Source organism: Vigna umbellata, chromosome 5, assembly GCF_029865625.1.
Source record: "Vigna umbellata cultivar VRB3 chromosome 5, Vumbellata_1.0, whole genome shotgun sequence".
NCBI classification, from domain to species: Eukaryota; Viridiplantae; Streptophyta; class Magnoliopsida; order Fabales; family Fabaceae; genus Vigna; species Vigna umbellata.
In genome coordinates this window covers 5,003,020-5,075,108 of record NC_142169.1, presented here as the reverse complement: position 1 = coordinate 5,075,108, position 72,089 = coordinate 5,003,020, and the positions used below count along the sequence as shown (strand labels likewise).

At 37.2% G+C, this 72,089-nt stretch overlaps 1 non-coding gene and 1 pseudogene across 1 annotated transcript; one reads left to right on the top strand and one right to left on the bottom strand.

Annotated features, from left to right (window-relative positions):
• Window positions 1–15,641: 15,641 nt before the first annotated feature.
• Window positions 15,642–59,769, bottom strand: LOC148197571 (uncharacterized; annotated as a pseudogene).
• On the top strand, window positions 34,326–34,433 carry LOC148197572 (small nucleolar RNA R71). Its single transcript, XR_015780012.1, has one exon. It is a non-coding gene; the product is annotated as a small nucleolar RNA R71 (small nucleolar RNA).
• Window positions 59,770–72,089: the final 12,320 nt, after the last annotated feature.

Sequence of the window (72,089 nt, the reverse complement as noted above, 5' to 3'; positions counted from 1 at the left end):
AGAGAAAGAAGAGTTGAGTGAGAAAGATAAAGATGAAGAAAAAGAAAAAGAAGTGGTTGAGAGAGAAGAGAGAAAGAAAATTTGTGTGAAAATAAAGAAGTTGAGGAGAAAAAGAAAAGGGAAGAAAAAAATAAAAAAAAAGAAAAAGAGAAAATTTAGGGAGAGAAAAGGAAGAAAAAGAAGATGAGAGGAAAGAAGAAGGAATCATATGAAAAATCCCATCCTCATCTAAAGAAGAATCATAGGAAGGAAAAGAAATTCAAGTGCTTTATGGAAATCTTCAAGAAATTGGAGATTAAAGTTCCTATGATTGAGACATTGCAACAGGTTCCTGGTTTGATCAAATTTTTGAAGAAGTTCAGTAGAAAGAAGAAAAAGAAGAAGGAACTTGAGCTTGGGTCAAGCTAATGACGTTAAAAGAGCGCTTGCTGGGAGGCAACCCAGTTGATTTAAGAACTTTTGATTTTATTTTGGTTTTGTAATTTTTAATTTGTGGACATTATTTTTGTAATTATTTTGTTGGATTTAGCATCTACTGAAGGATGCTAGGTGGTTAAGTATCTACTGAAGGATACTAAGTTTGTAACACCTACTGATGGGTGTTGGTGGATTTTGGGTCAGGCTCGTGACGTTAAACAAGCGCTACCTGGGAGGCAACCCAGTTGATTGATTGTTTTCTGTTTGTTTATTTTTAGGATTTGCATAAGCATTTTTAACATTGAATTGCAGGGAACCTATGAGGGGTATGCTAGGAAGGCACGTAGGTCAAGAAAAGAAGGAGAAGGGCACATCACGAAAGTGCCGCTGAGCGGCAATTACCGCTGAGCGGTACTATCGCAGATGGGCTTAAGTTCCCCTTAGCGGAACCCGAGCCCATTGGGGTATTTTTAAACCCTAAGCTGCGCGTTTTTATATTCTTTCAAGCTCTTCTCTGCATAAGACTCCCACATATCTCCTCTTAGGTTTCCCACATCTTTTTACTCTTCCCTCTTTAGAAAATTTCTCTTCCACTCACTTTTACACTAGTGTGCTATCAAAGTTTGGGGTTGGAAGAGAGCATTCTAGTTTGGAAGCATTCTCATATCATCTAGCATCTCCACCCAAGTAAGTAAAATGCATTTTGTTCATTCTAGGGTTCTTGAAATTGACTGTGATTGTCAAAGCATGAATATTTAGGGGTTTTGATTTCTATGCATGATTTGATGATATATTTGATGTTTGAACCGATTAAACTGCTTGATTATGAACTGGAAAACTGAAAATTGCATTTGGGTGGAGTTAGGACAGTTTAAAAACGAGATTTGCAAAAATCTGCAGATCACCGCTGAGCGGCATTTACCGCTGAGCGGCACTCTGCCAGATTTGCTTTTTCTGGTTTGTTGCGTGTTTGAATGTGGCACTGGTGGCGCTGAGGGGAAATTCTGGCCCTCAGCGGTGGTTTAGCTTCAAAAGGAGTTTTGTTTTGTGTTTACTAATGATTAACATCGTGTTCTGTGGTTTTGGATTTATGTTTGAATGCAGGAATGGCATCCTCTTCAGGAAAGAGATTGAAAACCATGGCAACCAAGAGAAAGGAAAAGGAACCAGAGCAGCCCCATAATGGCAGGTTCCTCTCTAGGAAACATGAGAAGCACTTTAGGGTGGTTCAGGACAGGAGACTTCTAATGGAGAGAAAGGTTGGAATGATACCTAACTTTGCTCCTCAATTTGGAGAGCAAGTGTTAGGGAATGATTGGGGGAAGCTAGCCACTTATCCATCACCTGCCAACATAGCTGTGGTGAAAGAATTCTACACCAATGCAAAGAAGATTGGTGATTATCCAGCTGAGAATTATTTGGGCTATGTTAGAGGCCATGCTATCAGGTGATAGCTGATGAGATTAGTGTGTGTGCTAACACCTCAAACAACAAAGCACCACTGGGACATCCTTCTTTGATCACTCACCTTTGCAAGCTAGCTGGGGTGGACACTTCTGTTCCACCATTTGAGAGGCCAAGAAAAGCTATAGATGAGGCCTATTACAGACAGTACTGTGGAGGTGAGGAGGCAGCCCAGCCAGTGCCACCACGCCAGGCTCGTAGAGAGAGAAGGCCAGCACAGAGCAGGACTTCTGCTGATACTCATGAGGCAGAACCATTCCAGATGAGGGACATGTATATGTCTCTTATAGGTGCTCAGTTGCAGTCCATCCACAGAGGGCAGGTGGCCACGGCTGAGATGATAGTGGGGATGTATGATACCCCTCCAGCACACAGGTGGACTATGGATGAATTCCATAATGTGGTAGCTTGGCCAGAAGAACCATGGCATGGAGGAGCTGAAGCAGCTGAAGCTTCAGCCCGAGACATGGATGAAGATGAAGCTGAGGAGGAGGATGCATTTGATGAAGATGATGATGAAGAGGAAGAGGAAGATACAGAGAGCTCGGACTGATGAGGAGCTGAGATAGCATTTACTGATGAATGCTATCATATGATTATGCTTTTGTGGTTTAAGTTTTCTGAACTTATTTGTTTTTGTTTTTAGATTAGGGTTTGATGTACTCTATTGAACACCTGGTTTTATGATGGTTTGCTATTAACTGTGATTGTGTGATAAGTAATGCTTGATGATGCTTATTGATTGATTGATGTTGAGATGATGTGCACATTAAAATGCTTATACAGGTGATTCACAAGCTTTGTGAACAAATGCATAATATCATGATTGTGATTGTGAAATTAAGCAGGATGTGCATGTCAAATGTGAATGAGCTTATATGTGAGGTTTTGAGCTCCAGAGTTGTTATTGTTGAATGCTATTACTTTGAAAGCATGAATGACTTTGCCCAGGTTTTCTATGATTGAATCAATTGCTTGTTTTGCATCATATGATCAAAGGCCGTGTTTTTGAAACCCTTTTTATTGGCCAAATTCATAAAGTTAGCCTTCTAAAAGAGAACACGTTGTGTTCTATCCTTTGAACCCTTAGCCTTAAATATACACTGAACACCCTTGATTGAAAATCTTTACCTTGAGTTAAGTAGAAGATCTTGTGTGGTATTGTTAAATGTTCAAGTTTGGGGTTATTGGGGAAACATGAAAAAGGAAAAAGCATTGAGCTAAGAGCTAAAAAGTAAGAATATGCAAAGAAAAGAAAAGAAAAAGAAGCAAAGCTCAATGCAAATGCAAAAGCAAAGGCAAAAGAAAGTTGGGAATGAATAAGAAGATTGTGTTGTTATGATTCTCTTAACTCAAGGATTTTGTGATCCAGAAAAACCAATTTTCTTGTTAGCCCAGCCACATTATAAGCCATTGAAAAGTCCTTGTGATGATGCATGCTTGTGAATGTATTTGATTGTGGTTAAATGAAAGGCAAAGTTGATTCATGTGACATTGTGATAGTGGAGTGAATGAGTGAAACACTTTACCTCTTATACACTTGTGTGTTGAGTGAAACACTTTACCTAGTGAGGAAATATTCCATAAGCACATGAACATCCATGCTTAATTGATTGATCATTCATGAAAAATAGCATTTGTTGGAATTTAAATGACTTTGTGAACACTAAAGCATGTGCACATCTTGATTGAACTCTTGGTCTTAAGTTTGAGTGAAGTTATTACTTATCTTGAAAAGAGGATTTTGAATGAGTGAACCATCATATGAATTGGTTGGAGATGGAGTTACATTTTATTTGCTTGAGGACAAGCAAAGTTCTAAGTTTGGGGTTGTGATAACAGTTGAAAAACTGTTATTTTCATGCTTAAAGTTGATACTAAAAGCAACCTTTAGACTTAGAAACTAGCTTGAAATCATGCCTTTTGTTTATATTTTCAGAAATAAGAGAGCTGGACAGGTTTATGCTTGATTTAAGTGTTTTGTGCAGGTTTTGAGGTGAATTTGGTGAAAGAAGTGAAGAATAAGAGAGAGGACATTAGAAAAGACAAGAAAGAGTGCAAAAAGGAGAAGTCGAAGGCACCGCTCAGCGGCAAACTACCGCTGAGCGGCACTCAAGAGGTGACGTTGGAACCGCTGAGGGGCAAAATGGCCGCTGAGGGGAAGAAAGAAGACGCGCAATCACCGCTGAGCGGTAAATACCGCTGAGCGGCACTTTTTGGGCTTGGACTTTTGTAATCTTTTGTAACTCTAGATTAGTATATAAGGGCTTGCACGTCCTATAGTTAGGATCTTTGGCAGAAACGAGGCAAACACTCTCTCTTTCACCCCTTTGAAGGAGGATCTTGGATGCTCAGGCTACCTCTTCACCTTTATTGGGTTTATTCTTTCATACTTTCATTGTATTCATCTAGGTTCACCATGAATATGGTGAACTAAACCTTGTATGTTTGTTGGGGAATCAAAGTAATCTCTTGAAGCTCTCATATATGGATTTGTTGAGTACATCTTTGAATTAAGACATATGCTTTCTTTCATCATTAGTTAGGGTTTTTCCTCTTTGCTCAATGCTTGCATTGTTTAACTCATTCTAATGCATGATTATTGGTTTTGTTGATACGGACACGTACGGGGAAATCTAGATCCGGGGAATTTCTCCCAATATTATACTGACAATATTATATTGGTTGCCTTTAAGCTCCTGCACATGAACTAATCATTAGGAATGCTAGGAATTGTATGAACTATTTGATTAGGGAGAAGCCATCTAGAATGGTACATTAGAGAGTGGCATTAACAATGATGATTTGAATGTTGAATTCCTAAAATGTATGAGAGTGGATGAGATGAAATTGACCCCCAACAACATATTCATTCATATATTCCATTGAAAGTGTTTATCTTTTGTCTTTGTCATTGATCAATTCATGCATACATGTTTATTTTCGTCTTGCATTTAAACCAATATTTCGTTTGTAAGTCTTAGTTAATCAAGAAACCACATAACTAAACTAGGCCGTGAGTCCTTTGGGAAGAACGATACTTGGTCTTACCAAGTTTTATTACTTGAACGATTCGGTCATACTTGCCGATTGTGAAACAAGTTTGTGACATCATATTTTGGTGCTTACAAATTTGTCCATCAGTTGCACAAGTCCTTTGGGAGAGAACGATATTTATCACTTGCTACGCTGCAACCGATCGTTGGTTTTACAGCTAACAGATGTCCTCAATCACAAATATTTTACATTAACTTTCTGAACGTCAATGCCCTCCGCATACGACGTTCAATCATCATTCACTGAATAAGTAAAAAATCTCTTTGGATTCTTTTGAACTCCTTGTTGACTAAACATAGACATGTCATTGAGTAGTCTTTCGCATCCAATGCACTCAACATTCGACGTCACATTTATAAATTGAATTTGTCTTTGAGGAGATTCCACCATAAGAAATCAAATAGCTCTCAAATCTAATGGTAGAAGACAACTCCAAGACAATTTAAAAAACGATTCATACATAGTTCAATGTTGAAGTTGAACTTATATAATTATTTTAGATCATAAAATTGTTTCAGCATTAAACAAATTGTGAACCATATTTCTTTTTCCCAAGCACTTTCCTTTCAGTAAGATAACTTAATCATTTCTTTACTGTAAAAAACATTTTGTTTACTTGAATATCAAAGGCCTCCTTCATATGCACTGAGACATGAATGAGGCACTTTGACATTCAAGCGAGCAAATTGCAATTTAAAGAATAGACATGTTTAGATATCTATGGAAAAGAAAATGCAAAGGAGATAACAAACATGAATCATAATATGTGAAATGCAAGCTATATTTATAGCTGAACTGATGACGTACATCGTGTAATTATGCTTAGTAACTGAAACACTCCACCTTCTTGTATGAACGTCAAAGCCCCGCTGAATTCGACGTTCAAACATCATTCAAACAAAAATTTCGTTTGATTCATTTAAATATAAAATGACGTCCCGCTCCCCAGAAATTGTCTACTTTTGAATCACCCGCGAAGAAGATGAGATTTGGAGGGCTTGAAGTTAAAAAGTTTGATGTGTCCCTCTATATTCATATAATTCCACTCTCAATTTTGCTAAGTTAATATAATCGATTCTAAGTAATAAAGAATCGATTCAAAGCGTTATAAATTAAGAAATGCAAATAATGTTATTCATAGCATTTTCCTAATAATGTTATTCATACTATTTTTTTATATCATAATCATTTATACTAATAACTAATTATAATTATTAAATTATTCAAAATAATTTATCTCAATGTGGCAAATAAAATTTGTTATGAGAGTTTGTTTGATCTTTGATCGTCGTTCACTTTTTAAATTTGACAATTTTATAAATGCTTAAGTGGTAGTCATGATCACTCCGTTTCAAATGTATAGACCAATAAAATAGTGACATAGTATATTGTTAAAAAGTTGTTAACATATAGTTGGTTCCTAAAAGAAATATTTGCCACAAAGATGTTAATCTCTGATAAGAATTAGAGAACCAAGAACCAAAAGAATCCTCTATCAACGTTGCAAATGCAAATTTATGACTTCCAAAATGTGTACATATGTATTTGGTGTCCCTATATATAGGTATAAATGTTTAAGGACCCTAAGAAATTCTAAAAGAAATATTCGCCACAAAGAGGTTATTAATCTTTGATAAGAAAAATACAATTTATTTTTGTTAACATATCGTTGGTCCTTAAGAAAATTTGTGTTGTTCCTAGAATTCTGACAAATCTCTTTGATGACCTTGCCCTTCCGTCTAGACTTTTTCAAATTTTACTTATGGTTCATAAGACAAAGATGGAAACGCCACAGTATAGGTATAAATGTTTAAGGCACCTAAGAAACCCTGAATTAAATATTTGCCACAAAGATGTTAATCTTTGATAAGAATCAGAGAACCAAGAACCAAAAGAATCCTCTCTCAACATTGCCAAGTCCCTAAGAAACCCTAAATAATTAAGGCACCTTTGGTGTTATTCTCCGAATATTCATTTTGGGTCAAGTAGTCTCCACCGTCAAACTTAATCTGCCTTAATTTTCGACCCAACCCATTATGCTTAATTTTTGGTCTAGATCTGTCTGACTATTCCCCGTACACGCAGTCTCTTCTCGATATTTAACCTAGTATGATGCATCTATGTTGTTAACTTGTCTAAATATTTTTGGATAATTATACTTTGACAACATTTTTTTAACATTTTTTTCTAACTGACCTATCTGCATTTTTTTCCAAAATATTCTATCTTAACACCTTTAGTTTATCAATCAACTTATTCTTTTCTCAAACTTATGGTATTATAATTTAAAAATGAATCAAAGTCTTTTAGTATAATTATACTTATATTTAACCTAAAACATTCATTTCAAATTACTTTAAATAATATATTAATATTTATTACGGTTTTAATTATTGTGATCTATAACTAAATTCAATTCTCATAAAATATTATTATTATTATTTTCCATATGAAATGAAATTAATATTTTAAACAAATAAAATTGTATATTCTCTTTAAATTTCAACAACGAAAGCATAGAAAAAGAAGGAAACCTCGAATATCGGTAACGTTGCATTTCTAGTGCGAGGTTATCTTAAAATGTAAATATTATACTAAAATATAATGGTAATGGGAGCTTGTGAGCGGTTTTATAAAGGAAAAAAGAAAAATAGGATGGCGGGAGGATGAAAAAGAAAACGTCGAATATCTCTAAACTATGACGTCTTTTTCTAACTCTTTGTATTTTGGCAGACAATTAATACGTCGATTCCCTCTATAATTCGACGTCTCCTTTGTATTTTTTAAGCAGAGAAGTTAAGAAGTTACGAAGTTAAGAAGTTAAGAAGTTAAGAAATTAAGAAGTCGATATTGTGTAAGACGTTCCTAGAATTCTATTCAGAAATGACTTCTCCATTGTCATCATCAAGAGGAAAAGAGAAGGTTACCCAAATTACAAGAAACGCAAGCCCATCTGGATGGATAAGTGATCGAGACACGCGAGCAAATTTTTTATACTGGTCACATATAAAAAATGTAGTTCCTCACAAGTATCTGGACCTGAAATTGTTCAAGAACGAAGGGTTCCTTTTTCAAGAATGGATTGCATATCAAGGGCTTACTGATTTTGTGCATATTAAAGGACATTGCTATCCGAATTTGGTAAAGGTTTTCTACACAAACCTGAGGGTTGTAAATGGGGTCATTCACTAAAGGGTCAAAGGTGTTAACATTACTATTGACGATAATGTTTGGTCAGATATTGTTGGACTGAAAGCTGAAGGTTTAGATTCTTATATCCGTGATTCTGAGTCAAACAGATTTTTAACCAAGAGAGCTATATATATAAACTGCTTAAGATATCCAGGAAGATATAGGGTTGATAAGCAGTACCTACATGAGGGCTTAAACAAGGAGGAGAAAATGATTGCTTATGTCCTAACTTGGCTACTGTTGCGTGGAAGATTGAACGAGGACAAAATGTCAATATAAGATGTATTTCTGTTGAATGCTATCAAGACTAGATCCCAACCAACTAGGTTGCGGTACTAAAACACCACATGATCGCTGTAGGAGATGATTATGCACGCAAATTGCCATGTGGAGTATTTATCAGCAAGGTGCTGGAACTCCAAGAAGTAGATGTATCTGAAGAAGAAAGAAATTGTGCAAAAGGTCAGAAAAAATTGGTATACCTAGTCTGTCATCTATTGGGCTGAAAAAGGCTGTGAAGGGATGGTTCTTCATTGATGAGCAAACTGTTGGAAGTCCACCTACTCCTGATCAATATCATATTGAAGATTCTCATGATGAAGATTCAATGTAATCTTCTTGATAATTATTTTAGACCCTACTTTTCTATGTTTTTTTGTTTTTTATTTTTTAATCATGCTAGTAAGCCACCTATGGTTTCTTTATTTCTTTGGGTTTTAGATTGAAATGAAATGAATATTTGAATTTAGTAAACGATCTGTGAATTGTGAATGTTGGTTGTGATGTATGTGGACTAACCCTTCACATCAATAATTTCAAGTTCAGAGCTCCCCATTAATTCACCTATCATACTTCAATTCCCTTCACGTCCCTGCCCTGCTGCCTTCAACGTTCTATGAAAGGGGAAAAACAAAATATATCCAAATGCACAGTACATTACATTTTGCTCCAATGAAATGTACTTCTTCAAAATGTTGATCCAAATGTACGTCAATTCTAAGACGAATTTGACGTTAAAACATCATTTAGTGAAAAAGTAATAAATATATTTAGATTCATTTTAGATGCTGCATTTTAAGGGCTTATAGGACGTCATTTATCACACAAAATGGATGTGAAAAATGAATAAACTCCAGGTCTTTGCATCGAGGGTACTCGACATTCGACGTCAACTGTGTAAATTGATTCCAAATTTAAATTGTCCATAAGTTGGACCCTCTTTTAGAAAAAAGATAGCTCTAAAATCTAATAGAGGAGTCCAACTTATGGACAATTTAAAAAAGAATCATACAATTTTAAATGATGAAGTTGAACAATATTTTATTACAATTATTTTAGATCTCAAAATTGTTTCAGCAATAAACATATTGTGAACCATATCTCTTTTTCTAAGCACTTCCCTTTCAGTAAGATATGTTAATCATTTCTGTACTACAAAAACATTTTGTTAACTTGAACTTGAAAGGGCTCCTTCATATGAAATGACGATGAATTAACCACTTTCAATATCAAGTTACCAAACTGCAATATGAAGAACAAAAATTCTTAGATATCTAAGGAAAAGAAAATTGCAACATGAATCCTACTATGTTCAATACGGAAATCGGAGGCAGGGATAATGTGAAATGCAAGCTATATTTATAGATGAACTGATGACGTACATTGTGTGATTATGCTTAGTAACTACCACACTCCACCTTCTTGTATGAACGTCGAAGCCCCACCGAATTCGACGTTCAAACATCATACAGAAAAAAAATTTTGTTTGACTCATTTAAAAACAAAACAACGTTCCGATCCCCAGAAATTGTCTACTTTTCAATCACCCGCAAAGATTGGGAGATTTGGAGGGCTTGTAGTTAAAAAGTTTGATGTGCCACTCTATATACATATAATTCCACTCTCAATTTTGCTAAATTAATATAATCAATTCTAAGTAATAAAGAATCGATTCAAAGCGTTATAAATTAAGAAATGCAAATGAGTTTTTAATGATTGTTTCGGTGGAAAGTTTGTGGGACCGAGACACTAACCTTTCTGACTTAGCTTTCCTTCTTCTGACCTCTGAATCTCCTGCTCCAAGTTCTTCAAGTTCGACTCAAAAGGAGTGAGGTACCTGCAAAGGCATTCCGACGCTTAAGTTAGGCGTATGTTGAAAAAGTTGTTGCTCACAAATGAATATTATGGCAATTGATTATTGTGAACTCAGTAGAGCGTGAGCATAATGTTTTGGAATGTCAATTGAGCCTACCTCGCAGATGGTTCTGACCTTGTATTTATAGGTTGTCTCCTGGATCTAATATGATACATGCCCAATAAAATATAAACAGATTTACCTTAAAATCTGGTTGGTTACCCTAAAATTCGGTTGGTTGCTCATAAACCGCCTATCAGATCTTTAATCAGATATCTTTGAATATTTTATAATTCGTTGGACACTTGGTCCACTAATAAGCGTTGGCCCAATTATGGCCCAGACCGATTGCTCTTATTGGCTATAGTGGTGATCGAACGGTGATGATCGTTCAGTAAGTATAAGTGACGAGCGGTGTCGCCCCAGCTTTAATAAAAACGATCGCCCTTATTTGGCTATAGTGGTGACCGAACGGTGATGACCGTTCGGTAAGTACAACTGACGAGCGATGTCGCGGTTGGAGCTGAATGACGAGCATTGTTGTTATTAACCGATCGGCCTGGCCTAGATATCATACTATACATAATGCACCCCAAGTCCAAGTTAATCGTCTGGTTTTAGCCAAGAAGGTTAAGTATAGGACTTATATGAGCTTGGGGAAGGTCGTCTTCGTTCTATTAGGGGAGGTTGTTCTGATTGTAACTTGAGTTGTTGCTCCTCTCCGACTGAATGGTTGACTTTATAACTTATTTCTTTTTTTTGAACTTTTCAATAGTCCGTTTGGCTTTGAGAGGGTTTTAACCTTCTGCCGAGCGGGATTTACCGCTCGGTTTTTGTCTTAAGATGGTTGACGAGAGGGATTTACCTCTCGGTCTTTGACTTTTTACCTAGGACATCTTCCTAACGGGATTTACCGTTCGGCTTTACACTAGGAGATTCTAGAGAACGTCCTAATGGAAGGCCTTGCCGAGCACGATTACCGCTTGGCCTTTGTCTTCAGATTATTGGCGAGAGGGGTTTACCTCTCGGCCGAGAGGGATTTACCTCTCGGTCTTTGACTGTTTACCTAGGAGATCTTCCTAATGGGATTTACCGTTTGGCTTTACACTAGGAGATTCTAGAGAACGTCCTAATGGAAGGCCTTGTCGAGCATGATTTAACGCTCGGCCTTTGTCTTCTGATTATTGGCGAGAGGGGTTTACCTCTCGGCCGAGAGGGGTTTACCTCTCGGTCTTTGACTGTTTACCTGGGAGATCTTCCTAACGGGATTTACCGTTTGGCTTTACACTAGGAGATTCTAGAGAACGTCCTAATGGAAGGCCTTGCCGAGCGCGATTTACCGCTCGACCTTTGTCTTCACATTATTGGCGAGAGGGGTTTACCTCTCAGCCGAGAGGGATTTACCTCTCGGTCTTTGACTGTTTACCTAGGAGATCTTCCTAACGAGATTTACCATTTGGCTTTACACTAGGAGATTCTAGAGAACGTCCTAATGGAAGGCCGTGCCGAGCGCGATTTATCGCTCGGTCTTTGTCTTCAGATTGTTGGCGAGAGGGGTTTACCTCTCGGCCGAGAGGGATTTACCGCTCGATCTTTGACTTTAACCTAGGAGTTCTTCCTAGGGAACGGGCTTTACCGCTTGGCTTTGAGAGGACTTTACCTCTCTGCTTTGATCTCGGAGTGCTTCCTAGTGAACGGGCTTTACCGTTCGGCTTTGAGAGGGCCTTAGCTCTCTGCTTTGAGCTAGGAGTGCTTCCTAGTGAACGGGCTTTACCGTTCGATTTTGAGAGGGGTTTACCTCTCTGCTTTGAGCTAGGAGTGATTCCTAGTGAACGGGTTTTACCGTTCGGTTTTGAGAGGGCTTGACCTCTCTGCTTTGAGCTAGGAGTGCTTCCTAGTGAACGAGCTTTATCGTTCGGCTTTGAGAGGGCTTTACCTCTCTGCTTTGAGCTAGGAGTGCTTCCTAGTGAACGGGATTTACCGTTCGACTTTAAGCTTTAGTGTTGACTATGAAATTCTTGAACGAAATTGGTAACCAATGACCGAGCGTGAATTGCTCGGTTTTATTTATTTCATAATGAAAGTTTAAGAAAATAAGAAAAGTCTAAATCAAGAATTTAAATATGACATTAATAGAGTTTTGGATTGCTATCTTCAGTTTATAATTCTACGAACTGATCGTTCACGATGACGACTGGGACTGTGACTATAGTCTCGCCTTCGTTCGTTCTTCCGATACGTCCGTTCGGGACTTCTTCTTGTTTCCTGTATATACTTACGGAGGTGTCCTGCTGATGCGGGCTGTCGCGACCCATCAAATTTGATGTGCATTAAAGAAATGCAGTATAGCTAGGAATTGACTCCTAGGTCGTCTCTCAAGGACCAAATTGCGGTTTCGGTAATAGGTCGAACACTTTGTGGGGAGGTTTTTGTGAAGCTTTTGTGAATGCAAGTGAACTAAATTAAAAAACAAACATAAACACGGATGGGAACACAAGATTAAAACAGTTGGTCACTTAAGCTAACATCGTAACTAAAATATCACAACCAAGAAAAATAGAGAACATTAAAATGAAAAGTGCTTTAACCCATTTAAAATGCAACATTGAGCTAAACAATTAAATGCACACCGAGAATGAAGACACCAATTTAAAATGCTGAATGCACCGCTCCAAATTAAATCACCTTATACACCTCTCTATAAGAAAACATTCATCTTCCCTTTTGTGAAAGTAAATACCCGCATCTCTCTCCAAGCCGAAATGAATAAGTTGATTTCTAAAAAGCCAAAAACTAATTCTTCTTAGTGGACGTAAGAACACATATATTCCTCATTTACCATGCACAATACAGCTACTCCCATCTAATCAAATTGCTTTCCAGTCCTGACACCCCTTCTTCCACCTAATCTACCTTTCATTCCAAAAAAAAAAAATCAAAAGCAAAGCTACTTTTCCTCTAAGCCGTAATGTCCCTACACCCACTTCTCCAAACAATTAATTAATCTTCTTCTTCCAACATTAACCATCGTACATGTATACCTACCCCCGTCTAATCAGCTCTTCATTTTATTATCCATCACTTCACAAGAAATAAAAAAAAGAACTTCAAAGTGAAATTGAGGAGCTCTACTCCAACGTATGTAACAGCGTGATCTCCTCTTCCAACTGAATGAATTAACTTACATCTTTTCTCCAGCAAAGGTCAATCACCGGATGAATCACCAAATGGTTACAAAATTTTCTCCTCTACATGAAACACGTTCCAGCCTGCTCCTTGCACTTCTCGGCTGATTCCAACTCCGTTGAGATTTGTTTTGGATGAAAGAAACCGTGCACACACACATTCACGCTGCTTTAAGGTTGTGACACTTGTGTGCTACTCATGGACATGGCAGTGATGACAACGACCTCCTCAAGCTTCATCAACCAAACATGAAATTAAATGCCCAATGTAATCAGCCCCCCCTTTCCGTGTGCTTCCTTCTTTTTCATTTAATAAAATTGCTCAAAGAAAAACCAAAGTCACGGCTGGACAAATCCCTTTTACTAAATGAAATAACTTCTAATTGTGCTCTACCATTCTCTCGTTCAGCACCGCTTCATTCTCAAAATAAAGGGGCCATGAGTAAATCAACAAAGAGGAGTAAAAATCAACTCTTCATTCATCATCCCTAAAACAGCGTTCCAGTCAAGAAACATGAAAATGAGGCGGAATAAAATAAAGAAAAGATTCAATGCCAAAACAATGTTGGCCGTGACAGCGTTGGGGTCAAGAGGACAAAAGAGTACTCAATGCAAAAGTGTTGAATCCCCCTCCATTCAATGAGAAAACGGCGTAAAAACTCTCCAAACTCTCAAAAACGTTTAAAAACCAACCCCCCCCCCCCAAAACCAATGGCAAGTGGCGGCTGTAGCCCTTGGCCGTGTGTCCTCTCTTTAATAGGGGTGGGGTCCACACAATAAAACCCTAAGGTCCAAGTCACTAACCTCTAATTTTGGGTCTAATCCAGTTTACCAAAAATTGACCCAAAATGTAAGAGTTGATTCAAAAATTCTAAACTACTGAATTACAATTTAATTAATTCTAAAATGTCTGTGTGGAGAGTCTTGAATTTAATTGCATTCTTCCTGATGTCCCAAAATGTATCTCCAAAATTCTTCCTGTAATAAAAAAATGCACTTAATCAGCTTAGAAAACCCAAATTAGCACAATTACAAATTTCCGACCAAATTAAGCAGAATTCGGAAAACGGGGAAATAACAAACAATTAAACACAATTTCCTGGTTTATTTAAGTGCAATAAACTAAATATAATTCAAGAAATAACGACTCATCAAAATAGACCACACTTAGTCTTTTGCACTCCTGGGAAAAACCAAGACGAAAACCAGGGAAGTACTCAAACATCAGGGAGGTGACACAGACTCGACAGACAGACAACAAAGATTCCAAAACAGGAACAGTTGCACAATTCTCACCAAATCTGGACAGTAAAAGGTATAGGCAAAATCCCACACCGAGTCAATGAAAGCGGATACTCAAAGAATCATCCAAACAGTTTAGTACAAGGAAAACAGTCAATCAGTTCAAGAGATGAATCAAAAGCAACAGAGCCTCACAGATGCACACAATCAGTGTTTCTCTCAAGTGTTTAAGGTAAATCAATGTCACTCAATGCACTCAAGAAAGCAAACACAAAGAGATTTGGCAAGCCTCTAATATCAACACTAAAGCACATACGCATGTTCAAATCAAAAGGTCTTTTCATGGTTGTAATGAGGCCAAGGACAAGGGAGGATATATCTGGATAAGAAGCTACAAACCATAAGGAATAGAGGAGCAATGGGGAACAAGTGTAAACACATTCAAACACACCCACAACCTCTAATTCCATCCTCTTCTTGACTCCATTATTCACAATTTTTTTTTTCATTTTTTACTGTTTTTCTGCTCTCTCTTTTTTTCCATCCTGTCTCTTTTCTTTACTTCAAGAGACAAGATACACCACATATTTACAAAAACACAATAAGAAGATGACTCACTAGCCAATTCCTCTGAAACTCCCAAGAGACCACACTTATTCCCAAAACAATTCCAAAGCTCCAAAATTCCCTAAGGTTAAGGTAATAATGGTTTTTTCACTTAGGGCTAGTGTATGGCTTCAAAACAAAGAAACGGGGGAAAGTATAGGCTCAAAAGGGGTTATCAAAGGATCAAAACAAGGTAAGCTTATTTGGCTAAAGAGGCTCAAGAACAAAATGCCTTTATCACTTTCAAACATGTGTATCAATCAAGAATCATCAAAAAGAGTCAAGCCAAGACATATGTGCAAGCAATCAAGAGACATATCACACAAGAAAGATCATCAAATGGCTCAAATCTCACAGGTAATATGGTCATCATCAATCCAACTCTCAAACATCATGATCATCTTCCAAGCATAGAAAAGTAAGGAATCCAACAAATCAGAGTATCAATGAAGTGAAGGAAAACTGACAACCTAATCACAATCCAGAATTCATGAAAAGCATGCAAAACTGTACACAAGACACAACAAACTACATAAAAACCGAAACATGAACAAAGAATCAACCTCCCCTAATAAACCACACTTAAACGACACAATGTCCTCAGTGTGTCACAATCAGCAGATCAAACAATCAGAACAGTCATCAGATATCGACAAAGTGCAATAAAAGTGAGCAGGGAAGGAGAAAAGAAACTCCCTGAGTCAGATGGGAGGGTAGGTGGGGTGGACCAAAGACGTCTCCTCCACCACTACATCCAACAAAGAAGGATTGCTGAGGAAAGGCTTCAGTCTGTGCCCGTTCACCTTGAAGCTTTTAGCTGTAGATGGACCTTGGATCTCTACTGCACCATAAGGATAAACATTAGTCACAACAAAAGGTCCAGTCCACATTGATCTCAACTTACCACCCATGAGGCCGAGTCTAGAGTTATACAACAAAACCTGTTGGCCAACCTCGAAGTCCTTCCTAACAATGGAGCTATCATGGAACTTCTTTGTCCTTTCCTTGTAGAACTTCGAGTTCTCATAGGCCTCTAATCGGATCTCATCCAATTCATTCAATTGCAACTTTCTTTCCTCTCCAGCTTGGTCCATGGAGAAGTTGCAAGTCTTCACAGCCCAATATGCCCGATGCTCAATCTCAACTGGTAAATGACATGCCTTTCCAAAGACAACCCGATAGGGAGACATCCCAATGGGTGCTTTGTAGGCAGTCCTGTGGGTCCAAAGAGCATCGTCCAACCTATTACTCCAATCTTTCCTGTTGGGCTGGACAATCTTCTCCAAAATCCTCTTAATCTCCCTGTTGGAGATCTCAACCTGCCCATTTGTTTGGGGGTGGTAAGGTGTAGAAACTCTGTGCGTCACCCCATATTTCTTGAACAAAGCTTGCATGGATCTGTTGCAAAAATGGGTTCCCTGATCACTAACAATTGCTCTAGGCACTCCAAACCTGCAAAAGAGGTGAGATCTAACAAAATCTACAACAACCCGAGCATCATTAGTCCTGGTGGCTCTAGCTTCCACCCATTTTGAAACATAATCCACACCAAGGAGGATATAAGAGAAACCAAAAGAAACAGGAAAAGGACCCATGAAATCTATACCCCAAACATCAAACACCTCACAAAACAGCATAGGCTGTTGAGGCATCTCATGTCTCTGTGAAATTGATCCTCCTGCTCTCTGACAAGGCTCAGAAGTGCTGCAAATCCTCTCCGCATCTTTGAAGATGGAAGGCCAATAGAAACCACAGTCAAGCACCCTGCGAGCTGTTCTCTGTATCCCCAGATGACCACCAGGTGAGGAGGCATGACAAAACTGCAGGACCGAGTCAATCTCATGGTCCAGAATGCATCTCCTAGTAACCTGGTCACTGCACAACTTCCACAGATATGGGTCATCCCAAACATAATACTTAGCATCACTCTTAATTTTAGCAATCTGAGCACGTGATGCTAAGGGAGGAAAAACAGAAGCAACCAAATAATTTACAATGTGTGCAAACCAAGGAGTGGGGTGAGAATAAGAAATCATCAACAAACTCTCATCAGGAAAGTCATCCTGGATGGGCAACACATCAGCTTCATTCCCAGCTCTCTCAATCCGGCTGAGGTGGTATGCAACCAAATTCTGTGCTCCACTCCGGTCTTTAATCTGCAAGTCAAACTCCTGGAGCAGTAGCATCCACCTGCTCAATCTAGGCTTTGACTCAGCCTTTTTCAACAGAAACTTTAGAGTTGCATGGTCAGTATACACAATAACAGGTGCTCCAAGCAAATATGACCCAAACTTATCAAGGGCAAAAACAATTGCCAACAACTCTTTTTCAGTGGTGGTATAATTTGCTTGGGCGGCATCCAAAGTGCGTGAAGCATAGTAGATCACTCTCGGCAGCCACTAGTGGAAAAATGACTTTTTATAACGTACAAAAATGACATTTTATATCGTAGTTACTGGGGATATAGTTCTGGGCGATATAGTAAGTCTGCACATTTTATAACGTAGCAAAAATTTACGTTATAATATGTTCAACATATTATAACGTAGTTTCTGATGTACGTTATAATATGTGCAGTTTATTATAACAAATTCTGCATTTGTCCGTTATAATAGGTGGAAGATATTATAACGTAGAAAATTTTGTACGTTATAATATGTTATATATTATTACGTATATATTATTGTACGTTATAATATGTGATCAACATACCATATCATACATTGCTTAATACGTTATAATAAATGTTTTTAAAAAAAAAATTGATTATTAAATTTGACATCCAATGAAATTATAATAATATTCCTGTATTATCATCTCATCCAATCCATTTATAATAAATATAGCTTTAAATAAACAAATTTATTGAAACTAACAAAATAGAATTCATTTCAAATATTAAATAATCTAATATTTAATACATCATTTATACATGAAACTATATATTAAATCCAAAATATTACATTAATGTACATACACTATTTAAGTGTAGCCAAGTTTCTACTAACACTTAAAATAAAAGAAGCCCAGTTCCTTCTAATTTCTTCCATGTCTGCAGCTTCCATGGGAGATGAATCATTAAAGATCTACAAATAAAATAATAGAGTTAAAACAATATTGTAATGAATAGTTGGATAAGATGCATATCTTTCTGTACTGAAGGTACGAAAAGTTTGCCAGTGATCTTTGCAATATCTGCAAAATGTGCTCATATAAAGGCCAACTAACTCTTAAATTAAAGTATAAATTTTGTCCTTTTCAACCCGTACACTAGATTTTATTAGAGTTCAATCACTGTTTTATCAATTTTGGTCCTGATTCTGTTATCTGTAGCATAGATGCACTCATACCACTTGTGATGACTAATCTGCAGTAATGTAATCAGCAATGGGTGTCTATATCACCCTACGATTCTGATGCATGGAAACCTGGATTTGGTATACTAAGGCAAAGCAACAGAACCTTAAGAAAATAAGGAAAAGTAAGAAAAATGGCTAAAACGAAGCATTGGTTTTTCAGAATTTATAGGGAGTTATAACATCACTAGTGATAAATTATGACTTACAAACGCAAAATATATTGAATTGCTTTTTCATGTTATTTTTTCTTGTGCAATCCCATTCTTTTCAATCTAAAAAGGATGTAGTATTTGTGAGGATAAGCCAATGACTTTGGGTATGTATTGAATTTCCTCATTCAAGTGAATTTGATATGAGGCTTACGTTCTTTGTCCTTTTGTGCAGGCACTTTTGCATGCTTCTGTTGCTTGCAACCGTAAGCTTGTTGTGGACTGGGTTCTAAAACATAGTCTATCACAGCGACGTTTCCCTTCTATTATTTACACATCTAATAGAACTTAAAAATCATCTTTTGTTTTTTATACTAAACCAGCAACAGGAAAATTTACTTAGCATTTCTAATTCATTCCCTTCTCCACACAAAGTAGCTTGCCCTCGAAAGTAACTTCACAGTATTCCAATTAGTTATTTATTGCATTCTTAGTTACTTCATTGACAGAAGATCCAGCAGAAGATATCATGTTCCAGAGCAGAATTTGAATATAGATCAATGGCTTTAGACACTTGTAAACTTGTATGAATTAAACAACTCCTTCAAGAATTATAAATTTGTGATTTAAGAAGGTGAAATTGTACTATAGGCAGCCCTTAATATCACCTCCAATCCAGTATGTATATATAAAACACTTTCAAAAGAGGAAGATTTTTCAAATAATCTTGGCTTCACAACCAAATTAATCCCCCTTTTGAGTTGTTGAAGCCATTTAGTTAACATTAGCACTCCATCTAGGATCTCAAACAACAAAAGAAACAAACAAACATAGTGAAGTAAGAAAAGTAGACAAACAACCTAAAGTCCAGATTATTGACTAGATCAGCACAGATTAATAGACAAGCATCAACCCTCTTACTTTCTCTCTTTTGCAAATAATATTATCAAGTAAATAATGGTGAGTTTCGTTCCCAATCTGAAAGTGAAAGACCAGAAATGTGTCCTATATTATATGAGCAGTGAAGTTGTAGAAGTTGTAGAAAAACGTTGACAAAAGAGCATTGAACTCACCTATTAAAAACTGTGTTAAATTTCAAAAAGGTCACAGATTTCTTGCAACAACAATGGCAGCATCAACAAGGTACACGTTTCTTCAAGTCTCGTAATGGCAGCATCAACAATGGCAGCATCTCAAATAGTAAGACCTGGATTTGTGAGAGAAGATGTGAAAGGTTCAATCCTTTACTAGGTGACCTGGATTTGTGAATAAAGTTGAATATATTGAAGCACAAATAGAAATTCTGATTTTATCTATATTGAAATATATAAAAAATCAAATAAATAAAAAAGAATTATGTGGGTAAAAGTATATTTTTACATAATAAAGAAGCTTATCATAACCAAGTTTATGCTCAAAGCAAAATCCAAGACTACCATACTTGAAGCCGACTTTTCATATAATAAATATTAGTTATAAGTAAATAATATGCAATCACTTTAGCTATCTTCATGAAAATAAAAGTATTCTTGGCGTATAAAAAATCATTCTACATGTGAAGGTTCTCCTGCTCCTGTAAAAGGAACTCTTCCATACACAATCTTATGCCACATTTATATATTAATAATCAAAGGCATATGACTTAGTATTATGCTTTGATGTAAAGGCAGCAAGAAAAATATACTTGAAGACTACTACTACTACTCAGTGTGCCCTGCAATAACACTCCCAACAGACTTTACTTCAAAGTATCATCACACAACCTATATATATATAGACTCCTCTGTTTTCCCATTCTTCTTCAAAGGAACAAATTCAAAGGAAAGCTCTGTGCAATTTGTTCCATTACTTTTGTGTATATTATAGGCACCATTGGTGTTAAACTAAACCACTGTCACATCTCACCTAACTTATCAAACACATTAGTTATTAAATTAATCACAGAGAATTTTGTGAAAGCACACACATACGAAAAGAAGTTTTCCTGATAAATTTAATCTAAAGGGAGCAAAAGAAATCTCTAGAGTCATATATGAATAAAAAAAGGCTAAAATAAACTGAAATAAAAATCTTACATTAACCAAGTTGAAGCAATAAAAATGGCAAAGGTGTGGAAATCACTGAACAACTTGATTGTCTTCCTGTAGAGAACAAAGCATAAAATTTAAATTAGAACTGAAATATCATCTCACATTATAAGTCACAACAAATACAAACTGAAAAAATCAGCTTCCCATGGGATTGAGGATGCTATAGTAATATCGTGCATATGTATCTAAGCAGTCTACTATACAACCCTTTTTGTCTGAAATAGTTATTTGAAAGGAACCATCAATTATTTTGATAACAAAAATCTTAGTTACTATATCAACTTAGAAACTAACTTACTATAGTATTTTTTATTTTATCAACTAGCTTAAAAAGAAGAAGAATTGTTTGATAATACAGTAATGATATATACCTTATCTATTGGAATCTTAAACATCTTACCTAACTCTTCTTTTAATCTTGCTTTAATATATTATTAAGCTTAAACACAATTATTACTCTTAAATTAATATTACACACTTACGTTAGTGGATGAAACACAGGTACAATGTATATATTTGACGAATATTCGTAAGGTGTGGAGGGATATGGACATGATAACATCATGTTGAAGAGCTAATTGACCCAAATCTGATTTAATTGGAGAGTGTTGTAGGAAAGGGGATGAAAGTAAAGGTGGAGAGACAACAGCTTAATATATCCAAGCATATGCCAATGCAGTGGTTGTAAGTTCAGATTTGTGAAAGCTACACATTGAGTTGCTTTGCTGTGTTTCCTACATTAAACGTACATAGCTTCGTCTCAACTTTAATGTCCCCTCAACTATGAAGAATAAATAGCTAAGTAGGAAAAGAAAGAAAGAACTTATACTCCAACAACAGTAGAAAACCTTTTTATTTTTATTTCAAAGTAATATTTCCCACTTCCTTTCATTTCTTCATAAAAGTAGAAATCTCTTTATTTATTTCTCAAACTTTTCTTTTATTAATTTTTTTTTGTATCTTGGTTTTTTTCAATAATTATATTTTCTTCGATTTTTCTTGATACAAACTGCTCACATCCTTCTCCAGAGACAACCTTTCTTGAACAAATTATTATGTCAAATTGTTCTAAGGTTTAAGAAAATCGTGAAGACAAAGCTCATCAAATAAAAATACGTACAAATTATTATAACAGTAAATGGAGAGTGTATAAAATTTAATACAAATCAATATGGAGTGAGCAAATTGATTTAAGCATGGGCAGTTGAGAGAAAGAGTAGCAGAGATAATGGAAGAATACAGTTCAACATTACTATGCCCAATACACACGAGACTTAAAACACGATTTTTTGTTCTTCAAGAATCCATGAAAACTAAATTAACAGGATAAAAGAGGGGAAAAGTGTTACAGAGAAGAATGTGAACTATAATTACCTTCAAAATTCTCCAATCCCCGCTGTGGATAAGGCTCCCTCCTCCACCTCTCTCTCGTGTTAACGCCGCTAATTTCTCCACCAAACGAAACACAATCCCCACCAATCTAAGAAATTAGTGAAATTAATAGAAGAAAAACATAACAAATTAGGGAAAAACATAAAACCTACTTGGTTAGACTTCAGAGAATTCGAGGAAGAGGCAGCGGAGCTACGTGAGCGGAAAGAGGCAGCGGAGCTGCGTGAGCGGAAAGAGGCAGCGGAGCTGCGTGAGCGGAAAGAGGCAGCGGAGCTGCGTGAGCGGAAAGAGGCAGCGGAGCTGCGTGAGCGGAAAGAGGCAGCGGAGCGTGAGAGGAATGAGAGTGAGAGGGAACGTGAAGAGAGGAATGAGACGAACGCAATGAGACTGAGAGAAAACGTAAAGAGAGAAATGAGACGAAGAGGAAGAGAGGAATGAGAGTGAGAGGGAACGTGAAAAGAGGAATGAGAGTGAGAGGGAGCGTGAAAAGAGGAACGAGAGTGAGAGGGATCCTCAGATATTATAACTGATTTCTAAAAGTCCGTTATAATACATCAATAATAGATTTTCAACTTATTTACAAGTTTGCCACCGTTTTTCATATTATAACTGATTTTCAGAACTACGTTATAATATGTCTTAAACTTATTTACAAATTTGCCACCGCGTCTCATATTATAACTGATTTAAAAAACTACGTTATAATATCTCCCTATTATGATGGATAATTTTTGTCCGTTATAATAGGTTTGTTATAAAATGTCATTTTTCTACTAGTGAGCTTGTCAATTTTCTGTGACAAGACAGCCCCCAATGCATAATTAGACGCATCACACATGAGCTCAAATGGGGCTATCCAATCTGGTGCCTGAATGATAGGGGTGGTGGTCAAAGCTTCCTTCAGGCAATCAAACGCCTGCTTGCACCTGTCATCAAAAGCAAAGTCAATATCCTTCTACAGCAGTCTGAACAAGGGGAGCGCCTTCTTGCTGAAATCTTTGATGAAGCGCCTGTAGAAACTGCATGTCCAAGGAAAGATCGCACCTCTCGCACGCAAGAGGGGTAAGGCAACTGCAAAATCACAGATATCTTAGCAGGGTCTACCTCTATTCCCTTTTCAGAAATGATATGCCCTAGAACCAAACCTTGTTCAACCATGAAGTGACATTTCTCAAAATTGAGAACAAGGTTTGTTTCTATGCATCTTTTCAAAACTTTTTCCAGACTGTCTAAACATGCATCAAAAGAGGATCCATACACAGTAAAATCATCCATAAACACCTCTATGCAACTCTCAAGAAAGTCGCTAAAAATGCTAAGCATGCACCATTGGAAGGTACTAGGGGCGTTGCATAGACCAAAGGGCATCCTCCTATAGGCAAAAGTGCCAAAGGCGCAGGTGAATGTGGTTTTCTCTTGATCCTTAGGTACAATATTTATTTTAAAGTAACCAGAAAAACCATCAAGAAAACAATAATGAGATTTACCTTCCAGGCGCTCCAGCATCTGATCAATGAATGGCAAGGGAAAATGATCTTTCCTGGTTGCCTGGTTGAGCCTCCTATAGTCAATGCAGACTCTCCAGCTGTTCTGCACTCTAGTTGGGATAAGCTCATCCCTCTCATTCTTCACCACAGTGAGGCCAGTTTTCTTGGGCACAACATGGATGGGGCTCACCCACTGATTGTCTGAAATAGGGTAGATGATCCCAGCTTGCAAAAGCTTGGTCACCTCCTTCTTGATGACGTCCATGATCACGGGGTTTTGCCTTCTTTGTGGCTATCTCACTGGCTTTGTGATAACAGTTGAAAAACTGTTATTTTCATGATTGAAATTGATACTAAATGCAACCTTTAACACTTAGAAACTAGCTTGAAATCATGCTTTTATTCATATTTTCATAAATAAGAGAGCTGGACAGGTTTATGCTTGATTTCAGTGTTTTTGTGTAGGTTTTAAGGTGAATTTGGTGAAAGAAGTGAAGAAGGAGAGAGATGAAATCAGAAAAGACATCAAAAAGTGCAAAAGGAGAAGCCGCAACTGCCGCTCAGCGGCAGTTTACCGCTGAGCGGCACTCAGAAGCTCACGGGGGATCCGCTGAGGGGCAAAATGGCCGCTGAGGGGAAAAAACCAACTCACGCACTTACCGCTGAGCAGTACTTTTCCGCTGAGCGGCACACTTATGGGCTTGGGCCTAAATTTTCTGTAATTTTAGAATAGTATATAAGCTTTAGGACGTCCTAGGGTTTGTATCTTTGGCAGAAACGAAGCAAACACTCTCTCTTCCACCCCTTTGAAGGAGGATCTGGGATGCTCAGGCTACCTCTTCACCTTTCTAGGGTTTTATCTTTCATTCTTTCATTATTATTCATCTAGTTTCACCATATGGTGAACTAAACCTTGTATTGTTGTTGGGGAATCAATGTAGTCTTGTGAAACTCTCATATATGAAATTTGTGTTTAAACATCTTATTTGAGATACATGCTTTCTTTGATCATTAGTTAGGGTTTTTCCTCTTTGCTCAATGCTTGCTTTGTTTAACTCATTCAATGCATGATTATTGATTTTGTCGGTATGGGAACGTACGGGGAAGTCTAGATCCGGGGAATTTCTCCCAATAGTATATTGGTTGCCGTTAAGCTCCTGTGCTAAAAGAACTAATTATTAGGAATGTTAGGAATCGTATGAACTCGTAATTGGGGATAGGCCTTCTTGCAAGGTAATTTAGAGAGTGGCATTAACAATGATGAAAAGAATGTTGAATTCCTAAAGTATATGAGAGTGGATAAGATGAAATTGATAACCCCAACAACATACTCATCCATATATTCCATTGAAGTGTTTGTATTTTGTTTTAGCCATTGATCACATTCATGCATACATGTTTATTTTCTGTTTTGCATATTAAACTTCACTTATTTTGTTCTTAAGTCTTAAATAATCAACAAATCACATAACTAAACTAGGCCGTGAGTCCTTTGGGAGAACGATACTTGGTCTTACCGAGTTTATTACTTGAAACGATTCGGTCACACTTGCCGATTGTTCAACAAGTTTGTGGTGCCGTTTTTTCGGTGTTCATAAATTTGTCATCAAGTTTTTGGCGCCGTTGTCGGGGACTCGTGGTTTAACTAGTTAATTTGTGTGATTATTGATTACCTTTGACTTTAATTTTGAATTTCTGTTTTTATTTTTCTGTTTTTATTTTTTCTGTTTTTATTTTTTTGTATTTTATTTTATTTTATTTTATTTTATTTTATTCTCTGAATCTTATATCTTCTCCTATATCTTTTTGTGCTAACCAAATATTCTAGGGTTTTGTGTTCTTGTGTATGCAGGAGACAATTCGAACTAGGAGCAAGATAACTGCAAAACCTCTTCTTGAAGGTTTAGATGAGAGTAGACGGAGGAGAAGAATCCGAACATCTAGAGAACTTTTCCCTCCTCCGGAAACTCTGTTGCAACCATTACCACAAGGTTCTGACCATAGCACAGAAAATATGGAGAACAATAATATCAGAAGAACTCTTGCTGATTACACCAATACAGCTGGACCTCAGCACTTTAACAGTATAGCTAGACCTAGAGTCAATGCAGCTAACATGGAGGTCAAACCAGCATTGATCCAACTAGTGAAGAGCAATCAATTCAATGGGTTATCTCAAGAAAGCCCATATGAGCACCTCACTACATTTAATGAGATCTGCAACACAGTGAAAATCAATGGGGTGCCAGATGAAGCGATCAAACTTAGCTTGTTTCCTTTCTCATTAGGAGGCAATGCTAAGCTTTGGTTAAATTCTTTTCCAGAAGGAAGTTTCACAGAGTGGGAAGTAGTGGTAACCAAGTTTCTAAATAAATACTTCCCACAATCAAAGGTGAACAAAGGCAAGCAAGAGATTTCTTCATTCAGGTAGGGCATGGAAGAATCACTGGGTCATGCATGGGATAGATACAAAAGCTTGCTACTAAAAACACCCACGCATGGATTCGATGAAGTGGAAGTAGTCCTTACCTTCCTTGGAGGTCTTGGTTCACAAACCAAGATGATGCTAGATGCCTCAGCAGGAGGAAACATTAAATGGAAAACTCTAGAGGAAGCAACAGAAATTATTGAAAATATGGCTACTAGTGATAATGAGCTCCACAGTGAAAGAGGAGCTCCTATGCAACAGAAAGGAGTTCTACAATTACAGACACATGATGCCTTGCTAGCACAAAATAAAATTCTAACTCAACAGTTGGAGACTCTTACTAAAACACTTGCACAATTGCCTAAAGAGTTGAAAACTGCTGCACAGGTACAATCTCAGTTGTGTGAATTATGTGGAGGCGACCATATCAATGGTCAATGTGCCTTTCCAGCAGAAATCGTGGAGGATGTGAATTACATGACCAATCAATACCATCAAGGGAACTACAATCAAGGGTGGAAACCACACCCAAGCATTGGTCAAGGGCAAAGTGGGCAAGCTGGTCAATTTAATAAGCAGCAGCAGCAACCCACCTTATGGCAGCAGATTTCTATGCTTAATGAAAGGTCCATGAGGATGGAAGACACTCTTAATAATTTCATACATAAAACTGAGTCTACCCAAAAGAGCACTGAAGCTGCTATCAAGAATTTGGAGATTCAGATGGGGCAAATCACCAAGCAGGTGGAAGAAAGGCCAAATAGAAATTTTGGGGCTAATACTGAGGTTAACCCCAGAGAAGAATGCAAGGTGGTAGAGAGTGCTAAAAATGAGATAGTTGATTTAGACAAAGGAGAAAAAGAAGAGAAAAGAGAAATAGAGAGCAAAAATACTTCTCCTTTTCCAATACATCAAGGGAAACAACTGGATTTCACAGAACTATTCAAGATGGTGGATAATGATACACCTTGGGAGCAGATTCTACAACAAATTACGGTTTACACTAAATCGGATGAAGACGTCTCTACAAAGAAAAGACGTAGAGATGATGAGGCAAAGAAGTGTAAAACTGTTAAAAGGGAGCCATTCCCTCCAAAAGCAACAGATCCAGGAGGCTTTTCTATCCCTTGTACCATAGGGAAGAAAAGGATTAAAAAAGCTCTTCTTGATTTAGGTTCAAGTGTTAACTTGATACCTTACTCTTTACTGGAGCAAATCGGCGATGTTAATATTAAACCTGTAAAGGTTAATTTAGTAATGGCCGATGGATCTTCAAAGGAACCATGTGGGATTGCAGAGGACATCATAGTTTGTGTTGGCAAACTCCAGTTCTTGGCAGACTTTGTGGTGATGAAGATGGAGACAGAAAAGATACCTATCATTCTTGGAAGACCGTTTATGAAAACGGCCAAAGCTATCATTGATGTAAACGAAGGTATAGTGGTGCTCCAGGACCGAGAGGAGAAAGTTGTTGTAGATGTCTTTAAAGATGAGACGCAAACACAGGAGGAAGAAGCTAGTTATAAAGCTGCATTTCAAGATGCACACATGACTAGGCGTAAAGATGAAAAGCCCAAGGTTACAGGTAACCATTGTTTGTTGTTTCAGGTGCATAAAGGAGAAAAGATTGGAAGAGGAGGACAAGTTCCTGATGACTGGAATAAAGGAAGACCCCAACTTGGTACACCTGTGAGAATCAAAAACAAGTTGTGGGTTGTGAAAGGCTATAAAGAGAAGGAGATGATAGAGATAAAGTCTCCACATTCTAGAAAAATCAAAGCAGTACACAAGAAACAACTGATGAGTTGGTAGGACAAGAACATCAACTATGAAGAAGGAATTTGAACTTTACTGGGTCAAGCTAATGACGTTAAAAGAGCGCTTGCTGGGAGGCAACCCAGTGGTTTAAAAACTTTTGATTTTGTTTTGTAACTTTTAATTTGTGGACATTATTTGTGTAAATACTTTGTTGGATATAGCATCTACTGAAGGATGCTAGGTGGTTAAGTATCTACTGAAGGATACTAAGTTTGTAACACCTACTGATGGGTGTTGGTGAGAAAATTTTGCACCTACTGATGGGTGTTGGTAAGATTGTAACACCTACTGATGGGTGTTGGTGGATTTTGGGTCAGGCTCGTGACGTTAAACAAGCGCTACCTGGGAGGCAACCCAATTGATTGAATGTTTCTGTTTGTTTCATTGTAGTAGTATAATAGGGTTGTGCATAAGTAACCTGAGGATTGAATTGCAGGGAACCAGTGAGGGGCATGTTTAGGAGGCACGTAGGTTAAGAAAAGAAGGAGAAGAGCACTTCACGAAAGTGTCGCTGAGCGGTACTATCGCAAAGTGGGCTTTAGTTTCCCCTTAGCAGGACCCGAGCCCATTAGGGTATTTTTATACCCTAAGCTGCGCATAAGCTTCTATTTTCAAGCTCTTCTCCGCACAAACACTCCCACATACCTTTTCCAAGGTTCTCCACATCTTTAACCTCTTCTCTTTTGAAAAATTTCTCTTCCACTCACTTTCTCACTAGTGTTTCATCTAAGTTTGGGGTTGGAAGAGAGCATCTTAGCTTGGAAGCATTCTCATTGCATCTAGTATCTCCACCCAAGTAAGTAAAAGCATTTTGTTCATTCTAGGGTTCTTGATTTTGAATGTGATTGTCAAAGCATGAATATTTAGGGGTTTTGATTTCTATGCATGATTTGATGATATAATTGATGTTTGAACCGATTAAACTGCATGATTTTGATCTGGAAAACTGAAAATTGCATTTTGGTGGAGTTAGGACAACTTAAAAAGAGGTTTTTCAAAACTCTGCAGAGTTACCGCTCAGGGGTAAATTGCCACTGAGCGGCACTCTGCCAGACCTGAAATTTGTGAAAATTTGTGTTCTGGAATGTGGCATTGGTGGTGCTGAGGGGTAATTCTGACCCTCAGCGGTGGTTTAGCTTCGAAAGGAGTTGTATTCTGTGTTTTACTAATGATTAACATCATGTTCTGTAGTTTTGTATCTGTGTTTGATTGTAGGAATGACATCTTCTTCAGGAAAAAGATTGAAAACCATGGCAACCAAGAGAAAGGAAAAGGAACCAGAACAGCCCCATTCTAGTAGGTTCCTCTCTCGGAAACATGAGAAGCACTTCAAGGTGGTGCAAGACAGGAGACTCCTTATGGAGAGAAAAGTTGGAATGATACCTAATTTTTCTCCTCAATTTGGAGAGCAATTGTTAGGGAATGACTGGGGAAAGCTAGCCACATATCCTGCACCTGCCAACATAGTTGTGGTAAAAGAATTCTACACCAATGCAAAGAAGATTGGTGATTATCCAGCTGAAAATTATTTGGGCTATGTCAGAGGCCATGCTATCAGGTATGATCCTGATTCTATTAATAACTTCCTGGATACTGTGTGGGCTGGTGAGCAGTGCCAGTTTGCTCTTTGCATGGAGGAAGGGGCTGATTTTGAGGATGTAGAGAGAGTACTATGTATACCTGGAGGACACTTCCAAAGGAATAGATCTGGTTCAGTGGTAAACATTAGGAGGACTGATCTTACTCCTCTTGCAAAGTATTGGATGGCATTTTCTCATGCCAACATTCAGCCATGTTCACATGTGTCAGATATTACTTTCAGCAGGGCACTCTTCATCTACTGTGCTATCAGGAACTTAAATGTTAATATTGGGCATGTGATAGCTGATGAGATTAGTGTGTGTGCCAATACATCAAATAACAAAGCACCCCTAGGACATCCCTCCTTAATCACTCACCTTTGCAAGATAGCTGGGGTGGACACTTCTGCTCCACCATTTGAAAGGCCAAGAAAAGCCATTGATGAGGCCTATTACAGACAGTACTATGGAGGTGAGGAGGCAGCTCAGCCAGTTCCACCACACCGTGCTCGCAGAGAGAGAGGGCAAGCATAGAGCCAGACATCTGCTGAAACACATGAAGCAGAACCGTTCCAGATGAGGGACATGTACATGTCTATTATAGGTGCTCAGTTACAGTCCATTCATAGAGGGCAGGTGGCTACTACTGAGATGATTGTGGGGATGTATGATACACCTCCAGCTCACAGGTGGACTATGGAGGAATTCCATAATGTGGTAGCTTGGCCAGAGGAGCCGGTGCAAGGAGGAGGAGCTGAAGCAACTGAAGCTTCAGTTAGAGAGATGGAAGAAGATGAAGCTGATGATGATGATGCATTTGAAGATGATGAAGATGAGGAAGAAGAGGAAGATACAGAGGACAGCTCAGATTGATGAGGAGCTGAGATAGCATTTACTGATGAATGCTATCATGAACTTATGCTTTTGTTGGTTTAAGTGTTCTGAACTTATTTGTTTTTGTTTTAGACTAGGGTTGATGTACTCTATTGGAAACCTGGTTTGTTATGATGGTTTGCTATTGACTATGATTGTGTGATAAATAATGCTTGATGATGATTATTGATTGATTGATGTTGAGATAGATGTGCACATTAAATGCTTATACAGGTGATTCACAAGCTTTGTGAACAAATGCAGGATATTATGATTGTGATTGTTAGATTAAGCAGGATGTGTATGTCAAATGTGAATAAGCCTATTTGTGAGGTTTTGAGCTCCAGAGTTTTTATTGATTGAATGCTATTACTTTGAAAGCATGAATGATTTTGCCCAGGTTTTCTATGATTGAATCAATTGCTTGTTTTGCATCATATGATTAAGGCTGTTTGTTGGAACCCTTTTTATTGGCCAAATTCATGAAGTTAGCCCACTAAAAGAGAACACTTTGTGTTCTATCCTTTGAACCCTTAGCCTTGAACATAAATTGAAAACCCTTGTTGAAAAGCTTTACCTTGAGTTAAGTAGAAAATCTTTTGTGGTATTGTTAAATGTTCAAGTTTGGGGTTGTTGGGAAAGCATGAAAAAGAAAAGGGAAAAGCATTGAGCTAAAAGTTAAGAATAAGAATGTGAAAAGAAAAGAAAAAGCAAAGCTCAATGTAAAGACAAGTTGGGAAAAATAAGAATAATTGTGTTATTATGATTCTCTTAACTCAAGGATTTTGTGATCCAGAAAAACCAATTTTCTTGTTAGCCCAACCACGTTATAAGCCATTGAAAAGTCCTTGTGATGATGCATGCTTGTAAATGTTTTGATTGTGGTTAAATGAAAGGCAAAGTTGATTCATGTGACATTGTGGTAGTGGAGTGAATGAGTGATTACCTCTTATACACTTGTGTGTGAGTGAAACACTTTACCTGGTGAGGAAGTATTCCATGAGCACATGAACATCCATGCTTAATTGATTGATCATTCATGAAAAATAGCATTTGTTTGATATTAACTGACTTTGTGAACACTAAAGCATGTGCACATCTTGATTGAAATCTTGGTCAAAAGTTTGATTGAAGTCTTTGCTTATCTTGAAAAGAAATTTTTGAATGAGTGAACCATCATATGAATTGGTAGAAGATTGAGTTACATCTTGTTTGCTTGAGGACAAGCAAAGTTCTAAGTTTGGGGTTGTGATAACAGTTGAAAAACTGTTATTTTCATGATTGAAATTGATACTAAAAGCAACCTTTAACACTTAGAAACTAGCTTGAAATCATGCTTTTATTCATATTTTCATAAATAAGAGAGCTGGACAGGTTTATGCTTGATTTCAGTGTTTTTGTGCAGGTTTTAAGGTGAATTTGGTGAAAGAAGTGAAGAAGGGGAGAGATGAAATCAGAAAAGACATCAAAAAGTGCAAAAGGAGAAGCCGCAACTGCCGCTCAGCGGCAGTTTACCACTGAGCGGCACTCAGAAGCTCACGGGGGATCCGCTGAGGGGAAGAAACCAACTCACGCACTTACCGCTGAGCGGTACTTTACCACTGAGCGGCACACTTATGGGCTTGGGCCTAAATTTTCTGTAATTTTAGAATAGTATATAAGCTTTAGGACGTCCTAGGGTTTGTATCTTTGGCAGAAACGAAGCAAACACTCTCTCTTCCACCCCTTTGAAGGAGGATCTTGGATGCTCAGGCTACCTCTTCACCTTTCTAGGGTTTTATCTTTCATTCTTTCATTATTATTCATCTAGTTTCACCATGAATATGGTGAACTAAACCTTGTATTGTTGTTGGGGAATCAATGTAGTCTTGTGAAACTCTCATATATGGAATTAGTGTTTAAACATCTTATTTGAGATACATGCTTTCTTTCATCATTAGTTAGGGTTTTTCCTCTTTTCTCAATGCTTGGTTTGTTTAACTCATTCAATGCATGATTATTGATTTTGTCGATACGGGAACGTACCGGGAAGTCTAGATCCGGGGAATTTCTCCCAATAGTATATTGGTTGTCGTTAAGCTCCTGCACTAAAAGAACTAATTATTAGGAATGCTAGGAATCGTATGAACTCGTAATTAGGAATAAGCCTTCTTGTAAGGTAATTTAGAGAGTGGCATTAACAATGATGAAAAGAATGTTGAATTCCTAAAGTATATGAGAGTGGATAAGATGAAATTGATAACCCCAACAACATACTAATCCATATATTCCATTAAAGTGTTTGTATTTTGTTTTAGCCATTGATCACATTCATGCATACATGTTTATTTTCTGTTTTGCATATTAAACTTCACTTATTTCGTTCTTAAGTCTTAAATAATCAACGAATCACATAACTAAACTAGGCCGTGAGTCCTTTGGGAGAACGATACTTGGTCTTACCAAGTTTATTACTTGAAACGATTCGGTCACACTTGCCGATTGTTAAACAAGTTTGTGGCGCCGTTTTTCGGTGTTCATAAATTTGTCATCACTTTGCCCCATCTTCCAAAAGAATTCTATGCATGCATGTGGATGGGCTAATACGAGGTATGTCAGCCAAACTCCAACCAATGGCCTTCTTGTGCTTCCTCAGCACACCAAGCAACTTCTCCTCTGGAACAGAATCAAGGGAGGTAGAAATGATCACCAGTTTCTTCTCATCATCAGCCAAGTACACGTACTTGAGGTTATCTGGGAGCTGTTTCAGCTCAAGAGTGGGTGCCTGCAAGTCAGATTCAGGTGTACTTCCTGCAACATGGTTAATGCATTCTGACTCTAAAGAGTGTACAGGTAAAGGCAGAGCACTCATCTCATCACAATCCAAATCAATGTCCATCACAGATATGTCAACAACATCATCAATATCATGCATAACATCAATTTCCTGGACATCACAATCCTCATCAAAATCCACAACATTATCAACATCATTCTCAAATCCTGATTCGAATCCAGATTCAATGCATGAATGCAAAGAAGATAGAAAAGAATGCTTCTTCTCATGCACAGAATGAAAGTCGTCAACAACAAATTCATCAATAATGTCATCCAATGCATCGATCCTAAACAGAGAATGGTCCTCAGATGGAAATTTTATTGCATCAAGGATATTAAAATGAACAACAATATCAGCAAATTCCATAGACAAAGTTCCAGCATACACATCAATCTTAGTTCGGGCAATTTTCAAGAATGGCCTGCCTAAGATAATGGGAGCGGATCCATGAGAGAATCCCTCCTCCATTTCCAAAACATAAAAGTCAACAGGAAAAATCAATTCACCAACCCTAACCAAGACATCCAATATGAAACTTGTTGGGTGGGTAATACTCCTATTGGCCAACTGAATGACCACACCCGTGGTTTACAAAGGACCAAGAGACAAAGATGCATATATAGACAAAGGCATGACATTAACAGAAGCACCCAAATCAAGCATGGCATTCTCAAATTTATTGTTTCCAATCACACAAGGAATGTAAAATATACCTGGGTCCTTGCACTTTTCAGGAATGTGCGGGACCGACTTACCAATAAGCGCAGATACATTCCTTCCCATGCTAATCCTCTCATTGCCCTTCATCTTCCTCTTGTGTGTGCACAGCTCCTTCAAGAATTTGGCATACTTCGGTACTTCCTCTTGTGTGTGCACAGCTAAACTGTTGGGAGTTGGAGGCCATCTTCTCAATCAATTGCTTGGCCTCAGCAGGTGTGGTGTCTCCAAGAGCTCCACCACTGGCAGCATCAATCATACCCCGATCCATGTTGTTCAAACCCTCATAGAAATACTAGATAAGGAGTTGTTCAAGTATCTGATGGTGGGGACAGCTAGCACAAAGTGTCTTGAATCTCTCCCAATACTCATACAAGCTCTCTCCACCAAGCTGCCTAATCCCAGTTATGTCTTTTCTGATAGCTGTGGTCCGGGATGCTGGGAAAATTTTCTCCAAGAACAACCTCTTCAGATCATCCCAGCTAGTGACGGATCTAGGCGCCAAACCATACAACCAATCCTTAGCAACACTTTCCAATGAATGAGGGAATGCCTTCAAGAAGATGTGCTCTTCAGGAACATCATGCGGTTTCATAGTGGAACAGACAATGTGGATCAGTCCAGTCTTGAGAACAAATGGAACGTCCTCATCAGGATATTGGATGCACAAGCTTTCAATATCAAAATCAGGTGCACCCATCTCCCTGAAAGTCCTCTCACGAGGTGGAGGTTGTGCCATATTGTTCTCAGTGTGAAAAACAACAGAATCAGAATCAGAATCAAGTGCAGATGCAACAAATGCAGTAGAGGCAGTATGCACAAAGTACTCAGCAGTGGGATGCACAGTATCTAATGGAACAGACTCAAAAACAAACTCTAAAGACAAATTCCTAGAATGCCTAATTAACCTATGAAACGTCCTATCAATCTCAGGATCAAAGGGTGGTATGAATCCAGGATTTCCTCTAGTCATGCACTAAATCACAACACCCTGTAATGATGAAACTATAGCACAAAAATTTCAAACCACAAAAATCAACACAAGATAGCAAAACGACACTATCACAAACACAACACAACACAAATCACACAACACAGACACAAGACTCAAAACTGAACCGTTGGTCCCCGGCAACGGCGCCATTTTGTTGAGAGGGTCGCACCTCACACAAAATTTGTTTGCAAAATTAATGTAGTATAAACTAGGAAGTGACTCCTAGGTCGTCTCTCAAGGACCAAATTGTAGTTCAGGTAATAGGTCGAAAACTTTGTGGGGAGGTTTTTGTGAAGATTTTGTGAATGCAAGTGAACTAAATTAAAACACAAACATAAACACGGATGGGAACACAGGATTAAAACAGTTGGTCACTTAAGCTAACATCGTAACTAAAATATCACAACCAAGAAAAATAGAGAACATTAAAATGAAAAGTGCTTTAACCCATTTAAAATGCAACATTGAGCTAAACAATTAAATGCACACCGAGAATGAAGACACCAATTTAAAATGTTGAATGCACCGCTCCAAATTAAATCACCTTATACACCTCTCTATAAGAAAACATTCATCTTCCCTTTTGTGAAAGTAAATACCCGCATCTCTCTCCAAGCCGAAATGAATAAGTGGATTTCTAAAAAGCCAAAAACTAATTCTTCTTAGTGGACGTAAGAACACATATATTCCTCATTTACCGTGCACAATACAGCTAATCCCATCTAATCAAATTGCTTTCCAGCCGTGACACCCCTTCTTCTACCTAATCTACCTTTCATTCCAAAAAAAAATCAAAAGCAAAGCTACTTTTCCTCTAAGCCGTAACGTCCCTGCACCCACTTCTCCAAACAATTAATTAATCTTCTTCTTCCAACATTAACCATCGTACATGTATACCTAACCCCGTCTAATAAGCTCTTCATTTTATTATCCATCACTTCACAAGAAATAAAGAAAAGAACTTCAAAGTGAAATTGAGGAGCTCTACTCCAACGTACGTAACAGCGTGATCTCCTCTTCCAACTGAATGAATTAACTTACATCTTTTCTCCAGCAAAGGTCAATCACCGGATGAATCACCAAATGGTTACAAAATTTTCTCCTCTACATGAAACACGTTCCAGCCTGCTCCTTGCACTTCTCGGCTGATTCCAGCTCCGTTGAGATTTGTTTTGGATGAAAGAAACCGTGCACACACACATTCACGCTGCTTTAAGGTTGTGACACTTGTGTGCTGCTCATGGACGTGGCAATGATGACCAAGACCTCCTCAAGCTTCATCAATCAAACATGAAATTAAATGCCCAACGTAATCAGCCCCCCCTTTCCGTGTGCTTCCTTCTTTTTCATTTAATAAAATTGCTCAAAGAAAAACCAAAGTCACGGCTGGACAAATCCCTTTTACTAAATGAAATAACTTCTTATTGTGCTCTACCATTCTCTCGTTCAGCACCGCTTCATTCTCAAAATAAAGGGGTCATGAGTAAATTAACAAAGAGGAGTAAAAATCAGCTCTTCATTCATCATCCCAAAAACAGCGTTCCAGTCAAGAAACATGAAAATGAGGCGGAATAAAATAAAGAAAAGATTCAATGCCAAAACAATGTTGGCCGTGACAGCGTTGGGGTCAAGAGGACAAAAGAGTACTCAATGCAAAAGTGTTGTATCCCCCTCCATTCAATGAGAAAACAGCGTAAAAACTCTCCAAACTCTCAAAAACGTTCAAAAACCAAACCCCCCCAAAACCAGTGGCAAGTGGCGGCTGTAGCCCTTGGATGTGTGTCCTCTCTTTAATAGGGGTGGGGTCCACACAATAAAACCCTAGGGTCCAAGTCACTAACCTCTAATTTTGGGTCTAATCTAGTTTACCAAAAATTGACCCAAAATGTAAGAGTTGATTCAAAAATTCTAAACTACTGAATTACAATTTAATTAATTCAAAAATGTTTGTGTGGAGAGTCTTGAATTTAATTACATTCTTCCTGATGTCCCAAAATGTATCTCCAAAATTCTTCCTGTAATAAAAAAAATGCACTTAATCAACTCAGAAAACCCAAATTAGCACAATTACAAATTTTCAACCAAATTAAGCAGAATTCGAAAAACGGGGAAATAACAAACAATTAAACACAATTCCCTAGTTTATTTAAGTGCAATAAACTAAATATAATTCAAGAAATAACGACTCATCACCTGCCCGAATGAGACTTTCCATTTCGTTTTTCAGCGTGATGCATTCTTCTGTAGTATGTCCATGATTCTGATGGAAATGATAGCTCTTCCTTTCATCTGTGTTTCTTGGAGATTGCTTTGTTTGGAGTGTGAGAAGTTCAGCGTTTAGAGCTTCTTCAAGAACTTTTGCCCTAGGTGCGTTGAGGGTTGTATAATGATGAAACTTAAATGTTCGGGGAAACTCCCCGGTTTTACCATTAATGCCGAACGATCGCTTACCGTCCTTTCTACCTCCACTTGCCTCAGTTTCTTGTTGTCGCTTTCTTTGTGAGATTCGCATATCCTCCATGCGGATGAATTCAACTATTCGTTCCTGGAGCCCCTCGATTTTGGCGGTCGTGCATACAATTTTTCAGCAAAATACCCTGGTCTTAGACATGAAGGCAAATTGGTGATGATAACGTGGCTGGATATTGATCATACATTTGTTAAAATACTAAAAAGCGAAGAAATAATGCATGAGAGGGGTCAAATTTTTTTTTCTAATAATGTTAATCATAATATTTTTTGATATCATAATCATGTATACAAATATAACTAATTATAATGGTTAAATTATTCAAAATAAATTATTTCAATGCGGCCAATAAGAGTTCGTTTGATCTTTGATCGTCATCAACATTTTAAATTCAAATTTTTTATAAACGCTTATGTGGTAGTCGTGATCAGTCCGTTTTAAATATACATATCCATCTCTTTCATGTCCTAGCCCGTCCATCTCGAATTTTTTAAATTTTTTCTGGAGGTTCATTAGACAAAGATGGAAACACCACAATATAGGGATAAATGTTTAAGGCAACCTAAGAAACCCTAAAAGAAATATTTGCCACAAAGATGTTAATCTTTGATAAGAATTAGAGTTGTAAACCAAGAACCAAAACAATCATCTCTCAACGTTGCAAATGCATATTTATGACTTCTGTCTACATATGTATTTGGTGTCCCTATATATAAGTATAGGTATAAATGTTTAAGGCACCTAAGAAACCCTAAAAGAAAGATTGCCACAAAGATGTTAATCTTTAATAAGAAAATACAATTTATTTTATTTCCTATACTAATTAATAATCATGAGATAGTCCTCTATCCTACCTTCTGCTCGGGTCAGCCCATCCCGACCTTCAACTTATGTTAGTTTTTTTTGAACCTTTGGTCTTAGTCTCTGAACATTCATTTTGGGTCAACCAGTCTCCACCGTCAAACCTAATCTGCCTTAATCTTCGATCCAACCCATTGTGCTTAATTTTTGTTCTACAACTGTATAACTATTCCCCATACACACGGTCTCTTCTCGATATTTGACCTGGAATGATGAATCTCTGTTGTTAACTTGTGTAAATATTTTTCGACAATTATACTTTGACAACTTTTTGACAATTTTTTTTCTAATTGACCTATCTTCATTTTTGTCCACAATATTCTATCTTAACACCTTTAGTTTATCAGTCAACTTAATTTTTTCTCAAACTTAAGGTATTATAATTTAAAAAACATTCAAAGTCTTTTAGTATAATAATACCTATCTTTAGACTAAAACATTAATTTCAAATTACTCTAAATAATATAATAATTTTTATTACGATTTTAATTATTGTGATCTATAACTAAATTGAATTCTCATAAAATATTATTATTATTTTCTATATGAAATTAATTTAATATTTTAAACAAATACAATTTTATTCTCTTTAAATTTCACCGACAAAAGGACAGAAAAAGGGCGGGAGGCTGAAGAAGAAAACCTCGAATATTGGTAACGTTGCATTTCTAATGGGGGAGGTTATCTTAAAATGTAAATATTATATAATGGGAATGGGAGCTTATGATCAGTTTTATAAAGGAAAATGAAAAATAGGATGGCGGGAGGATGAAAAAGAAAACGTCGAATATCCCTAAAATGTGACGTCTTTTTCTAACTCTTTGTCTACTAGCTGACAATTAGTACGTCGATGCCCTCTATAATTCGACGTCTCCTTTGTATTTTTTAAGCAGAGAAGTTATGAAGTTAAGAAGTCGATATTGTGAAAGATGTTCCTAGAATTCTATTCAGAAATGGCTTCTCCATCATCATCATCAAGAGGAAAAGAGAAGGTTGCCCGGGTTACAAGAAACGCAAGCCCATCTGGATGGATAAGTGATCGAGACATGCGAGCAAAGTTTTTATACTGGACAAATATAAAAAAAATAGTTCCTCACAAGTATCTAGACCTGCAATTGTTCAAGGACGAAGGGTTCCTTTTTCAAGAATGGATTGCATATCAAGGGCTTACTGATTTTGAGCAGATGAAAGGACATTGCTATCCAGATTTTGTTGAGGTTTTCTACACAAACCTGAGGGTTGTAAATGGGGTCATTCACTCAAGGGTCAAAGGCGTTAACATTACTATTGACGATAATGTTTTGTCACATATTGTTGGACTAAAAGCTGAAGGTTTGGATTCTCATATCCGTGATTCTAAGTCAAACAGATGGCTAACAAAGAGAGCTATATATGTAAACTGCTTAAGATATCAACGAAGGTACACGGTGGATAAGCAGTACCTACATGATGGCTTAAACAAGGAGGAAAAACTGATTGCTTATGTCCTGACTTGGCTACTGCTGCCTAGAAGATTTGTCGAGGACAAAATGTCAACAAAAGATGTATTTCTGTTGAATGCTATCAAGACTAGAATCCCAACCAATTGGGTTGCGGTACTAAAAGGTCGTATGATCGCTGCAGGTCATAATTATGCACACAAATTGCCATATGGAGTATTCATCAGCCAAGTGCTGATACTTCAAGGAGTAGATGTATCTCAAGTACACAGACTTATGTGCAACAAGTCACAAAAAATTGGTATACTAAGTCTGTTTTCTATTAGGCTAGAAAGGACTGTGAATGTATGGTTCTTCAAAGATGAGCTAACTGTTGGAAGTACACCTACTCTTGCTGCAGATCATACTACCTTCATTCCAGAAACTGATTTTGAGAAATATGTTGTTTATTAATTTAGGAAGAAGTCTGAAAGGGTTGAGAGAGTTGAAGATACTCTTTTCAAATGGGAGAAGAAGGGAAACAAGAATGACATTGGCTTTGAAATTGAAGATTCTGATGATGAGTCAACTGATGAAGATTGAATGGAATCTTCTTCGTAAGAATAGGGACTACTTTTCTATGTGGATTTATTTTTTATATTTTGTAATCATGGCATTAAGTCACCTCTGGTTTTATGTACTGCTTCAGTTTTATTTTGAAAGGAAATGAAGATTTGTTTCAGTAAACGATATGTGAATTGTGAATGTTAATTGCATTGTTATGTGGACTAACCCTCAATCTAGTTGAAAAAGGAAGATTATGCTGTTCTAATATTGATCAAAAACTGATCACTAGTTTAAAAGTGCAAATTTCAGTACACTGCTAACTTGAATTGATTAAGGAAGAAGTAAAAAGAAAAAAATTTCATGTCTGATTTTAAAGAAAAAAGTACAAAACGTCGAAGCCCCACAAAATACGACGTTCTATTAAGCACACAACTAATGCTCCCAAGTACTTCAATTCCCTTCACGTCCCAGCCCGGCAGCCTACGACGTTCTATGGGAGGGCAGAAAAGAAAAAAAGATCCGAAAGTATGGTACTTTTAGACGGAAGAACAAAACGTAAAATTCCAACAGAACTCGACGTTCTATTAATGCTCTCGTGTTCAAAAGAAAAAACTAAAAAGAAATAAAAAGGTACAAACTTGTGGCTTCCAATACTACGTCCAAGCCCTTTCAAATTTGACGTAACCTTTGTAATTTTTAAGAAAATATTAATAAAAATGGCACGCTGTTTCAAGAGAAAACGTCGAATGGTTTGGGACTTCGACGTTGTTTTTAAACATAACGTTAAAGTTCTTTATTGAATGTAAAAACAAAACACAGTCTCACTGTTTGTTCGCGGTTCCATTTCTGCTTGAACTTTCTTCTTAGTGTACGACTGCGATAAAGAAAGAAGGTTATTTTTAAGTCGTTTCTATCTTTATAATGTCATTTGGTTCTCATTCGTAAGGTTTACCGATTGTTTTCTGTTTATCTTTAGGCTGTTTTTCATACGGGATCAGCGAACTTCGTCATCTTCTTCAGTGACACCATTTGAAGTATGTTTTTTTTCTTAAAATACTCTTACGTATGATGTATGTGCTCGTGTTGGTGTTGTTTTGTCGATTCTGGACGTATGATATCTACATGTATAACGATACTATTTTAGTTTTTTTTCCTTTAACGTATGATATTTGTGTTCGTTCGTTGTCAGCAAACTTCGTCATCTTCTCTAATGACACCATTTCAAGTTTGTTTTTTTTCCTTCAATATCTCTTACCTATGATATATGTGTTCGTGCTTGTCGATTCTGGACATATGATATATGTATAACGATAGATATTTGTGTTCGTGTACATATACTATGATACTTAATTTTTTTCCTTCAACGTAGGTATTTATTTTTGTTTCTCTACGTAAGTTAGTTTTTTTTTTCTATGGATTCTTTTCGTTCAGTGTAGTAGTATGGATCAAAGCTGGATTCATCAGCGTCGTATTAGTGAAGAGTATGAGCGAGGGGTTTCTAAGTTCATACAATATGTTAAAGAACACGCAAAACCAGTGAACCGGGCATATTTTTGCCCTTGTGTTCGTTGTCTCAATCAAGTATATTAAGACTTGGACAACATTCGTGATCATCTGTTCATCTATGGAATAATGAGAAGTTATACAGTTTGGACTTGGCATGGGGAAGTATTATAAAAGCCAACAACTTTAAGAGGTTAGGATTGTGTCGACGAATGGATGAGTGATCATTTAGACGAAATGGTACATGACGTTGGCGAAGAAAATTTTGGAAGAGCTCATTTATACGATAGTCTTAAGAATAATTTGGAGCAAGAGTTGTATCCAGGATGCATCAATTTTACAAGGTTATCGGCTAGTTTGAAATTGTTTTGTTTGAAAGCAAGAAACGAATGGACTGATAAAAGTTTCACGGAATTGTTGAAGTTGCTGAAGGAGATGATACCAGAAAATATCCGTAATTACGACGCAAAGAAAATTCTATGTCCAATGGTTTTGGAATACCAAAAGATACATGCATGTCCCAATGACTATGTATTGTATAGAGATCAGTATGCTTCAATGAAGGTGTTTCCGATGGTTTGTCACGATTTAAGAAGAAACTTGATGGAAATAACGATGAACACAATGAAGGTCCACCGGCTAAGGTCATGTGGTATTTACCTATAGTACCTAGGTTGAAACAACTGTTTTCTATTAAAGAAGATGTGAAGAATCTTATGTGGCACGTTGATGGAAGAAAATGTGATAATCTTCTTTGACACCCAGCTGATTCCCCACAATGGAAGAACATTGATGGCGCATTTGTCGAATTTAGTGCAGAGCCGAGAAACTTAAGACTTGCACTTTCTACCGATGGTATGAATCCTTATGGCAACTTGAGTAGCAAACATAGTTCATGGCCAGTTATTTTGATGATTTACAATCTATCTCATATGTTATGAATGAAGATAAAATACATGATGTTGTCTATGATAATATCGGGTCCTAGACAACCTGGAAATGACATTGATGTTTATCTAAAATCGTTAATTGATGATTTAAAAATGTTGTGGGAAGAGGGCGTCGAGGTCTTCGATTCATATTCAGAAGAAAACTTTCGTTTGCGTGCAATGTTGTTTTGCACAATAAATGATTTTCCAACATATGGGAACTTGAGTGGTTACAGTGTTAAAGGTCATTTGCATGTTCGATTTACGAAGAAAATACTAGTTATCTTCAATTAAAGCATGGGCAGAAAACTATGTACACAAGACAACGAAGATTCCTTCCTTGAAATCTCCCTTACCGTAGATTGAAAAAAGCATTTAATGGAAGTCCTGAGGATGATGTAGTGTGTAGACCACGTAACGGGGAAGAAGTATACGACCAGGTGAGGAACATTGATGTTGTCTTCGGATAACATAAAAAGAAGACCATTGAGAAAAATATTTGGAAAAAGCGATCAATATTCTTTAATCTTCCATATTGGTGTAAACTTGATGTGCGACACTGCATAGACGTGCCAAAGCGCGATGCGGCAGTGGTTGTTTTCTTGTTTTTTGGCTGTTTGGGTTTTGTGCAGGTGGTGCTGAGGGGTCTTTGTTTTGCCTCAGGCTAAATGAAAAGAGTTTGTTGATTTTTAAGGACTAATGCTTGATGATTTCTATGTCTGTTTTATGAACCTCTATGTGCAGGAATGGCCTCCTCATCAAGAAAAAGGATGAAAACTCTTGGTAGCAAAGACAAAGGCACCAAGAGGAAGGAAAAGGAACAATTCTACTCTAATAAGTTTATAACTACAACTCATGAAAGATACTTCCCAACTGTGGAAGGAAGGAGACTACTGATGGAGAGGAAGGTGACCAATATACCATCCTTGGCTCCTCAATTTGAAAGGGAGCTAAACAACAGAGACTGGGGACAAACATGGCAACCTACCCTATTCCCGCCAACATTGCCATTGTCAAGGAATTCTATACAAATGCAAAAGCATTGGGGGAAGAGCAAGAGACGTACTTTAGCTACATAAGAGGTAAAAAGGTTGCTTTTGATCCTGACACCATTAACAGTTTTCTAGGCACAGACTTTGAGGGGAAGCAATGCCAGTATGCAATGTCCATGATGGAAAGAGTGGACTATGATGATGTGGAGCGGACTTTATGTGTGCCCCGATGGCACTTTCAGAGCAACAGGACTGGTGCACCCATCCACATCATAAGACCCCATCTGACGCCTTTAGCAAAGTACTAGATGGCTTTCACTCATGCCAACATCCAGCCATGTTCCCATGTGTCAGACATCACTATCTAGAGGGCCATCTTCCTTTACTGTGTTCTCAGGGGCCTCAGCATCAACATTGGGCAGGGTATAGCTGATGAAATCCAAAGTTGTGCCTGTGGTGCAACCAACAAGGCACCCTTGGGACACCCCTCCTTGATCACCCATCTTTGTGAGATTTTAGATGTTGATGTGTTCAGACCACCATTGGAGCATCCAATAAAGGAGTTGGATGTAGCCTACTTCACACATTATTGTGTAGTAAATGAGCCAGGCCGACCAGTACCACCATCATAGCAGCCGAGGGCACACAATGAAATAGGCTAATTCCACTGCTTTTCCAAAATGGATTCATCATCAGTTATTCACAATTCATTGTTCAATTGATTATTGTTCAAGTTTCAAATTAATTAAAGTACATTCTTAATTAATTTGAGGGTGATCATGCAATTAATCAAAGTAAATTCTCAATCACATGCAAAACCTTTCTAGATTGTTCACAATAAATTCAACCAAAGTACATTCTCAATCAAATTCTATTGTGTTTAATCATGTCTATTCTTAAATCTCCTAACCAAGTTAAAAGCTAATCAATCAAAGTACATTCTCAATTGATTATAATTGAAATTATTACTACCAACCAAAGTACATTCTCAATTGATAGTAAAAACCATTTAATCATATGAAAGTTCCTAAATTAAATCAAAGTAGATTCTCAATTAAACCTAGAAACCCTAGAAATCATATAATCAGTATGCATGTAGATTCAAACACATTATGATGCCAAAAATCTTTGCTTTTAAGTTGATAAAGAGACGAAAGACATAGAGAGAGAACAACTTAAATCAATAATCAAAATAAACAATTGCATTAAGTCAATCTAACCTCAGAATCTATAATGAAATTACAGCATAATAGCCCTAGATGCTTAGCTCTCCATGAATGGAGTTGATTACAAGATGAAAGAAAAGTGAGAGAAGTGATGAATGAATGAATGAAGTGAAGTCCCTCTTTTACCTCCCTTGGGTCTCTTTATATAGGACTTGATTGGGCTTGGACTTTGAATATTCAATTGACAAAATCTTTTATCTTATATCTTCCAAATAACTAAAAGATTTAGATAATTATAACATTATTTGGAAGATATTTTCTGTTGATATTCTCAAATTAAATTAATTCAACAACTGAATTTTATCTTTTAGCTTTTCTGACTTTCTAAAATTGCACAAATATCTTGAAATTTCCCTTATCTACACATTAGCCCCTTCTGAATTTCCCAAAATTGCACCAGAACTCCTTAGTTGACTAGAACCAATCTATTTGACCCGTTTCTCGCAGCCAATTGAGGACTGCCACGTGGAATTCCCCCTTTCTCGCAAATTAGGGTTCAGATTGGGGAAAGGCTTGCCCCTGCGCCGCGCTACTGTTGGAGAAGAAGCTCTTCTCCTTTTTCGGTGCGCGATGAGGATGAACTCACGAGGATGAGGTGCGTCACGATCCTGGATTTGTGTTTCTTTGTAGGTCTGATTTTGATGCAAGTTTTGATGCGGTGCTGGAGGTGGTGCGAAGAAGATGATGGTGGCCGTGGAGGTTGCACGGCAACGGCGGTGGAAGAAGGTGATGAACGAAGAAGATGGTGGCTAGTGGCGATCGTACTTCAGAGCGGAAGAGGTGGATGGTGCGCCGGATCTCGCAAGGAAGATGGTGATTGGTCGTGGAAGATGGTTACCGGCGAGGCGCGATTCACGCGACGCAGTGGAGGTGAGCAGCGACGCGACGACGTGAAGAACTCTTGTCTGGTCTCGCGATGGTGGCGGCTTCACGGCGACATAGATGTTTTGCTGTTGGCGGCGAGACTGGTTGGTCAGATCTGTGAAGATGATGACGCCAGGGTTTCTACGGCAGTGGCTTGCGATTGTTGTGCAACATCGCGATTTTGCAAGGAAGAAGGGGGAGTGACGTCGTTGTGCTGCGCGAGAAACGACAACATTGACGGTGGAGGCTGTGCGACGATGATTGTGCGTGGCGACGCTGGCGATGAGGGTGGATGCGCGATGGTGACCAGCGGCGGTGACACGACAGTGGTGGGTAGGGTTAGGTTAGGATGATGAAATTAGGGTTTCTGTTTGGATGGAAGATCATGATGTGTCAAAAGATGATAGGTCAATTTGGTGTGTAAAGGATTAATGACGTGGCAGATTCTAGATGGTCAGATATTTGTGTGAGGATTTGGACACGTGGCAGAATCCTAGGGAGGTGTAGGAGAATCTTAAGCACAATTATCCCATCCAAAATTTGAATTTTAAAGCATAAATGTGGGCACAAATATGCACTCATCACACCCTCACACTTATCCTTTTGCACTCCTGGGCAGAATTGATTAATTCCAAGACTTTGTTCTAAGTCATTTTATTCGATATTTGCATTTGGATCAAAAGAATGAGCAGCACCGGACATAGATCAATCATTTAGGCATTACTTTGTCATGGACATGCAATTGAAATCACTCTATTCTTCACACATGAGTTAACCTTTTTGAATTCCCAAGGAAATCAAATATGAAAGACAACACTTAAGTCAAAATGTATGCATTTCTCCACAACTCTCTCAAGTGTTTTTGGCTTGTATTTACACTCAAAATACACATGAAAGTAGACACCCTTGATATTTAGCAAGACTCTAACATTTACACACTTCAGAAAACATGTAATTATTGATCATGAGGGCTTTTTAAGGTTTTATTGAGGCCAAGGCAAAGGTAGGGAATTTTCTTGGAATTTTTGAGCTTTTGAATCTGATATAGAAAGAGTAATGATACTTCAAAAACATATATATTTCTTGCTCTTTTAAGGAAGATTTACTTTACTTTCTTTTTCTTTTTAAAACTCGAACTTTTCATCTTCCTTTTTGCTTTTTTTATTTTATTTTATTTTGTGGGTGAGGTACTCACCCACACACTTATTCATCACTTTACTTCTAACAGAATCCATTACTCCTTCTTCTTTCCTAAGGTAAGGAGCATATGACTTTTCTTCTTTTCTCATTTAACAATGACTAGAAACAAGAAAAATAGGCTTAAGGCTCAAAGGGGGTTCCAATGGATTAATGTTAGGACAAGTTTATTTGGCCAAGTAGCTAAAACAAGAAATGCCTCAATCATATCAAATCATGCATATTCACCTCAGTTGCACAACACATAATCAAGCTAACTATTAGAGTATCAACAAAACATGGGCAAATCACTCAAGAAAAATAGGTATGTGATGACAAATTTATGAACACCGAAAAACGACGCCAAAAACTTGTTTAACCCTCGGCAAGTGTGACCGAATCGTATCAAGTAACAAACTCGGTAAGACCAAGTATCGTTCTCCCAAAGGACTCACGACCTAGTTAGTTATATGATTTCTTGATTATTTAAGACTTGTGAACAAATTGTTGTAAGTTTCAAATGCAAAAGACAAAAAGTAAACATGTATGCATGTGATGATCAATGGGAAAGAAGAACACAAACACTGAATGAATTGTATGGATGAGTATGTTGTTGGGGTAATCAATTTCATCTTATCCACTCTCATATATTTTAGGAATTCATCATTCTTTTCATCAATGTTAATGCCACTCTCTAAATCACCTTGCGAAGAAAGCTTATCCTTAATTACGAGTTCATACAATTCCTAGCATCCCTAATAATTAATTCTGAAGCACAGAAGCTTAAAGACAACCAACCTTCATATCCCTATGTCTAGGCAATATGCTATTGGGAGAATTTCCCCGGATCTAGATTTCCCCGTATGTGTCCATATCGACAAAATCAATAATCATGACATCGAATAAGTTAAACAATGCATGCTTTGAGCAAAGAGGAAAAACCCTAACTATTAATGAAAGAAAGCATGTATCTCAAATAAGATGTTTAAACACAAATTCCATATATGAGAGCTTCAAAAGATTACATTGATTCCCCAACAACAAGAAAAGTTTAGTTCACCATATTCATGGTGAAACTATAAGAAATACAATGAAAGAATGGAAGAGATAGAAAAACCGTAGAAAGAGAAGAGGGGAGTCGTCACCATCTCCCAATCTACCCCCAAGGGGTGAAAAGTGAGTGTTTGCTTCGTAACTCTGCCAAAGATACAAACCCTAGGAAGTCCTAAAGCTTATATATTATTCGAAATATTACAGAAAAGTGGGCCTAAGCCTAAAATAATGGCGCTCAGCGGTAAACTACCGCTCAGCGGTAAGTGCGTGTGTTGAATTCTTCCCCTCAGCTGCACTTTCACCCCTCAGCGGAGCCAACGAGTGTTCATCAGTGCCGCTCAGCGGTAAACTGGCGTTGAGCGGTACTTGCGACTTCTCTTCTTTTGCACTTTTTGAGTTATTTTCTAATTCCATCTCTATCCTTCTTCACTTCTATCATCAAATTCACCTTAAAACCTGCATAAAACACTAAAATCATGCATAAACCTGTCCAACTCTCTTATTTCCAAAAATATAAACAAAAGCATGATTCCAAGCTAGTTTCTAAGTGTTAAAGGTTGCTTTTAGTATCAATTTTAAGTATGAAAATAAAAGTTTTTCAACTGTTATCAGTATGGCACAAAGTGGTCCATCCTTATCATTAGGCTCAAAATTCACATGGTTCAAATTTCTTTCACAAAAGATTTTAATTAAGAAATTCTTAAGTCAACTCAATCAACAAATCATAGAAGCAATCCACTCATATCAACATGACTCAATTTTTCTCTTGAATTCATGATCATTCTAGTTACTGATTCAAACTCTCAAATTCAATGCAAATATATTACAAGAAAACAAAATAGGGAAAAAAATTAATTGTTTCCCCCACACCCCTATACTTAAACTATGCATTGTCCTCAATGTATGCCTTATATGTAGAATGCAAAGAAAAAGTATGAGGGTACTTGCCTCCTTCATGGTGGAAGGAATGTTGGAGTGGTCAAATTCACTCCATCCATCGTCTTGTTCAACATGTCTTGATTTTCATTAAATATCCGCAGACGATGGCCATTAACCTTGAAGATTCTATCAGAAGATTCTTCCTTGATCTCCACTGCTCCATAGGGAAACACTTGTGTTACAATGAATGGACCTTCCCATTTGAAGCGTAATTTACCACTCATAGGCCCTACCCTGGACTTGTACAATAACACCTTTTGACCTATGTTGAAATCCTTTTTGGTCACAAGCTTTTGATCATGGAATTTCTTGGTTTTCTCTTTGTAAAACTTGGAGTTTTCATAGGTTGTGAGCCTAATCTCCTCTAGTTCTTGCAGTTGGAGCTTTCTCTCTTTCCTTGCTCCTTCCATGTCCAAGTTACAAGCTTTCACAGCCCAATGACTCGGTGTTGAATCTCCACAGGTAGATGGCAAGCCTTTCCAAATACAACCCTAAAAGGTGACATACCTATTGGTGCTTTGTAGGCCGTCCGATGTGCCCAAAGTGCATCATCCAATCTTGCGGCCCAATCCTTCCTATTTAGCTTCACTAGCTTTTGCAATATCTTCTTGATCTCTCTATTAGAGACCTCAGCTTGTCCATTAGTTTGGGGGTGATATGGTGTAGCAATGCGATGCGTCACCCCATACTTTTTCAACATATTCTCTAGCAGTTTATTCCAAAAGTGGGTCCCCTGATCACTAACGATGGCTCGTGGTATTCCAAACCTACAGAAAATGTTAGACCTAATAAAACTCATAACAACTCGAGCATCATTAGTCCTTGTAGGTATGGCTTCCACTCATTTGGAAACATAGTCTACAGCAAGAAAAATATAAGAAAACCCAGAAGAAGAAGGAAAAGGACCCATGAAGTTTGTAAAAAGGATTTCAACATAGGTCAAAAGGTGTTATTGTACAAGTCGAGGGTAGGGCCTATGAGTGGTAAATTACGCTCCAAATGGGAAGGTTCATTCATTGTAACACAAGTGTTTCCCTATGGAGTAGTGGAGATCAAGGAAGAATCTTCTGATAAAATCTTCAAGGTTAATGGCCATCGTTTGCGGATAGTTATTGAAAATCAAGACATGCTGAAAAAGACGATGGATGGAGTGAGTTTGACCACTCCAACATTCCTTCCACAATGAAGGAGGTAAGTACCCTCATAGTTTTTGTTTACATTCTACATATAAGGCATACATTGGGGACAATGCATAGTTTAAGTGTGGGAGTGTGGGGGAAACAATTAATTTTGTTCAACTATTGTTTTCATGAAATCTTGCATTGACATTTCAGGCTGAGATTGCTGCCTTTGTTGAGGTGGAACATAAGGTTGCCTATGTTGTTGATATCTATTAAAGGACGAATCATGATAATTCTGGTATGGTCTATTTCCTCCAAACATGTTTGCAGCAAAAGCTTGAGATTGGTTTTCCATAGTGGTTTCCACCAAGCTAGGACATTCATCAGTATAATGGTTAGTTGAAATGCAAATTCCACACATCTTAGCAATTTGTGGAGTTGAGGTTTGAAACAAACTTGTAATCTCGTCGAGTTTTCTTTCTAGCTTATTAAATCTTTCATCTATCCTATTTCCATCAACTGCACCATTATCAATTTCATGCACTCCCTTCAACAAAGTCACTGAATTTTCTCTTGTGTCATACTGTTGATTGTCTACTCCCTTCCGTTCTATTAGATCTATACCATCTTCCAGTGACCTGTCTAAGAAAGATCCTCCGCTTGCAGCATCTGCCCATGACTTATCAGTATGACTTAAGCCTTCATAAAAGCTTAGAATAAAATCTTCCATTTGACACTAAATGCAACCTGATAGGCTGTCGTTGAAGCTATCAAATTAATACTACTTTTCAAGGAAACTTCAGTATTGCCAAGTAGTATTCAAGAAGGTAGATAGGGCTAAAGTAACTTTGAGTCGTCTCCCAACGAACACGGAATTGCTTTTGAATATATGACTCTTACGAATGTTATGCAATGCTTATGGATAAAAGTAATGTTTGGAGAATGTTTAAAGAACAAATAAGAAACTTAAAAACAGTTACGATGAAATAGGCTAATTCCACTGCTTTTCCAAGATAGATTCATCATCGGTTATTCACGGATAATTGTTCAATTGATTATTGTTTAAGTTTCAAATTAATTAAAGTACATTCTTAATTAATTCGAGGGCGATCATACATTTAACCAAAGTAAATTCTCAATCAAATGCAAAACCTTTCTAGATTATTCACAATAAATTCAACCAAAGTACATTCTAAATCAAATTCTATTGTGTTTAATCATGTCTATTCTTAAATCTCCTAACCAAATTAAAAGTTAATCAATCAAAGTAAATTCTCAATTGATTATAGTTGAAATTATTACTAATCAATCAAAGTACATTCTCAATTGATAGTAAAAACCATTTAATCATATGAAAGTTCCTAAATTAAATCAAAGTATATTCTCAATTTAAACCTAGAAACCCTAAAACTCATATAATCAATATGCATGTAGATTCAAACACATTATGATGCAAAAATCTTTGCTTTTAACAAGATAGAGAGATGAAAGACATAGAGAGAACAACTTAAATCAATAATCAAAGTAAACAATTGCATTAGCTGAACGTAACCTCAGAATCCGTCATGGAATTACAGCAGATAGCCCTAGATGCTTAGCTCTCCATGAATGGAGTTGAATACAAGATGAAAGAAAAGTGAGAGGAGTATGAGAGAATGAAAGAAGTGAAGTGAAGTCCTCCTTTCTGCCTCCCTTGGGTCTCTTTATATAGGCTTGATTGGGCTTGGACTTTGAATAGTTTGTTGATAAGATATTTTCTGTTGATATATTATATCTTTCAAATATTCATTAGATTAAATCAGTTTTAAAGAATATTTGATAGATATTAACTTAATCATCTTATATCCTATATTTTCCAAATAACTAAAAGATTTAGATAATGATAAAATTGTTTGGAAGATATTTTATGTTGATATTCCCAAATTAAATTCAACAACTGAATTTTATCTTTTAAATTTTCTGACTTTCCAAAATTGCACAAATACCCTGAAATTTCCTCTATCTGCACTTTAGCCCCTTCTGAATTTTCCAAATAAAATCTGATTTGGGCCTTGAATTGCCATTTGGACCAATAAAACTTATATTCTCAGCTGCACAAATAAACATTAGAACATCCAAGAATAATTTATGCACTAAAACTCACTTTTTACGTCTCTTTATTTCCCAAAACCCAACAATTCCAATCATCACAAATTCACTTAAAATCAACCATTCAAGCACAATTATCCCATAAAAAATTTGAATTTTAAAGCATAAATTTGGGCATAAATATGCACTCATCACACCCCCACACTTATCCTTTTGCACTCCTGGGCAAAATTGATTAGTTCCAAGACTTTGTTTTGAGTCATTTTATTCCATATTTGCATTTGGATCAAAAGATTGAGTAGCACTAGACATCGATCAATCATCTAGACATTACTTTGTCATGGACATGCAAATGAAATCACTCTATTCTTCACACATAAGTTGACCTTTTTTGAATTCCCAAGAAAATAAAATATGAAAGATAACACTCAAGTCAATATGTATCTATTCCTCTCCAACTCTCTCAAGTGTTTTTGGCTTGTGTTTACACTCAAAATACCCATCTAAGTAGACACCCTTGATATTAACAAGACTTTATCATTCACATACTTCAGAAAACATGCAATTATTGATCATGAGGGCTTTTTAAGGTTTTATTGAGGCCAAGGCAAAGGTAGCGAATTTTTCTGGAATTTTTGAGTTTTTGAAATTGATATAGAAAGAGTAATGACATTTGATTTCAAAAACAACTCTATTTCTTGCTCTTTTAAGGAAGATTTTTTGTTTTAAAAAAAACTCCAACTTTTTATCTTCTTTTTTGCCCTTTTTATTATTTTTTGGGTGAGGTACTCACTCACACACTTATTCATCACTTTACTTCTAACAGAATCCATTACTCCTTCTTTTTTTTCCTAAGGTAAGGAACATATGATTTTTCACCTTTTCTCATTTGGCAATGACTGGAAACATGAAAAATAGGCTTAAGGCTCAAAAGGGGTTCCAATGGATTAATGTTAGGACAAGTTTATTTAGCCAAGTAGCTAAAACAAGCAATGCCTCAATCATATCAAATCATGCATATTCACCTCAATTGCACAACACAGAATCAAGCTAACTATTAGAGTATCAACAAAACATGCGCAAATCACTCAAGAAAAATAGGTATGACACATGGTGGTCCATGCTTAACATTATGCTCAAAACTCACATGGTTCAAATTTCTTTCACAAAAGATTTAATCAAGAAATTCTCAAGTCAACTCAATCAGCAAATCATAGAAGCAATCCACTCATATCAACATGACTCATTTTTTTTCTCTTGAATTCATGATCATTCCAGTTACTAATTCAAACTCTCAAATCCAATGCAAATATTTATTAAAAACAAACAAAATAGGAAACAAAATTAATTGTTTCCCCACACCCCCACACTTAAACTATGCATTGTCCTCAATGTATGCCTTATATAAAATGCAAAGAAAAAGTATGAGGTAACTTACCTCCTTCATGGTGGAAGGAATGTTGGAGTAGTCAAATTCACTCCATCCATCGTCTTGTTCAGCATGTCTTGATTTTCATTAAATATTCGCAGACGATGGCCATTAACCTTGAAGATTCTATCAGAAGATTCTTCCTTGATCTCCACTGCTCCATAGGGAAACACTTGTGTTACAATGAATGGACCTTCCCATTTGGAGCGGAATTTACCACTCATAGGCCCTACCCTGGACTTGTACAATAACACCTTTTGACCTATGTTGAAATCCTTTTTGGTCACAAGCTTTTGATCATGGAATTTCTTGGTTTTCTCTTTGTAAAACTTGGAGTTTTCATAGGCTGTGAGCCTAATCTCCTCTAGTTCTTGCAGTTGGAGCTTTCTCTCTTTCCCTACTCCTTCCGTGTCCAAGTTACAAGCTTTCACAGCCCAATAGGCTCGGTGTTGAATCTCCACAGGTAGATGGCAAGCTTTTCCAAATATAACCCTGAAAGGTGACATACCTATTGGTGCTTTGTAGGCCGTCCGATGTGCCCAAAGTGCATCATCCAATCTTGCGGCCCAATCCTTCCTATTTGGCTTCACTAGCTTTTGCAATATCTTCTTGATCTCTCTATTAGAGACCTCAGCTTTTCCATTAGTTTGGGGGTGATATGGTGTAGCAATGCGATGCGTCACTGATGGAATCCTACTTGACGTAGTCCTCTTTTTGTAATTTTACTTTTTATAGTTTAGCTCTTAAGGAGCATGGGTTACTATAAATACCCAGCTCCTCTATTGTATTGGCACTTTTGAGCTGAATGAGAATTATATTTCTGAAATCAGAATAATTCTCTCTTGAAAGTCATAGGCTAGAGAGTCCAAAGACTCCCTCTAGCCACCTTCCAAGCACACCTTCATTCTTCCATTTTCTCCAAAATTCCACGGTGCTTTCTCACTCCTCCACGCTGCATCCTTCACTGCCACCTCTCATCCAATCCGCGTCAGTGGCGTCAGCACACGCGTCCTCTTGTCTCTCGCGCCTCAGACACGCACACCACAGTCTCTTTCTCGTTCCTTCACTCACGCATCCACATTTCTCTCATTTTCCATTTTGAAGAAACCTCATCTGCTAGGGTTTCTCCCTCTCAAACGCATCATCATCACAGATCCACGTCTCTTCCTCCGTAAGTTTCATTCCTCTTCATGAATATACATCTCCTTCCATATTTGCACCTCATCTTCACCATTTCTTTTGATTTCCACCGATTAAAACCTTGTTTCACATTCGATCCAGACTTTTCACCGATTGTTTTCCTCCAATCTTATGTTTGAACCGATTAATCGGTTCATTTTGAGTTTTCCCTCTTTTCTAGAGTTCGTTCATGATTTTAGGGTTTTCTATTCGAGTTTAACCTTCTGTTTTTGTCTTCTTCGAGTTTTTGTCCATTTCCGCTGCGTCTTCATCTCTCTGGAGTAAGCTTCGAGGAGTCAGCGTCACGTCTTCGGTCTCTCCTCGGCGCTCGTCCATCAGTCACCCCATACTTTTTCAACATATTCTCTAACAGCTTATTGCAAAAGTGGGTCCCCTGATCACTAACGATGACTTGTGGTATTCCAAACCTACAAAAAATGTTAGATCTGACAAAACTCATAACAACTCGAGCATCATTAGTCCTTGTAGCTATAGCTTCCACCCATTTGGAAACATAGTCTATAGCGAGCAAAATATAAGAAAGCCCAGAAGAAGAAGGAAAAGGACCCATGAAGTCAATACCCCAAATATCAAATACCTCACAATATATCATGGGTTGTTGAGGCATCTCTTCCCTCCTAGTGATCGATCTAGCTGCCCTCTGACATTGCTCACAATTTTCATATATCCTCCGTGCATCTTTAAAGATGGTAGGCCAATATAATCCACAATCCAACACCTTCCTACCTGTCCTTTGCGTGCCATAGTGTCCTCCAAAAGGTGATGAATGACAAAATTCAAGCACATAAGGTATCTCTATGTCAGGAACACACCTCCTTACAACTTGGTCACTTCCAATGCGCCATAAGAATGGTTCATCCCAAACATAGTACTTCGCCTCACTTTTAAGTTTAGCTTTCTCAAATTTGGAGAAAGATGGAGGAATAGCTGAAACAGCCAAATAGTTAACAATGTCAGTAAACCAAGGTTCAGGATACATACCTTTTACAAAAGTTAATGCTAGCAAGACTTCATCAAGAAAGTCATCCTGAATAGGAATTTCATCTTCTTCTTTTTCAATCCTACTAAGATGGTCTGCTACTAGATTATGGGCTTCAATTCTGTCCTGAATCTTAATGTCAAACTCTTGGAGTAGTAGCATCCATCTGATCAACCTTGGTTTGGAATCTGCTTTCTTTAGAAGGAATTTCAATGCAGCATGATCTGTATAAACAATTACCTTGGATCCAAGTATGTATGATCTAAATTTATCCAAGGCAAATACAACAGCTAGTAATTCCTTCTCAGTTATGGTATAGTTTGCTTGTGTAGTGTCCAACGTCTTGGAACCATAGTATATCACATGTGGTAGCTTCCCATTTCTTTGTGCAAGTACCGCTCCTACTGCAAAGTTTGATGCATCACACATCAACTCGAATGGCAATGTCCAATCAGGTGGTTGGATGATGGGAGTGGTAGTGAGTGCCTTTTTCAAGGAATCAAAAGCGGTTTTGCACTTCCCTCCAAAGTCAAATGGTACATCCTTCTAAAGTAAGTTGGAGAGAGGATTAGCTATCTTGCTAAAGTCCTGTATAAACCTCCTGTAAAACCCTGGATGACCAAGAAAAGATCGAACCTCTCGTACAGAAGAGGGGTAAGGCAATTGTGAAATAACATCAATTTTAGCAGGATCTACAGATATACCATTCTTGGAGACAACATGACCCAAAACTATACCTTGTTCCACCATAAAATGACATTTTTCAAAATTCAAAACAAGGTTAGTTTCCTCACATCTCTGCAAAACTCTTGCAAGATTAGACAAACAATTATCAAAAGATGAACCATACACACTAAAATCATCCATGAAAACCTCAATACAATGCTCCAATAAGTCTGTTGATAATGGTTGAAAAACCGTTATTTTTATGCTTAAAATTGATACCAAAAGCAACCTTTAAGACTTAGAAACTAGCTTGAACTCATATTTTTGCTTTAGTTTTGTGAATAAGAGAGTTGAAAGTGAATTTAATGGTTTTGTGCAAGATTCCCTTGATTTTGTAGGCTAATTGAATGATTTGAAAGAAGAATTGAAGTACCGAATGATTGGAGTGTTGAAAAGTCAACCAGAAACCAGAAAAGTCAACCAGTCAACCAGAAAAGTCAACCAGTCAACCAGAAAAGTCAACCAGTCAACCAGAATGCTGAAAAACTAACCAGAACGCAGAAAAAGTGTGACCGAGTGGCGCTGAGCGGTAAAATACCGCTGAGCGGCACTTTTCAGGTGCCAAAATCACCGTTGAGGGGCAAAAACAGCAGCTGGGGGCAAAATGGATCATGCGGTATTACTGCTCAGCGGTAAAATACCGCTGAGCGCCATTCTAAGTGGGCTTGGACCGGTTTTCTTTTGTTTTTATGGGCTTGGACTTGTTTTATGTTATTTTTATGCCCTATTTAAGGACTTGCACGTCCTAGGGTTGGGATCTTTGGCAGAGACGAAGCAAACACTCTGTTTTCCACCCCTTGAAGGAAGATATTGGATGCTTAGGCTACCTCCTCCTCTTTCTAGGGTTCTATCTTTCATTCTTTCATTATTGTTCATCTAGCTTCACCATGAATATGGTGAACTAAACCTTGTATTGTTGTTGGGGAATCAATGTAGTCTTGTGAAACTCTCATATATGGAATTTGTGTTTTAAAGTCTTATAGTAAGATATATGCTTTCTTTCATCTTTAGGTAGGGTTTTTCCTCTTTGCTTATTGCTTGCTTTGTTTAACTCATTCATTGCCATGATTATTGATTTTGTCGATACAGGAACGTACGGGGAAGTCTAGATCCGGGGAATTTCTCCTAATAGCATATTGGTTGCCTTTAAGCTCCTACACTTTAAGAACTAATTACTAGGAATGCTAGGAATTGTATGAACTCGTAATTAAGGATAGGCCTTCTTGCAAGGTGATTTAGAGAGTGGCATTAGCATTGATGATAAGAATGATGAATTCCTAAAAGTATATGAGAGTGGATAAGATGAAATTGATAACCCCAACAACATACTCATCCATCTAATTCATTAAAGTGTTTGTTTTCCTCTTTTCCATTGATTAAATTCATGCATACATGTTTAATTATTGTCTTTTGCATTTAAACTCTACAATCAATTGTTAACAAGTCTTAAATAATCAACAAATCATATAACTAACTAGGCCGTGAGTCCTTTGGGAGAACGATACTTGGTCTTACCGAGTTTTATTACTTGATACGATTCGGTCACACTTGCAGATTGTTAAACAAGTTTGTGGTGCCATTTTTCGGTGTTCATAAATTTGTCATCATCTGTAAAAATACTCAGCATACATCGCTGAAATGTACCAGGAGCATTGCATAAACCAAATGGCATTTTCCGATAAGCATATGTACCAAAAGGACAAGTGAAGGTAGTCTTATGTTGGTCTTCCGGGGCTATACAAATTTGAAAATACCCGGAAAATCCATCTAGAAAACATTAATGTGACATACCTACCAAACGGTCTAACATATGATCCATGAATGGCAAAGGAAAGTGGTCCTTTTTAGTGAATTGGTTCAATCTCCTATAGTCAATACAAACCCTCCAACTATTCTGAATACGAGTAGGAATCAATTCCTCCTTCTCGTTTTTAACCACTGTGATTCCAGATTTCTTTAGAACCACATCTACAGGGCTCACCCAAGTGCTGTCAGAAATGGGATATATAATACCTACTTGTAGCAACTTGGTTACCTCTTTCTTGACAACCTTCATCAGTTGAGGATTCAGTCTTCTTTGAGGTTGTCTCACTAGTTTAGCCTCCTCCTCCAAAAGTATTCTGTGCATGCAAAATGAAGGGCTAATACCAGGAATATCTACCAAGGTCCAGCCTATTGGTTTCTTGGGATCTCTTATAACCTGTAATAGTTGTCTTTCCTGCTCATCAGTAAGTAATGCAGATATAATAACAGGGAGTTTCCCATCCCTCTCAAGATAAGCATATTTCAAATGGGATGGTAAATGTTTCAACTCCAAAATTGGTTGCTGCACCACAGATGGCAAAATTTTATTGCCTAAGGTAATCTCAGCCACCTCAACATCACACTCGGACGCCACAGAGGTATCATCTATTAATACCGCATCCTCAATATCACCTCTTTTACAATTTTCTTTGTCGTCCAAAATCAGGCACGACATGTTTGAAAAAGAAAAGTCCAAAGATGGAGAAAAAGTTGAAAAAATGTCCAAGAAACTAACAGAAAAATTATTTACAATTTCACTTAATAAATCAATACAAAACAGAGAATGCTCTTCAATTGGGTGCTTCATGGCTTCCAATACATTAAAATGCACCTTCTCATCACCTATCTCCATGGTCAGTGTTTCTGCATGCACATCTATCTTAGTTCGTGCTGTCATCATGAAAGGTCTTCCCAAGATAATAGTTGATGACTTGATTCCATCTTCATCCTTCATATCCAAGATGTAGAAATCGGCAGGAAAAATTAGCTTGTCTACTCGGACAACGACATCCTCAAGCACACCTGCAGGGTTAACTGTGCTACGGTTGGCCAGTTGAATGACCACACCAGTAGTCTTAAGAGGTCTCAAAGATAGAGAAGTAAACATTGATAAAGGCATTACATTAATGGAAGCCCCTAAATCTAGCATGGCATTGTCAAACTTTAAATTTCCAATAGTACAAGGAATAGAAAACATACCTAGATCTTTGCATTTTTGTGGAGGTTCAATGTGTTTCTTAACCAGGCTTGACACATTTCTTCCCAAATTCACAATCTCATTATCCCTAATACGCCTTTTATTTGTGCAAAGTTCTTTCAAAAACTTGGCGTACTTGGGGATTTGTTTAACAGCATCAAGCAAAGGAATGTTGATCTCTACCTTCTTGAAAGTATTTAAAATCTCTTGGTCTAATTCCTCCATTTTTTTGTTTCTCAGTTTTAACCGATTTGGATATGGAGGAGGTGGAGAATGAGATGAAGAAGAATTTTTAGAAGAGTTAGAAGATACTAACCTGGATTTTTCAGTGGTAGATTCAGGTGATGGCTCACTTGATCCTTCATTGTCATCAATTTGTGCTTCTTCTTTCTCTTTATCTTCATCCTCTAGGGCTCCTTTAGGGCTTTCTACCTGCTTACCCGTTCTTAAAGTAATAGCATTTACATTTCTCGGGTTGATCACTGTTTGTGCAGGCAGTTTATTTGATTCCTTAACCTCTAACTTATCCACCCTTTGAGTCAACTCTGTAATTGATTTCTTTATTTCTGAATTTTGCTCAACTATTGTTTTCATGAAATCTTGCATTGACATTTCAGGCTGAGATTGCTGCCTTTGTTGAGGTGGAACATAAGGTTGTCTATTCTGCTGATATCTATTGGAGGACGAATCATGATAATTCTGGTATGGTCTATTTCCTCCAATCATGTTTGCAGCAAAAGCTTGAGATGGGTTTTCCACAGTGGTTTCCACCAAGCTAGGACATTCATCAGTATAATGGTTAGTTGAAATGCAAATTCCACACTTCTTAGCAATTTGTGGAGTTGAGGTTTTAAACAAACTTGCAATCTCATCAAGTTTGCTTTCTAGCTTATTCAATCTTTAATCTATCCTCTTTCCATCAACTGCACCATTATCAATTTCATGCACTCCCTTCAACAAAGTCACTGAATTTTCTCTTGTTCCATACTGTTGATTGTCTACTGCCTTCCTTTCCATTAGATCTATACCGTCTTCTGGTGACCTGTCTAAGAAAGATCCTCCGCTTGCAGCATCTGCCCATGACCTATCAGTAGGACTTAAGCCTTCATCAAAGCTTAGAATAAAATCTTCCATTTGGAGTTGAGGGCATGAAGAACATAGTTTCTTGAATCTTTCCCAATATTCACTAAGATTCTCTCTATCTCTCTGTCTTATATCTTGAATTTCTCTGCGGATAGTTGATAATCTGGATGCAGGAAAATACTTCTCAAGAAAGAGTCTTTCAATAGTTTCCCAATTTGTAATCCGTGCAGAGAGATAATACCACCAATCTTGAGCTGCGCCTTGACGAGTAAAAGGAAAAGCTCTCATTTTAAGGCTCTCTATTGTGATCCTGGGAGATCTAAAGTTTTCACAGAACATGTGAAATTGTCTGAAGTGCTTGTGTGGATTCTCCCTTGATAACCCATTGAACTTTGGTAAGGCATTTAACAGGTCAGGTCTCAGCTCCCACTCCTCATTAGGATATTCAATGTTACTTCGGATAGCTGTATTGTGGGAGGTGGCTAATTGTCTGATGGTTCTTTGTGCCATATTGTTTGGGTTAGGATCAAGTAAAGGATTGGATGGTATGTTTGTGATTGGAGATAATGAAGGTGGAATAACTTCAGATGTAGGAAGTGTTCCCTCAGTAGAACACCCAAATTTCAATCTTCTCCGCAGCTTACGCAAATTCCTTTCGACTTCCGGGTTAATTTGATAAAATTATCCCGGGTTAGCTTTGGTCATGCACTACGCAATCTGCTTGAAGTTGTTTCTTTGTTACTTTTCTTTTTCTTTTGTTCTTGCTTTAGATAAAGATTTCAAATAAGAGATAAGAGAGACTTGTTGGGTCCACTCCCAGGAAAGAGAGGTGCGTCACAATGGACAACTTAAGTACCAAGTCTTTCCTAGCCAGAGTGTATTCAAACTAGCCTCAAGTATTTCTTAAGAGAAATTCTTAATAAAAACAAGAACAAAGATTTTTTATAAAACAAGAATGACTAAAGGTTACAAAATAACTCAAATTAAATTAAATGTATGTGCATTAAATAAAAAAATAAAAATAAAAAAAATAAATAATAAAAAAAAATCAGAATCAAAATATTTAAAATACTAACCGTATCCCCTGGCAACGCGCCAAATTTGCTAGGTTGTCGTTGACGCTATCAAATTAATACTACTTTTCAAGGAAACTTCAGTATTGCCAAGTAGTATTCAAGAAGGTAGATAGGGCTAAAGTAACCCTGAGTCGTCTCCCAACGAACACGGAATTTCTTTTGAATATCTGACTCTTACGAATTCTATGCAATGCTTATGGATAAAAGTAATGTTTGGAGAATGTTTAAAGAACAAATAAGAAACTTAAAAACAGTTACGATGAAATAGGCTAATTCCACTGCTTTTCCAAGATAGATTCATCATCGGTTATTCACGGATAATTGTTCAATTGATTATTGTTTAAGTTTCAAGTTAATTAAAGTACATTCTTAAATAATTCGAGGGCGATCATGCATTTAACCAAAGTAAATTCTCAATCAAATGCAAAACCTTTCTAGATTATTCACAATAAATTCAAGCAAAGTACATTCTTAATCAAATTCTATTGTGTTTAATCATGTCTATTCTTAAATCTCCTAACCAAATTAAAAGCTAATCAATCAAAGTAAATTCTCAATTGATTATAGTTGAAATTATTACTAATCAATCAAAGTACATTCTCAATTGATAGTAAAAACCATTTAATCATATGAAAGTTCCTAAATTAAATCAAAGTAGATTCTCAATTTAAACCTAGAAACCCTAAAACTCATATAATCAATATGCATGTAGATTCAAACACATTATGATGCAAAAATCTTTGCTTTTAACAAGATAGAGAGATGAAAGACATAGAGAGAACAACTTAAATCAATAATCAAAGTAAACAATTGCATTAACTGAACGTAACCTCAAAATCCGTCATGGAATTACAGCAGAATAGCCCTAGATGCTTAGCTCTCCATGAATGGAGTTGAATACAAGATGAAAGAAAAGTGAGAGGAGTATGAGAGAATGAATGAAGTGAAGTGAAGTCCCCCTTTCTGCCTCCCTTGGGTCTCTTTATATAGGCTTGATTGGGCTTGGACTTTGAATAGTTTGTTGATAAGATATTTTCTGTTGATATATTATATCTTTCAAATCTTCATTAGATTAAATCAGTTTTAAAGAATATTTGATAGATATTAACTTAATTATCTTATATCCTATATCTTCCAAATAACTAAAAGATTTAGATAATGATAAAATTATTTGGAAGATATTTTCTGTTGATATTCCCAAATTAAATTAAACAGCTGAATTTTATCTTTTAGATTTTCTGACTTTCCAAAATTGCACAAATACCCTAAAATTTCCTCTATCTGCACTTTAGCCCCTTCTGAATTTTCTAAATAAAATCTGATTTTGGGCATTGAATTGCCATTTGGAGCAATAAAACTTATATTCTCAGCTGCACAAATAAACATTAGAACATCCAAGAATAATTTATGCACTAAAACTCACATTTTACGTCTCTTTATTTCCCAAAACCCAACAATTCCAATCATCACAAATTCACTTAAAATCCACCATTTAAGCACAATTATCCCATCAAAAATTTGAATTTTAAAGCATAAATGTGGGCATAAATATGCACTCATCACAACCTTTTCTGCTTAGAAACTTGCTTGGAATCATGTTTTTCTGTTAAGTTGTGTGAATAAGAGAGTTGAGGTTGAATTTGATGGTTTTATGACTAATGTCCCTTGTTTTGACAGGAAATGAGATAATATGAAAAGCAGAGCTGAAGTTCCAAGAAGATGAAGCTCAGAAAGGCTTGGAAAAACACTAGAAGGGAGGAATGTACGAAGCTTGGGCGCCCTTTTTGGAGGCTTAAGCGCTAGAAGAGTGTCGCTCACCGCCCGGGCGCCCCTTTTGGGGCGCATGAGCACCAGTAGCACGAAGCTTGGGCGCCCCTTTTTGAGGCTTAAGCACCAGGAACCACCATTCACCGCCCAAGCGCCTTAGGCGGGGGCTGCTTGAGCGCTAGCGACACAGGCTTGAGCCTTGTTTCTGTTTTGTTTTCACTCTATTTAAAGGACCCAGATGTCCTAGGGTGAATCATCTTTGGTAGAGGGAGTACAACAGCACACTCTTTTACCCCTTGGGGGTAGATTTTGGGATGTGACAGCTCTCCTCTACTATTTCTAGGGTTTTCCTATCTCATTCTTCTCCATTATTCATCTAGTTTCACCATGTCTTTAGTGAACTGACTTCTATTTGTTGTTGGGGGATGATGTAACCTTGGGAACTCTCATGTATTTGAATTGATTCTTAATAATATATGCTTTTTAATTAATTGTTAGAGGAATTCATCTATAACAACGTTTGCTTTGTTTAACTCAAACAATAGCATGATTTATGAATTGGATGAGTGTCGAGAGGTTCCTTACAATTTAGATTCTTGTTGAATTACTCCCAAGAGTAATATTTCTCAGGGATGAGGGTATGAGTCTTAGTCATCTTAAAGCTTTTGATATGCACATTTAATTACTAGGAATGCTAGGAATTGCATGAACTAGTGATTAAGGACAAGCTTATTTCGCCAAGGGATCGGGTTAAAGTGATTTAGTGAGTGACGTTACCATTAATGCATAAAGAAGAATTCTTACATACATGAGAGGGAACTTGGCGAAATCTAACCCCAACGACATACTCATCTCATATTACACAAGATTTGTTCATCATTGTGCTACTTTGCTATCGATCAACTTGCATTCATATTTAATTTTCTGTTTTTGCATTTGAAACCAATGATCTCGTTTTCTTTAAGTCTTAATTAATCAGGTTATCACACTACTGTCTAATGCCAAGAGTCTCTTGGGACACGATACTTGGTCTTACCATTTTATATTACTTGTGCGATTCGGTACACTTGCCGATCCATCAAAAGGAAGCTTAGGAAAACATTGGTTTTGCACCCATGACCTTTAAACTCACTTACCCATCTAAAATAAGAAACATGAAAATATAACTTGAAAGTAAACTCACACTAGTACAAAAACATCGTATAACATCGTTGTTTTTCGGCCTTTCACGTCTGTTAAAAAAGAAGTGCTTTGTTTCTCACACCAAGAGCGAGGTGATTTGGTCATGTGTAAAAATGATTGCTTTTAAACCCTTTTTCACAAAACAGGAAGTCTTTAAACTTTTCTTGAATTGCAAGTAAATTTGTATGCAATGAAACAGTAAGCGTATTCGAATGCAATGACAATATAATCGACTTAATGCAGAGAGAAGGGATAAGAAAATTCAAATATTGTAGTTTATACTGGTTCGGCCAACCTGCCTACATCTAGTGTCCTTCCACACAACTTGAGATGCAAGCCAATGCACTATTAGATATAAGTTTTAACACCAAGAGCTTTACAGCGACCTCATGTCAAAATCCAAATCACCTTTCTAACTCAATAATATAAGTATAGGCAATACAAAACAGACCAGCAGCAAGAACAATCCTCTTCTGCTGTTAACCCCTTTGAGATACCCCTCGAAGTCAAGAACCACGTTCTTCTTCCTGTATACACCACAGGGAAACCAGCACCTCTCAATGTTTGCCAAAGCTTTTCTGATCACGTAGTAAGCACCTTCCTATGCAGAACGATCAATCTTTTTGTATCAAAAAAATCTTGCTTCATAAGAAATCCTCAAGACTTTATCACCATGGTAATTCTTGATTCTTGGAGCTTTTCTCTCTTCTGTACGATTTCAAAGCACACACTGAAAAGATATGAAAGTGTAATGATCAAATCTTCTTACAGAAATTAAATCATGCGTCAATATATAGTATAAGACAAATCATACGCGTTTTAATTGATTACGCTATTATTCTAGTCGAATACAATTCACGGTTATAATAGATTAATAGCAGTTAAAGACATTAATTGAAAGCACAATTAATATAATCAATTTGCAATAAATGTTTGGTCAACATATGTAAAAATATGACCGTTGTGCCAGTTATGTCAAGCATTAAAACAGTTTTCAAATCATTAACAAACTTAGTCGAATACAAGATGCATGAAATCGGTTAAGTAGAAACACTTAGCATATATTTGAAAACTTTTCTTCTTAAAATACATCACAGCACACTTGAAAATTATTTGCAAACATACGAGTTTTAATCGATTTAACCAATAATGTAATCGACTTAAAACTTGTTGTTTTGTCACACTTTAAAGTTCAAACAATTGAAGCTAGGTGCTTATGGTTTTTCATTTCCATAACCTCATATTATGAATACACAAATAAAATCCAATATCAAACACAATGGTATGCAATAATCAACACAATATGTTCACAGATATGCTTGTACAAATACAATACAATAAGCATAAGCATATAACATGTATACCACACTACATACACATGTGTTAATATTAATTATGTATTGTCATCATCAAAAACACAAATATCATTGAGATTGTGGGTTCAGCTAAACATGTGTTCCCCCTATCAACAATCTCAACAATCTCCCCCTTTTTTGATGATGCACAACCATGATTAATAAAACCATGTTGTACAATCAAAATTCAGCACATTTCAATTATCTCAGAATATATATCAGAATACACATTTCAATTACACAAATATTATCCCCCTTTGGGCATTAGCACAAAAGGCATTTCAATATTCTTGATGGAGCCAAATTCCAGAGGAAACCAGTGGCCTGAAGCTCCCAGATCAGAGGTGTGGTAGATGTGTTGGTGTGCAGCGGAATTGATGGAGTAAATGGTGATGGAGATGTTTGAATGAAGCAAGGTAAAATGAGTGAAACCTCTCATCTCAGAAAGCCTTCATATAATGGAAGGAAGCTTGAGAGAAAATGAAGAATTAGCAAGCAATTTTGACTCAAGAGCAGAATGCAAGACTGGAATATATTTCTCAGCATTTGGGCATAGCTCTAAGTACCATACAAGGAAGAAACCATCCTATTTATAAGTGAAGATGGGTCTCTTTTCTGAATTGAACTCCCGCCTAATTTCAAATGGGAAGCCTAACAACAACACCAAATCCTTCCAACAAATCCCATGCCTTGCTCCAGGTCAGCTCCTCACGTGTTTGAAGCATCTTCTCATCCAACGTTGGGCTATTTTGGGGTTTTGGCTGGGTGCATATGACTTTGGCAGCAAGCTTCTCCAACCAGGCCTTCCTTTCACGTGCCAAATGCCATGTTGGCAGCTGCTCCCTCCAATTTATTTAATCCTACAAAACAAAGTAAACATGCTTAATTAAGAGAAGAAGGTTTAAGATAATTCACCTTCCATAGAAGCAAAATATTAAGTGATCCTTCTTCCTCTTGAACTCTCTTAGCCATGGCTCTAGTAAGAGGTCCAATGTATGTCTTAGATGGTCTTCCATCAGACCCTCCCTCTTGAGAAGGATCTGTCCTCAAATCTGTTGCATCCTGTTGATCATCTCCTGTGAAAGGAATTAAGTCACAGATGTTAAAAGTATGACTGACACCATAACTTTCAGGAAGATCTAAGATGTATGCATTATCATTTATCCTTTTGACCACCTTGAATGGACCATCTCCTCTTGGACTAAGTTTGGACTTCCTTTGAGAGGGAAATCTTTCCTTTCTCAAATGAAGCCAAACTAGGTCTCCTTTTTCAAAAACTATTTTCTTTCTCCCTTTGTTGTTGTATTCTGTATATTTTTTAGTTTGTTTTTCAATTTGGTTTTTGACCTTCTCATGTAACTTCTTGATGAACTCCGCTTTAGAAACACCTTCTTTATGAAGAAAAAGAGATGGTTCTGGAAGAGGTAGTAAATCAAGAGGTGTGATAGGATTAAAACTATAAACAACCTCAAAAGGAGAAAGATTAGTAGTCTTGTGGACTACCCTGTTATAAGCAAATTCAATATGAGGTAGATGTTCATCCCAAGATTTACTGTTACCTCTTAATATTACCCTTAATAATGTAGATAGAGATCTATTAACTACTTCAGTTTGCCCATCAGTTTGTGGGTGACATGTAGTAGAAAATAGAAGTTTAGTCCCAAGCTTTTCCCATAAAGTTTTCCAAAAGTGGCTTAGGAACTTCACATCTCTATCAGACACTATAGATTTGGGTAAACCATGCAATCTCACTATTTCCTTAAAGAAGAGTCGAGATATATAGCTAGCATCATCTACTTTGTGGCAGGGTATAAAATGAGCCATTTTACTAAAACGATCTACTACCACAAAGATAGAATCATAACCCCTTTGAGTTCTTGGTAATCCTAGGACAAAGTATGCTTATGTCCTCCCAAGGGGTATTAGCTATGGAAGAGGTGTATAGAGTCCATGAGGCATAATCTTTGACTTAGCTTGTAAACAAGCTATGCATTTAGAACAATGCCTTTGAACATCTATTCTCATGTGTGGCCAATAAAATTTACTTTTCAAAATGTTTAGAGTTTTATCAACTCCATGATGGCCCATAAGTCCTCCTCCATGACTCTCTTTGATAAGAAGTTTTCTAATGGATCCTTGGGGTATACAAAGTTTTCCTTTATTAAAAAGATACCCCTCAGAAAGATAGAATCCATCAAAAGGCTTCTTAAGACATGATGAATAAGTGGATGCAAATGTTTCATCATTTTCATACAACTCTTTTATGTCATCAAATCCTAATATTTGGGATCCTAGGGTTACTAATAATGCATGTCTTCTAGATAAAGCATCCGCAACAACATTAGTACTCCCCTTTTTGTGTTTGATGACATAGGGAAATTGCTCAGATATTCCACCCACTTGCATGTCTTTTGTTTAGCTTTGCTTGCCCTTTATGTACTTGAGAGATTCATGGTCAGTGTGGATGATGAATTCTCTAGTACCAAGTAATGTTCCCAAGTTTTTAAAGCTCTAATGAGGGCATATAACTCTTTGTCATAGGTAGGATAGTTCAAGGTAGGTCCCCTAAGTTTTTCACTAAAGTAAGCTACGGGATGTCCTCCTTGTATTAAAACAGCTCCTATACCTATCCCAGATGCATCACATTCTAATTCAAAGGCTTTGGAAAAATCAGGTAAAACGAGAATGGGTGCATGAGTTAACTTATGTTTCAAAGTCTCAAAAGACAACTCTTGCTTATCACCCCAAAGAAAAGGAACATCTTTCTTGACTAACTCATTTAAAGGAGCAGCTATGGTGGAAAAGTCTTTCACAAATCTCCTATAAAAACTAGCTAGCCCATGAAAGCTTCTTACTTCTCCTATATTTTTAGGGTTGGCCATTCTTGTATAGCCTTGATCTTCTCTGGATCAACATGCACACCTTCTTTTCCACTTTGAAACCAAGGAAAATCACACTTTCTTGACAAAAAGTACATTTGTCAAAGTTGGCAAGAGGTGGTGTTCTCTAAGAAGAAGCAAGACTTCTTGATATGTTAAGATGCTTTGAAGACTTGACTATAGATTAAGATGTCATCAAAGTAGACCACTACAAATCTGCCTATGCATTCCCTAAGCACATGATTCATTAATCTCATGAATGTACTTGGAGCATTGGTCAAGCCAAAGGGCATGACTAACCATTCATATAAACCAAACTTGGTCTTGAAAGCAGTTTTCCATTCATCTCCTTCATGAATTCTTATTTGATGGTATCCACTTTTAAGATCAATTTTGGTGAAGAGATTTGCTCCATGTAATTCATCCAACATGTCATCTAGCCTAGGAATGGGATGCCTATACTTGATAGTTATGTTGTTGATGGCCCTACAATCTGTACACATTCTCCAAGACCCATCCTTTTTAGGGACCAACAACACAGGCACAGCACAGGGACTTAAACTCTTTTGGATCCACCCTTTGTTCAACAAGTCATTAACTTGTTTCTCTATTTCTTTTGTTTCCATAGGGTTGGTTCTATAGGTGGCCTATTGGGTAGGCTTGCCCCAGGTACCAAATCTATTTGATGTTCTATTCCCCTCAAAGGTGGTAATCCACTTGGTACCTCTTTGGGAAATATATCATCAAATTCCTTTAAAAGTTTTTGCAACCCCTTCGGTAGAGAACCAAGTCATGAGTGATTGAAACAAATGCCTCTTTGCAATAAAGAAGGAAATGAGGTTGTCCAAGAAAAAGATTTTTGGAAATATTCAAGGTTTGAGGTTGGACAACTTCATGGGCTGAGGCATGGGTTACCAAATTCTTTCTTTCTTTCTTATTTTCTTTTTTCTTTTCTCCATCCAACTTCTTCTTAAGAATTATTTGGTCCTCTCTTACTTGTGAAGGTGTAAGAGGACACAAAATAATTTTCTTTCCCTTGTGTTGAATGGTGATTTTGTTGGTGACTCCATCATGTAAAGCTTGTTTATCATATTGCCAAGGTCTTCCAAGTAATATGTGCCCAGCTTCCATTGGTACTATATCACAAACAATTTGATCTTCATATTTGCCAATGGAAATGGGTACACTTACTTGTTCTTTAACTACTATTCCATCATCCTCTTTGATCCATTGAAGTTTGTAAGGTTTAGGATGAGGAGTAGTGGTTAAGCCAAGCTTCTCTACCATTCTAGAACTACAACAGTTGCAACAAGAGCCACTATCCACTATCATTGAACATGTCTTTTCTAAAACTTTGCATCTTGTGTGGAATAGGTTCTCTCTTTGTGACTGTTCTAATTCTACATGTTTACTTTCCAGGAGTCTCCTTACCATAAGTAAGTCACCATCACAAGGTAAAGCTTCTTCTTCTTCAGAAGTGGATGTTTCAGACTCACTATATGAAGAACCCTCACTTTCACTCTCATGCTCAAGGATGTAAGTTGACCTTCTATTGCGGCACTCAGATGCATAGTGCCCTTTTTCCCCACATCTAAAGCACTTAGTCTCCTTACTCTTATGATCTCTTGAAGGTTCTTTGACTTTTTCTTTTCCCTCTCTCTCTCTCTTTCTTCATATCTTGGCTTGGTTTGACTACCCTCCCTCTTATACTCTTTCTTATGGTGAGAACTATGAGGGTAATCTTTCTTGGTGGAGCTTTTCCTCTTTAGTTGTTGCTCTACCCTCACACAAAGTTGGACTAACTCATTGAGATCATTGTAGGGTATAAGTTCAACCCTATCTCTTATGTCATAGTTGAGTCCACTTTGAAACCTAGCAATTGTTATCCTAGGTTCTTCTCTTATCCCAGCTCTCAACATGAGTAACTCCATTTTTTGTCTATATTCCTCAACACTCATGTTCCTTTGTTGGAGTTTATGGAGTTTATCCATTATCTCCCTATCATAGTAGGCTGGTACATGCCTCCTCCTCAAGGCAGATCTCATTTCATTCCAATACCTAATGGGAGGTAAGTGTCTTAGCCTATGGTCCTTGACTAAGGCTGTCCACCAATTAAGGCATAACCTTGAAGCTTAGAGAAGCCATGGTGACTCTCCTTTCATCATCTATTTGGTGGCACTCAAACAATTGCTCAACTTTCATTTCCCACTCTAGGTATTCTTCTACATCATCTTTTCCATGAAAGGAAGGAAGATCAATCTTAGGCTCTCTTGGGTAATGCTCTCTAACTCTATGTTGTCTTCTAGGAGGCATTTGGTAGTGGTCATCATTGTGATGACTACTATTTTGCTCAATTTCACTTGGAGAAGATGATGATTCTTCTCTTCTCCTATGGGAAGACCTCTCTTTCTTTTTATCTTGATTAATCAAAAGTTGACTAATCATATCTTTGAGCTCACTAATCTCTTTATCCCTTTGTTCAAATCTTTGCTCAAATTCTTCCCTTAAAGACATTTCACTATTGGGTTTCAAACTTCCTTGCACACTTGATTGACTCATTCTTGTCAAAGAAAAATTTTCAAAAGGTTTTCAAAATGTTTGACAAGTAATGAGTGAAAAATTTTCACAAACTTTCTTTGTTTTTGGTGAAAAATTTCTAAGAGATTCTAGAAGTAAAAGATGTTTCTAAGTAGCTCCCAGGAAGAAGAGGTGAGTCACAAATGGACAAGCTTAGAAACCAAGTTCTTCCTTAGCCAGAGTTTCCTTAGAATGTTCTTTTACTTTAGTTTCTAAGTAGAAATTCTTCAAATTCTTTTTAAATGTTATGAACCTACAAACCAAAGAAAGGTTTACTATATGCTATGCTATCCTAGATACCACGGAGACCTAAAAACAAAAGGATTACTCAAGACATTTAAGGAAAGCAATAAAGATGCAAGAATGTAAATGCTAGACGGCCCTAAGTGAAAGTGCAAGTGATACTTGGAGCCCCTTGACACACTTTCACATAAGAAAACGAAATTGGACTATTACAATGTTCAATTGTGAGCTTGGAATTGCTTCAAAAGCATTTTCCCAAGTCACTTGGCACAACAACAGAAATATAAAAAAAACTACAAGGTTCCGTGATATGAGTACTCAAACAAGCTCAATTAAATGTGTAAAAATAGTGTGGACTTCAATCTTCAGCTGCTGCCAAGTGT